Source organism: Dasypus novemcinctus, chromosome 13 (genome assembly GCF_030445035.2).
Source record: "Dasypus novemcinctus isolate mDasNov1 chromosome 13, mDasNov1.1.hap2, whole genome shotgun sequence".
Taxonomy (NCBI): domain Eukaryota; kingdom Metazoa; phylum Chordata; class Mammalia; order Cingulata; family Dasypodidae; genus Dasypus; species Dasypus novemcinctus.
The window spans coordinates 22,748,200-22,820,288 of record NC_080685.1 but is presented as its reverse complement, the minus strand read 5'-3'; the positions used below and the strand labels follow the sequence as shown (position 1 = coordinate 22,820,288).

At 43.5% G+C, this 72,089-nt stretch overlaps 1 long non-coding RNA gene, 5 other non-coding genes and 1 pseudogene across 6 annotated transcripts; 2 read left to right on the top strand and 5 right to left on the bottom strand.

Annotated features, from left to right (window-relative positions):
• Positions 1–22,919: 22,919 nt before the first annotated feature.
• On the bottom strand, positions 22,920–22,993 carry TRNAN-GUU (transfer RNA asparagine (anticodon GUU)). The gene has a single exon. It is a non-coding gene; the product is annotated as a tRNA-Asn (tRNA).
• A 5,951-nt stretch (positions 22,994–28,944) lies between these two features.
• TRNAG-CCC (transfer RNA glycine (anticodon CCC)) lies at positions 28,945–29,015 on the top strand. Its single transcript has one exon. It is a non-coding gene; the product is annotated as a tRNA-Gly (tRNA).
• Positions 29,016–31,384: 2,369 nt separating this feature from the next.
• LOC111765661 (U1 spliceosomal RNA) lies at positions 31,385–31,548 on the bottom strand. Its single transcript, XR_002797953.2, has one exon. It is a non-coding gene; the product is annotated as a U1 spliceosomal RNA (small nuclear RNA).
• A 1,128-nt stretch (positions 31,549–32,676) lies between these two features.
• TRNAE-UUC (transfer RNA glutamic acid (anticodon UUC)) lies at positions 32,677–32,748 on the bottom strand. The gene has a single exon. It is a non-coding gene; the product is annotated as a tRNA-Glu (tRNA).
• A 12,648-nt stretch (positions 32,749–45,396) lies between these two features.
• LOC111763094 (uncharacterized) lies at positions 45,397–57,110 on the bottom strand. Its single transcript, XR_002796035.1, has 2 exons — positions 57,040–57,110; positions 45,397–45,933 (listed from the first exon to the last, which is right to left on the bottom strand). It is a non-coding gene; the product is annotated as an uncharacterized lncRNA (long non-coding RNA).
• Positions 57,111–65,553: 8,443 nt separating this feature from the next.
• Positions 65,554–65,653, top strand: LOC111765137 (U6 spliceosomal RNA; annotated as a pseudogene).
• A 5,240-nt stretch (positions 65,654–70,893) lies between these two features.
• TRNAN-GUU (transfer RNA asparagine (anticodon GUU)) lies at positions 70,894–70,967 on the bottom strand. The gene has a single exon. It is a non-coding gene; the product is annotated as a tRNA-Asn (tRNA).
• Between the last annotated feature and the right edge of the window lie 1,122 nt (positions 70,968–72,089).

The following is a 72,089-nucleotide window of genomic DNA, read 5'->3' as shown; positions in this document are numbered from 1 at the left end:
AACTGGCCAATGGCAGGCCAGCACAGGGAGGGAGAGGTGACTTAATGAATCCCACACCATTTTCACTGATTCTATGGCTCTGTCACCCCTTGATGCTTCTTCATTCAGAATACAACTTAACAATATTGCTTTTGGAAATTAAAATGATAATAGCAAGAATATAAAAAACACTTTGCAAGATTTGCAATATAATATTAAGGACATCCTCTGGAAATCAGAACAAGAATTGTAAGGAAATAGAGGAGAAGAAAGATAAGAGCAGAGGGCCTGCCCACAGGTGCAGATATGTGTCTCAGGATTTCCAGTAGAAAAGAGCTGTTTGGATATTAGGGACTCACTCTCATCAGGGAGAAGGAGTTGAGAGCAACGTCCTATAGTTACATGGGAAGAGACAGGACAGAGGGGCCAGGGGCCTCCTAGAGAAGAGGCTGGACAGTGCCTTCCACTACCCAGAGAATAACCTTTCTACAGGATCCAGTAAAGCATTTTAGAACATCATACATTAAAGATAGGTGGGGAAAACCTACCAATCTATATTAAGTGTCTCCTAAAGAAATGTAGCCTTTCCTTGGATACTAGGTATATAAAAATTGTGTAAATTTGTTGCCAACAGAACTTCCTGATCCTTTAGATATTCTCAGATATCTAAAAGAATTCAGTGTTTAAGTTTGACCACCAGAAGATTGGAGAGCGCTTCAGCTTGATGGCAGAGAGATTATACATATGGTGCTCAGTGTGTGTCTCTGTCCAAGAAGTTGGTGGTTGGAGTCTATCTGGCAAACTAGGTTTTGCCTAATCCAGGCCCTTGAAAGCTGTGTTTGTGTTGCACTTTCTCATTTAACCAGCCTTTCAACATTATCCTCCACATCTCTACTTTAAATCATACTGGGAACACCCTGGCAGAACCCCGAAGGTTCACATTACTAAAATGGTTTAACAGAAAGCATTATTTCTCACAAATAATTTGAATCAGTAGGTGTGTAAAGATATAGCTCTGGCTTGCCAGATGCTAAAGCTTGTTTGCACATTGTTCTGGATTTGTGAGTGATGAGCTGACTCACAGGAGAGTCTTGAGATTGGTTTCATCTGACTTGCCTTGACTGTGATCCCAGGCTGCAGTGCATCGGTGACTCTCCCAGTCTGAGAAAAAGAACTCCTTGATGGGGATTGAGAACAATAAAAATTTTGAAAACAGAGATGATTTTTTTCTGTTTTTTTAATTTATTCCCCCCACCCCTTGAGGCTTGCTTGCTGTCTGCTCTCTGTGTCCATTTGCTGTGTGTTCTTCTGTTTTTGCTTGACTCTCTTTTTTGCATCATCTTGCTGTGTCAGCTCTCCATAGTGTGCAGGCTGTCAGCTCTCTGTGGTGCACAAGCCAGCTTGCCTCCACAAGGAGGCCCTGGGATGTGAACCCAGAGCTTCCAATATGGTAGATGGGAGCACAATCAATCGAGCCACAGGTGCTTCCTGAGATGATTTGTTTCTCATTTCTGTTCAGTTGGGACTTTAGATAATGGATCTTTCCTTTATTTGTAGTTATGAAAAGAGGGAAGATTGTAGATGTCAAAGTTGATCTGGAAGAAAATAATGGTCATTGTTTTATCACTCTTCTTGGATTTGTTTCATCGATACTGGTAAGTGATACTTAGTAAAAACCTCCAAATGTGAGCTCAGGTGAACAGAGGCTAATACCAACTTGCCATAGGAAATAAAGCTAGATCATGAACTCCCAGACACTGTTAAACTGACATTAAGTATTTTACCATCTTCATTATTTCAGAATTTTGGTTCAGTACATTAAGGAGACATTCCTCAAGTGAGTGAAATGTCCCTCAGAGTGTCCTTCCTTCAGGAAGTAAGGACTTTGTAAGAATTCCATGAAAGGGGGTGCAAGGTTTTCATCTGTGGTTCTCTGATTTCTTTTACTCCTGTTAGCTTTAGCAGACATTTATATGAAAATAAGAAATCAGAATAGCAGAGAGAGGCATCAGGGTATAGGTTTCTATTTTTGCAAAACAAATTACACAGAGCTATTGAATTAGTGGTTCAGAATAATGCACACTTAATAGTTCAGAGTTCACTTATACCAGCCAAAGCAATCTCTGTGCATTTAAGGAGTCATGTGATTAGTCAGGCCCACCCCTATAATCTTCTACTTGAAGTCAACTGTGCCACAGAAAATAACATAATCACAGAATTGATGTCTCATTATACACAAAGACTCTGGGGGTCTGAGTAGGACATATTCAGGGGGCCAATTTAGAAGTTCTGCCACCAACGTTGTCACCCTGGGCCTCAGAGTTTCACATTCCTCCCTCATTCAAAACATGTTCACGCCTTCCTAAGATTCCTTAGGTCTCATCCTGATGCAGCATCATTTCAAATTCAATAAAATCTAATATAAAACCATTGGGTTCAAAAATCCAAAATCTCTTCTCCATCATTTACAGGTGTCGATGAGGCTGCTGAGGCAATTCATTTAATAAAGATCCTGATTCCATTTCTTCTCCATGAGTGGTCCTGTGAAAATAAAGAAACAATTTATCTGCTCCCAACATATACTTGCAGGACAGGTATATGATAACGTTTATTGACATTCTAGTTCAAAATGGGGATATTAACAGCAAAAGATGAGGGTCCCAGCCAGAGAGGCAACCAGGCTGACTGAAAATCACAGTGACAGTAGCAATCAGTTTCTTTCACCCAGAGTGACCTGCAATTCTAGCCTAGGCTTCAGCCCCACCTCTGGCAGTGGGGAGGCTGGTGGACCCTGCACCAGTCTATCCGGGTAACTACAGGTAACTTTGGCTGGCACAGACAGAAAATCTGAAGTCTATCAGGGCAATTGTAGTCATTTTGGACCCACACCGCACAGATTGCTGACCACACCTGCAGCTCCATCCCTGCCCCAGGCACAGTAGAAAGGGGCATGAAGCTTCATCAGTCTCTCTGGGCAACTTCAATCTAGACCTACAAGACTTGGATTATTCCACACAGCTGTGTCTCTGTCCCTACCCCTGGCAAAGGAGAAAGTTGGGAGATGCTTCATTGGTCCCTGAGGTAATGAGGGCAGCTTGAGCCTCCACAGCTTTTAGTACCAACTACTACCTTGGCCCCTACTACACAACCTGCAAAGGCAGGGAGGGCAGGAAGCACTAAATTAAAGAGAAAAACACTGCACCCAGAATAAATACTCTACTAAGCCAGATGTCAAGACACCAACAAAAATTACAATCCACACCAAGAAACAGGAAGCTATGGCCCAGTTAAGGAATAAGATAAGCCTCCAGATGACATAAAGGAGTTCAAACAAATCTCCTTAGTAAATACAATGAAATGGCTAAAGAGATTAAGGATATTAAGGAGACACTGGATGAGCTCAAAGAAGAATTTGAAAGCATACAAAGAAAAATAGCAGATCTTATGTGAATGAAAGGTGCAGTAAAGGAACTTTAAAAACATTGGAACCATGGGGGAAGTGACTGTGGCTCAATCAGATGAACTCCCATCTACCATATGGAAGGCCCTGGGTTTGTGTCCTGGAGCCTCCTTATAAAGGCAGGCTCACCCATACACTGCAGAGGGCCACCTGGACCAAACTGCTGGGGAGCGATGCCCAGCCCACAGATGTGATGAAGCGCCACTTGGCCCACAAGCACTGTGGAGTGCCACCTGACTCACAATCACCATGGAGCACCAACTCAGCAAGATGACACAACAAAGAAGGAAGACGAGCAAGTACATAGAAGTGCACTCAGTGAATGGACACAGAGAGCAGACAGCAAGCAAGCCACAAGGGGTGAGTGGAAATTTAAAAAAACATTGGAATCATGTAATAGCAGAGTTGAGGAGGCAGAAGAAAGGACTGGTGTGCTTGAAGAAATGGGCTCTGAAAGTGAACATACAAAAGAAGAAATGAAGAAAAGAATGGAAAAAATTAAACAACTTCTCAGGGAACTAAATGACAGCAAACTGTGTGCAAACATACATGTCATGTGTGTCCCCAAAGAAGAAGAGAAGGGAAAAGGGTCAGAAAGAATATTTGAAGAAATAACAGTAGAAAATTTCCCAACCCTATTGAAGGAAATGGATATCCATGTCTAAGGAGCACAACATACTCCCAACTGAAAAAATCTAAATAGACCAACTCTGAGACACATACTCATCAGGATGTCAAATGCTAAAGACAAAGATAATTGTGTGAACAAGAGAAAAACAATGCATAACATATAAGGGATACCCAATAAGATTAAGTGCTGATTTCTCACCAGTACCATGGAGGCAATAAGACAGTGGTAGGATATATTTAAGATACTACAAGAGAAAAATTTCCAGCCACGAATCTTATATCCAGCAAGACTGTCTTTCAAAAGTGAGGGAAAGATTAGAATATTCACAGATAAACAGAAACTGAGAGAATTTCTAAGAATGAGACCAGATTTTCAGGAAATACTAAAGGGTGTGCTAGAGCCTGAAAAGAAAATCAGGAGAAAGGGGCCTGGAAGAGAGTCTAGAAATGAAGATTATATCAATAAAAGTAACTAGAGAGGCGGGCAAGATGGCATCTGAATGAGTGCACCACATATCTCCTGCAAAGCAACTGCTGAGGAGGGTTGGAGTCCTGCTGAATCAGGCTGTTTCAGGTGTTTACAGGACAGGGGGTGTCTGGACATCAATTTGGTGGGATGGTGACAGAGGAGATTCCTGCAAGATGTAGAATTTTGGGTCTCTTGCACGGAGGTTGGAGGTTGTGGGTGGGACCCTTCCCCCTGAGGCTGGTGGCCCAGGTGCAGTGATTCCTGAAGGCTTTGTTGTGCTGGGGTGTTCCCAAGACCTGAGCAGGCTGTTTCAGGGGCTTGCAGGGTGGGAGGTGTCTGGATGTTGTTCTGGTGAGACAGTGACAGAAGAGATTTTGTAGGAAGCGGACTTGGCCCAGTGGTTAGGGCGTCCATCTACCACATGGGAGGTCCACGGTTCAAACCCTGGGCCTCCATGACCCATGTGGAGCTGGCCCATGTGCAGCGCTAATGCACACAAGGGGGGCCGTGCCACGCAGGGGTGTCCCCCACGTAGGAGAGCCCCACACGCAAGGAGTGCACCCCGTAAGGAGAGCCGCCCAGTGCGAAAGAAAGTGCAGCCTGCCCAGGAATGGCACCGCCCACACTACCTGTGCTGCTGACAACAACAGAAGCGGACAAAGAAACAAGACCCAGCAAATAGACACAGAGAACAGACAACCGGGGGAGGGGGGGAATTAAATAAATAAATAAATCTTAAAAACACACACACACACACACAAGAGATTCTTGTGAGAGGTGGAATTCTGGGTTTCTGACACAGCATCAGAAGTTGTGGGTGGGACCCCCCCCCCTAGGGCTGGCAGCCTGGCTGAAGTGATCCCTGAAGGCTTGGTTGTGCTGCGGTGTTCCCAAACCGCGTGTTAACCGGATGCGTGGTTCCCATGTCTGTGTCCCCTAAATCCTGGTGGCCCACACTCCAGAGACTCACACACCTTGAGTCTGCAATATCACGGACTTCCTATCCCTGAATCCGCTGTGCCCTGAGGTCCATCTGAGGTCCTTGATTACCCTAGCCCTCTGTGTTTTGTCTTGTTGTTGTTTTTCTCTCTCTCTCCTTGAACAAGTTGACTTGGGGACAGTCTGGGAAGAAAGGAGAGGCGAATCTGTCAAGAAAGCCCAATTTACCTAAATGTCCTGGCATAGGAACCTTGGCCTGGGAGAAGGTGGAGTCAGAAAATCAATTAGACCTCCCCTAGCACACCTAAGGGGGAGAGACTGTAGGAGGTGCTACCCAAGCTTCCAATAGCATATTTGGGGGTGCTGGTGAGGTGTAGGTGCTCTCACGCTGGAAATAGTCATACTCTTCTGTGTTGAGTTGGTTCAACAAGGACCTACTTGAATCTCCTGTTGGACATCTCAGGCAGCTTTCCTGCTGTCCGGGGAGAGAGAGAAGTGAGGAAGAGAGAAAGGGGAAAGAAGAAATAACAAGGGAAATTAAGAAATAGGTTGCGGTAAAATGAAAATGAAAACACAACATACAAAAACTTATGGGATGCAACAAAGCCCAGGCTAAGAAAGAAATAGATACCTCTAAGTACTTACATGAAAAAAGAAAGATCTGAAATCAGATAACTAATCTTGTGAATGAAAGATGTAGAAAAAGAACAAACTAAAGCCAAGGTAAACAGAATGGAGGCAACAACAAATTTAGAGTGGAGATAAATGAAATAGAAAATTTACAATATAGAGAAAATTAATGGAAGAAAAGCCAGTTCTTTGAAAAGATCAATAAAATGGACAAATGTTTTGTCATTCTGACAAGGAAAAAGAGAAAGAAGACGTAGATGAACTAAAATTAGAAATGACAGGCAGGCATTACTATCAACCCTACAGAAATAGAGTATTTAAAAAAACAAAAGACAGATGTTGTATGACCTCACTGATAAGAAGTAATTAAAATAAGCAACATCTCTATTGTGAGAAAAAAGAATACAAGTGACCAGGGGCCAGGGCAAATGTAAGGAATGAGGAGGTAATGCTTAATTGGTATATAGCTTCTGTCTGGGGTCCTGGAAACTTCATAATGGATATTGGTGTTTGTAGCACAACATTACAAATGTTATTAATTTCACCGAATTATAGATTTTAATGTGGTTCAAAGAGGAAATTCTATGTTGTATATATATTACTAGAATAAAAAATTAATAAAAAATATAGGACTGCATTAGAAACATTCAACTCTAATGTATATTCTAATGTATATTATGGATTATAATTAATAGTACAATCATAATAATATTCTTCATTTGAATAAAGATACTATATTAGTACAAAGTGTTAATAATAGCAAAAACTGTGTATGTCAGCAAGGGTGTATATGGGAAAGTAGATGACTTGTTATGAAAGGACAGAAGGAGGGGAGAAGGAAGATTTGATGCTTGTGATATAGAGTGTTTACAAATTTTGGAATTCTTTTAAAAAATTAATAAAACAAAATAAAATTAAATTTAAAAATAATATTAAATTACATTAATGCAAGGGACTTATACACCTTGGAAAATGGATTTTCTTCCCAGATATAAAGAATATCACAGAGTTACTCAAATTTTCAATGGTGAAGTTCCTCCAAGGACTTAATGGTGCTTAATTATTTCCCTTTGTTTTCCTCTCTTCAAAGGATTGTTATTAGACACCATTGCTTCTGTTTCCATCTTAAATACGTTATGCAGCACAATTAGTTCATTGCAAATGTCTGGTAATTTGATGGTGTTTTTCTTTCTTATAAATGTGTGCATTTTCTCAGGAAACTGATTGATATACTTTGTCTTCCTTTATAAGAAATAATCAAAATAGGTCCCTGCACCAGTTTGATATGGTTATGAATTCCAAAAATAGATACTGGATTAAGTTTGTAATCTGAACTGTACCTGAGCATGATTGAGTTAGGATTAGGGCATTGAGTCCCCTTGGTGGGTGGGGACCCACAGATAAAAGGCATGGCAAAGAACAGAGTTGAGGGTTTCTGATGTTGGAGTCTTGATGTTGGAGTTTGATGCTGAAGACTTAAGCAGGAACCCCGGGAAGTAACCCCACAGAGGAGAGAGAAGCCAGCCCCATGAGGAAAGGAACCTTGAACCCAGAGAAAAGCAAACCCCGGGAACGTAGGAACCCAGGAAGACTGAACCCTTGCAGACCTCGGCAGCCATCTTGCTCTAACACGTGAAAATAGACTTTGGTGAGGGAAGTAACTTATGCTTATGGCCTGGTATGTGTAAGCTCCTACCCCAAATAGATACCCTTTATAAAAATCAACCAATTTCTGGCATTTTGCATAAGCAACCCTTTGGCTGACTAATATAGTCTCTAAAACTTTTTAAAAATTTAAGGAATTACTGCCCCAATTAGTTTATGATCAGCAATAATCATTTGTATTAATTTTAAATAAAACATTACAAATTCCTAGAGACATTTAGCTACTTATACTTTAAATACAATCTTTCTTTAAGGAAAATTTTTCTTGCTGAATCTGTAAGACAAAAAAGTAAAAGATTTAGTATAGTTTAAGTTAATGGTGTTGAAAACTATGCATAAGAAAAGGAAAATATCAAGTTGATAAAAGGGAGGGAACTTTAATACTTCTAAACAATTTAAAGAATTTAATATTTGATATATAACATCATAAAATGCTTATGTCATGTCATATTTCTTATTGGGATGACTTCTTGGACAAGTTAGACTAGTTTAATAATTTTGTACTGAAAGCAAGTATAGGTTTTCTGTAAGATTTTCTCATACTGTAGAAAATAATGATAGCATTATATTCTAGTTTATGCAAGTCTTGGGCTTATGTCTCTTGAAAATTCTTCTTAAATTTCATATACTGTTGGTTCTTTTTTTTTTTTAAGATTTTTTTTTTATTCATTTCCCTCCATCCCCGTTGTCTGTTCTCTTGTGTCCATTCTTCTGTGTTTGCTTGCATCTCATCAGGTGGCACAGGAATCTGTGTCTCTTTTTTGTTGTGTCATCTTGCTGCATCAACTATTTTCATGAGGGTGGCTCTCCTTGTGTATGGGTCACCCCTATGCAGGGGACACCCTTGCATGGCATTGCACTTCTTGTGCATGGCAGTACTGCACATGGGCCAGCTCACCACATGGGCCAGGAGGCCCTGGGTTTGAACCCTGGACCTCCTATGTGGTAGGTGGATGCTCTATCAAATGAGCCACACCCCCTTCCCTAAATTGATTGTTCTTCTCAAAGAATCTAACATTACTTTCAATAGATTTTTTCTTAGGTACCAGGGCAGGGGAGTTAACCCTGAACTCGTGTGGGAAGCTGATGCTCAACCACTGAGCTACATGAGCTCCCCTGAGTTGGTTTTTCATTTGTTTGCTTGTTTTGTTTGTAGGAGGCATCAGGGACTGAATGTGGGAACTCCCATGTAGGAAGCAGGCTTCCAACCACCTGAGCCACATCTGATCCCCCTAATAGATTTTAAATGTATAAAATTTTTAAATTATACATTTAAGTACATTAAACATGCTAAAAATATCTTTTGAATGGGATTAATTCTTATAATTCTAGATGCCATAAGACACAATTTTTATAATTTCTATGTAAATGGTTCAGGTATCAGCTACTATATGACTACTGCATTCTCTATGGCAGCTTCATTTGTGATTTCAAGATGTAGAGTCAACTTCACAACCTCCTACTAATATTAAATGAATTAGTGAATCATCTTTGAATTTTGTATTAGTTAGTGTTCTCTACGGAAACCAAACTGACAAGAGATAACTACAAATAGTGTGAGATTTTATAAAATTTTCTCACATGACCTTGAGCTTGCACAAGTCCAAATTCTGTGGGGCAGGCTGCCAGGTGGGGACTCTCATGGAAGTGCTCATTGCCCTCCCCAGGAGATGCCTCCTATCTGCAGTAGAGATGGGAGCTCTCTCCATGAATGTTGAAGTCACTTCTTTTTTTAAAGCCTTCAACTGCTTGGATGACACGTCACTCATTGCTGAAAGCCATCTCCTCAGTTGATTGTAGGTGCAAGCAGACATCTGTGCAGTCAAGAAATTACAGTCCATGAGGTGCCCTTGTATTAAAACTAGCCCAGTGCTTGCTTGACCAAACAACTGGGCACCATCACCTGGCCGAATTGACAAATTAGCCTAACCATCACCGCTCCCTTTTGATTGTTTTTATCTCCTAATAGATTGGCCTAGAACCGTAATACAAGTATGTCACTCTTCCTGGGGAAGGCTGATGTTTCCTGGCTCTCATCTAGTTCTACATTTTATGGGAGTGTGGCTAGTGCTGTGGCTATTATTCTCCTGATTCTTGGGAACTTGCTCCTCTCCCCTCTTCCTGTCTCCTGACAGCTGTTGACAAAGGCTGGCTTTGTTCCAGTACTTTTCCACTACTCCTTATTGACTCTGGGAGACAAGAACCTGCTGCAAGTGTCTGCAATTCATGATAGTCTAGTAAGTGAAGCAGACAGGACAAATGCCAGCACTTACAATATATTGGGCTCAGAGCACCCAAGAACCAAGGACATTTTCAAATAAATCCAAAAGTTAACTTTGAATTTTTAAATCCTCTCACGATTTCAAATACCTGCCACCTTATGACTATACTGCCTTGTTTTAAAATGCCAGCTTGCCAAACTCGGGATAAGTAGAATGATCGCACAACTGTTTTATCCCCACTTTTCCTCAAAAAGATGAAATAATTGTTACTACCACTGGTAGGTTTCTTTTGGTCTTTAGTAACTATAAATTGGTTAGATGGTGTGGTAAAGGGAAGTCTATGAGTCATTAAATGAAGAGTGCCTTCTTGGCGGTGGACTTGGCCCAGTGGTTAGGGCGTCCGTCTACCACATGGGAGGTCTGCCATTCAAACCCCAGGCCTCCTTGACCCGTGTGGAGCTGGCCCATGAGCAGTGCTGATGCACACAAGGAGTCCCCTGCCACACAGGGGAATCCTCCCATAGGGGAGCCCCACGCACAAGGAGTGCGCCCCGTAAGGAGAGCCACCAAGCATGAAAGAAAGTGCAGCCTGCTCAGGAATGTTGCTGCACACACGGAGAGCTGACACAACAAGATGACCAAACAAAAAGAAACACAGATTCCTGTGCTGCTGACAACAACAGAAGCGGACAAAGAAGAACATGCAGCAAATAGACACAGAGAACAAACAACCGGGGTGGGGGGTGGGGAAGGGAGAGAAATAAATAAATTAAAAAAAAAAAAAAGGGTGCCCTCTCTATATCGTGTTGATATAATTAAATAATACATTAATATATTTGTATATAAAACACTCAGATCAGACTGAAATCCTTTTGATCACCAATCTTCATTCCTCCTTTAATTTTTTTAAAGCATCCATTTCCCCAGGTGATTTAATATTCTTCACAAAATGAGAAACTCAGTTTGGCTCAAACCTACCTTTGAATCCCAGACCTGCCTTTACTACACGTGTGAACTCAACAAGTGGCCTGACTTCTCTTTGAGAAGTAAGGTGGGATTAACAACCTACTTCTTAGGGATGTTGAGGGGATTCAGTGAATTTATGTGATGTGCATAGAACAGTGTTTGGCATCTATATAAGGACCATTCCTAGATACGCTAATGCAGGATCTCCAGTTCCGTGTAAAATGTTCCCCAAATACTTCTGAGCATCCACAGGAATGTCTCACATAGTATCTGGCCATGAGCCTACAGAATAGATTCTGCACGAGTTCAGTGGGCACTTGAGACCAAAAACGAAAAGGCCGCTCCCTATAGCAAACTAGCAATCCGGGAAGCCATTCCTGCACAGCCGCAGGACATTCAGAGTAAAAGTCAGCGCTGCCCTGGAGCTTCAGTGGTTCTGTCAGTTATATCCAGTAAGAAGAAGGAAAGGGCAGAGCCTTGTCAGTATTTACAAAATGGTAACAATGTTTCTTTGAAGTTACTGTTAAGTGGAGGAGTAGTTTAGTACAGATAGCTATTGTACTTAGGAATATGCACCTGTACTTTAGGATGACTTTACAGGGAGGGGCTTTTTGCTTTATCTAGGAATTTACAGCTTCTCTGGTTTGTGGCCTCACCGGTAGGATCATAGATAAGGTCTGCCTAAGGCAACAGGGAATTAGTCCTGTTCCTCTTAAACAGTGGAATTCCCTACCTCTAAAACAAAACAAATAATCCACTGCATACCACAACAAACAAACAAAAAAACATATGCCTTAGTGTTTTTGTACTGCACAATTTCTCAGAGCTTCTCAGATTGCCACCTCATTTCTTGTTGCATATTGATTTCTTTACATGGTACTTGTTTATTATCATAGCATCCACCAAAATCCCAGCATTGCAAAGATATATCATTGAAAGGAATGTAATATATAGTGTTGAGGAATTTTGTTGTATGAAAATAATACCTCATTAAACCTGAACAAAAAGTAAAAATAGAAAAGAAACAATCTCAAATGCTGTCAGGATGGAGAACACTGGAAACACTCAATTATTTCTGGTTGGAGTTTGAAAAGGCTCAACAACTTTGGAATATTGGTCGATAGTGTCCACTAATAGTAATGCATCACATAAATAAATGCCGTGACCCAGCAAGCCTACCTTCAGCTCTCTCCTCTACAGCTGATAGCTGTGCTGCTCAGTACACTGCTCAGTATTAAACACGTGACATGCTGCTAGTGTCTCATGTTGGAATGACAGTATTTGACACGTAAGTTTCAATAATATACATTGTTAAAATTACTTTCCCACAAAGTGGATGTGGCTCATGCTGTTGGGCTCCCGTCCACCATATGGGGGGTGCTGGGCTTGAGGCCTGGGGCTCCTGGTGAAGGCAAGCTGGCCCGCACCACAGAGAGCCGACCACCAGCGCCTTGGAGAGCTGCACGGGAAGAGGACGCAGCAAAGGGAGACGCAGAGGAGGACAGCAGCCCAGGGAGTGAGGTGACTTACGCTATTGTGTGCCTCTCTCCCACACTGGCGGTGCCAGGCTCAGTTCTCAGTGTCTCCTAAAGATGAGAGGACAAGCAGACACAGAAGAACACACAGCGAATGACACCGAGAGCAGACAGCAAGCGCAGGTGGCAAGGGGGTGGGCGATAAATAAAAATAAAATAAATGTTAAAAAAAATTAGTTTCCAATCTTTCTCTTTACTTTTTAGAGTATCTGTACTAGAAAATTAAAAATTGCAGATGTAGTAAGGATTTTACTTCAACTGGAATGTACTGCCCTAGAGTTATGTGTGACTCTGTCCACTGAAAAGCGTAAGAATGCGTATATTTATTCAAAACAGCCCCAAACAGGAAAAACTCAAATATACGTGTAGAAGAAAGAAATATTTTGCAATAATTCTTTTAAAAATATACACATTGAGAGAAAGAACTGCACGATATATAGGTGAATCTCATTGACATAATGTTAAGAAAAAGAAGTCAGACCCATACTACTTGCCCCCCTGCAAATAGTACATACTTTGTGATTTATATATATGAAAATGGAGGGCAGGAAAAACTAACCTATGTTGATAGAAGTAGGGAAAAGGGATAGCTCTGTGGGGTCGCCATAGCCTGGGAAGAGGCATGACAAAGCTTCCTGGAGTCTGGAAATGTTTACACATTCATCTGAGTGGTGGTACTCAAGGGGGGTACATATCAGAAAAAAAAAATTTAACTGTGCGCTTTGAGTGCTTTATATTTGTTATACCTCATAAAAATTTAAAGCCGCTTGGTTCTTACTAGAGTGATGGTGATATCTATTCTCCTTGTAAGGCCTAGGCTAAGATACAAAAGATGTTCAAAATATTGTGCATTGCTGTGGTCTAGGGCTCCTGTGAAGAGAAGTTCAATGATTAGGGGGGAAAAAAAAAAGATAGGATGTAGAATTTTTCCAAGTCAACACGTATTCTTTATCTAACCTTTAAACCCATCGCTATATGCCATTTCCTAGTAAGGGACCCTGACATTATATTGGGCTTCAAATTTCAGGGAGTTCTGGATCACAGAGTGGTTCAACAATGGCAACGGAGGAATACTGGTATAGGATACCAATGACAGGTGATATATGGCTGACAGGGAGCTGTACAGAACATATGTCCAGGGTGCATGGTAATGTTTGGATATACTCATAGTGGCAACAATTAAAAACCACAGCAGGGGGGGTACTGGGTTCCTGGCCAGTGGTGCTCTGTCGTGGTCCCTAGGGGAGCAGCGACAGTCTCCCAGGTGCAGTGGCGGGGACCGGGAGGGAGTGAGGGTTCAACAGTGAGCTCCTGACGCTAATGACTATGCTTGTGAGCTGATAAGCCTAAAATAAGAACAAGGCCTAGAGCAGCATTGTGCCTGGGAATTTCCTCCTGTCAGCCTTCATGTTAATCAAATGTGGCCAGTCTCGAAGCCAAACTCAGCATGTAAATGCAATGCCTTCCCTCCAGTGTGGGACATGACACCCGGGGATGAGCCTCCCTGGCACCGAGGGACCACTATCAACTACCAACTGATGATGCAACTGGAAAATGACCTTATACGGAAGGTTCAATGCGGATCAGCAGAATATCCCTGTCTACATAAAATAACATGACTTTAAAATGCTGTTTGACCTAATGTAAGGGGGAAATGGAAAGGAGAAATGAGTTTATATGGCTACGAGTCTCTAAAAAAGAGTCTGGAGGCTGTCAGAAGGATTGCCCTTATGCACAACTGAGCAGAGTCAGAGAGACAGATAAAGCAGATACAACCCCCAGGTATTGGTTCCTTTGAGGGCTAAAGAGACCCATGGGAGTTATGGTCATGGCAGATGGGGTTAACTACCAGGTCAGATGGCCCCTCTTTGGAACTGGTGTTTATGTGTGATGAATCTGGACTCAGATGGGATCTCTCTTCATAAGACTTTCATGCTAATGTGCTGGAGTTGCAGTTAGTGTTGGGGTTTAAGATATATTTAGGGGATTTGAATCTCTGGACTGACAATGTGATAGCCAGGTCCTGAGCCTCAACAGACTCCAGCACCTACAATCTGATTTATTGGACTCACCACACTCAGCTAAGATGGAGTTGAAGAAGGACAACCACCACACCATGGAGCCTAGAGTGATTACAACTGAAAGTGGGAGGATTGCATCCAGCATCCATGTGGAATCTGAGCCTCCTCTTGACATAGAGGTGCAATGGACACAACCAATCCAATGTCCACATAGAAAAGGTGGCATTGGATTGGGAAAAGTGGACATGGTGGCTGATGGGTATGGGGAAAGGCAGGAAGAGATGAGAGGTGGAGGCATCTTTGGGCCATGGAGCTGCCCTGGATGGTGCTTCAGGGGCAATCACCGGATATTGTAAATCCTCACAGGGCCCACTGGATGGAATGGGGGAGAGTATGGGCCATGATGTGGACCATTGACCATGAGGTGCAGAGGTGCCCAAAGATGTACTTACCAAATGCAATGGATGTGTCATGATGATGGGAATGAGTGTTGCTGGGGGGGCAGAGGTGGGGTGGGTGTGGTGGGGTTGAATGGGACCTCATATATATATTTTTTAATGTAATATTATTACAAAGTCAATAAAAAAAAATATTGTGTGTGGGGGCAGGTGTAGCTCAATGGTTAAGCACCTGCTTTGCTTATACGAGGTCCCACGTTTTATATATAAGCATATTTAGGAGGTACTGGGGAACGAACCCAGAACCTCACACATGTGAAGAAGGCACTCAACCACTGAGCTACATCCACTTTGTGTGCTTTAAATTTGTTGTACCTCAATAAAAATATTAAAGTCACTTGGTTATTACTAGAGTGATGACGATATCTTTTCTCCTGGGTAGGCCTAGGCTAAGATAGAAATATCTTTTTTTAATTCTGAGGTACTGGTTTGGAGATTGAAGCCCGTACCTCATATGTGGGAAGCCAGAACTCGACCACGAAGGCGCATCGCCTCCCGACATCTTTTCTCAAGGAGGTACCAGGGAACGAAGTACATGGGGAGCAGGCACTCAACCGCGGAGCTCCACCCACTCCCTACACACATACCTGCATTTATGTGCCATTCTGCTGTCCTCATACTTTTGGCCTTCCTCTGCCAGCTGATGTCATGTTGCCTCTATGTTCCTCACAACCACTATCTCGAGATGACACCCAACTGTTAATGCTGAGTCCAGGAGACTGAAGTGCTCATGGTCAAATTTGTTGTTTTAAGAGTAATTCTGTTTTGTGTGATCTATTGTCTTTAAAAAAAACAACAATGACAATTAAAAAAAAAGAGCAATAATGATCCAAAAGTGGGGGTTAGAATTGAGAAATACTGATGAGGAAAATGGTGCACTCCTGGCTTAACTAACATAGAGGTGACAATGAAAGGACACATTAGATATTACACAAAAAAAGCCACCACAGCAAAACTTCCAAAAATCTCAAGGGAGCCGTAAACAGCCAAAGCTGTTTCCCTAATAAGTTAGCCCACTGCACCAGATTAAACTTCCAAACTAGCAGTTTGACAACTTTCAGCTCTTAAATTTTCCAAGAAAAGGAAAAAACAAAGCTCCCCATTTCCAGATGTGGGTTTTTTGTTCCTCTTTTCTGCCTTTTTATTTTTAAGAGGTTTTTAAAAAAAGATTTATTTGTTTGTATATTTATCCCCCCTCCCTCCATTGTCTGCTCTCTGTGCCCACTCACTCTACAAGCCTATGTGTCTATTTGTCTTCTCCTTAGGCAGATCCGGGAACTGATCCTGGGACCTTCCAGACTGGGAGAGGCAATCATTCTCTTGCACCACCTTGGCTCCCTGGTCTGCTCCCTCTCTTATTATTTCTCCTCTGTATCTCTTTTTGTTGCATCATCTTGCTGTGCCACCTCTCCATGCGGGCCAGCATTCCCAGATGGGGCAGCACAGGGCAGTACCCCATGCACGCCAGCTTGCCACATGGGCCAGCTTGCCTTCACCAGGAGGCCCTGGGTATTGAACCCTGGACCTCCAGTATGGTAGATGGGAGGCCAATTGCTTGAGTCACATCTATTTCCCTCTGCTTCTTTTAAAAATCCTATTTTTGTCTGTTTAATGACAAAATTCTAAGGAGTGTTTCCCTTTTTTTTGAGAGTAACCCTGTGAAATAACTCATTGATGTCTCTTATTTACTATTATTTAAACAAAATTTTCCTATTAACCTCTATATGCAAATCATAGAAAGCTTTAAAATATATTCTGGGGTGGAGACACTCCCTGCAAAATGTAACCCTGGAATCATTGGAAGACAAACCCATCTTCATCTTTTAATAAAACCTGTACCCAATCAGTGTATGGTCTACAAGCCCAATCTAGTACTTTCTGTGTCTAAATTCTTTGGTTCTGTATTTTGGCCCTTGGACTTTACCCCTGAGGGGCGTGGGGACCAGTTGTGTTCTGCTTGTACCAGGGTGCCCTTTCCCTGTCAGGAAGGGAAGTGGCACACATCGTTGAAGCCCCTGAGGCCCCAGAGATTCTCTGGGTGCTGCCATTTGGCTTCTGATGAAGTCCTCAAGGCCATTGTTTTTTCTGGCTTCCATTCTTATTCTGCAGTCTTGTCTATGCAACAGAGAAATCAACTTTGCACAACTCAGTAAACAGCACTTCTTGGCTTGGGGATCAAGCAAAAATTCTGACACAATTGTCTTAAACAAATTATCTAATTCACACAAATATTGTGTAGCCCATTGTGAGCTATACCATCACCAGAGCCTGGACTTCCACTCACTTATCCCAGGCGTCTTCAAAAACAGGGAAACTCCTGCAATGTACAGCACTTCCCATTTGGACAAGAAGAGCATTACAGTGAGATCAGTCAAACTTGGGAGGAAAAGAGAGAAGCCAGCACAGCTGAGGCTCCATCTAAGACAACATGACTGGTCAAGACCCCCAAGCCCTTGGTGAAGATGAGAAGATATGATGAGGAAGGAGAAACCGCAGGGGAGATGGCTACCTGGGGCGGAACTGGCATTCAGGTGGAGAAAGTCACTCAGAATTGTTATTAAATGTAGGATCTTATTCCATCTGTTTATTGCTATATGAAAATAAAGCAGACAAATTTTTGTATAATGGTTACTCTCTAATTGGTGTACTTCTATACTGTATCTTCAAACTACATTTGACTATTTAAATTAAAAACAATAAAACTTCAATGCATTTAAAAATTCATTTTTCCATCATATTAGTCACACTGCAAGTGCTCAATAGCCATATGTCTAGTGGTCACTGTGTTGGAAAATGCAGATCTAGCTCACTCATTAGTGCAGTCAGTGGCACATATTTTTTATTTCAAGGTTGCAAAGTCTTGCAAAGCATTAGACTCACCCACGATCATTTACTTCATCTCCAGTACTAGCAACCCCTAGGCCTGTACTGATGTTCTTGACCTGTGGCTGAGAGGAGGAACTAAATATTTTCTCTTGCCAATAAACTTCTATTTCCCTGGCGATTGTGGAGTAGTGGTAAACTGTGCATAACCATCGTTTCTTACATGGATCACTCCAGCCTCAGCATTGTCGCTGTAAAGGCTGGCACTGCACAGGCCTCGAGGAATGCTGAGGAAGCTCATGAGCTCTGTTATTGCTTCCCGCCTTTGTCTCCTGGCAAAGACCCTGTATTAGTCAGGGTTCTCTAGGGAAACAGAATCAGCAAGAGATATCTGTCAATAGTATGTGATTTTATAAGAAGAGTCTCTCACGTAACCTCCTGCGCAGCAGTCCGCTCTATGTCTTGACCACTAAAGGTCCTGCCGACCTTCCCTGTGAGCCCCTCTAGGGAGCTCCCTTGCTCAGACCAGTAAGAAGAATCAAGGTCCATAAACACTTCTCTTTCAGAGAAGTGAACCCTGGAGTGTGTCTGGGGAATACTGACTATTTGTTTCCTCCTTCCCCTCTTCTTTATTTCATTATTGCTTCTGAGCATTTGGTAGGCATTTTTTTAGATACAGGAGATTGAAACTGGGCTCTCATGTGTGGAAAGCTGATGTGGCTCAGTGGTTGAGTGCTGGCTCTGGCTTATTGTTTGTTTTCTCAGAGGCACTGGGAACCCAGCCCAGGACCTCCCATGTGGAGGAGGGCACTCAACCGCTTCAGCCAGATCCACTTTCCTACGGAAGATCTTATTTTTAATCTCCGTTTTCTCTTAGCAATCTCTGCAGTTAAACCAGAAGGAAGAGGGAGAATCTGTGTGGGCTCTTCTCAGTTACCCCTGAGCGTGATGGCTGAGGCAGGGGCTCAGGAGGAAAAGCGCCTGGGCCTGAGCCTGCTCTCACCATTGTAGAGGCGGGGCCTTTGGGAGGGTGAGCTCAGGCTGTCAGTCCTTCAGTGTTCTTACCTGCAGCAAGTGGTGTAATGAGCAACACTGACTGACAGGGCTGTTATGTGGACTGAGTGTGTTTTTACATGGTAAAGCAGCTAATAACTAGGCTGATCACAGAGTAATGCTCTGAGGAAGCTATCGATATTATTATCATTATAAATTGATTTGTTTCATTTTTTTCATGGCTTAAATAATCTTTTACTAAATTTATCCATTGCAAGAATTTGGGCATAATAAATAAACAATACCTATAAAACTATTTTGGAAAGCATGACCTATTTAATAAATTTTAAAATATTTGTGCTCTACAGCCCAGTAATTCTATGCTTATAAAATTTCTTATAGTGAAGGAAACATAAATAAGAATTTTCATATATTTGAAAGTGGCAAAAATGTGAACTCATATGTTGTATATATGTTATCACAATAAAAATTTTTTTTAAAATCTAATAGCAGCTTTGTTTAAACTACTCATTCACTGTAATGTCCAGCAGCGAGAGAGCAAATAAATAAATCATAAACTAAAATACCAAATAGCTAGAGAAATTAATGCACGAGAGTGCATACATCATAATATATATGCATATATGTTGGTCATCAAAGTTGAAAATAAAAAGCAAGCTTAAGACAAACACAATAGAATACCATTTACATAAAAATGTAAAACCTGCAATAGCAGGTTTAGCATAAAATAGCATAAAAATGTAAAACCTGCATATTGTTCGTGGAGAAAAACTTAAGCAAATGCATAGTAATGATATAAATTGATATTAGACAGTGGATACCTTGGCGGGAGGAGTGAAGAGAGGCAAATGTGGGAGCTTCGGCAGCACTGGTTAAGCACAGGCATTTTACCTTAGTATTCTTTGTCTTTTTTCTCTTTAGGCAACATGTATGTAACATAAAATTTGCCATTATAACCACTTTTAAGTGTACAAGTCAGTGGCTCCCTATGCCTTTTTGTATATCTTATATAGTTCATAATAAATTAGAAAACATTTTTCTGTCAGATGACAAGGTCTTGTTGATGCTGCCAGACTTGAAGGAGTCTTGATGATTTCTTGGGAGTCTGGTTGGATGACTTTAAGTGCTGGAACATCCATTAGTGTCATCTGACCTGCATATTCTCCCGGTGTAACCTCAAGAACATCAAATACCATAGCATCAAAGCTTTTCTTCAGTTCAGGACCTTTGTCTCTCTTTTTATTTATTTATTTATTTATTTTTTAAAATTACATTAAAAAAATATGAGGTCCCATTTAACCCCACCGCCCCCAACCCCCACTCCCCCCACAGCAACACTTGCTCCCATCCTCGTGACACATCCATTGCACCTGGTAAGAACATCTCTGAGCATCACTGCACCCCATAGTCAATGGTCCACATCATAGCCCACACTCTCCCACGTTCCATCCAGTGGGCCCTGGGGGGATCTACAGTGTCCCATAATTGTCCCTGAAGCACCACCCATAGGACCTTTGTCTCTTAATGATTCAGAGCTGCTACTTTTCTCTTCCATAGAAGACAAATAACCAGCAAACACATGAAAAGATGCTCAACAGTGAGAAACCATGTCACACCCACAAAGATGGCTATTACCAGAAAAACAGAAAGTAACACGTATTGGTGAGGACGGGAGACAACAGAAACTTCATGCATTGTTTGTGGAAATGTATGGTGCCACCGCTGTGGGAAACAGGTTTGTGGTTCCTGAAGAAATGAGTCATGGGATTATCATGTGACTCAACTATTCCACTCTGAGGTATACACCCAAAAGATCAGAAAGCAGAGACTCAGGAAGATATGCCAGTACTACTGCAGCATTATTCACAATTCAGGTGTCCATTAACAGATGATGGATAAAGAAAATGTGGAATAACATGCACTGGGGTTGTGTGGGATGTTTTTTACAAGGAGTAGGGGAGGAGATCAATTGCTACTTGCATTCTACTTAGCACTAAGAGCCAAACGTGATTTGACGACTCTGAGTCATATTGCATACCAGGCTGTACCTTATTGCCATAAGGCCAGATGAGTGGCAGATTAACACCCATTTTCTTCAGTCTGTAGAGAACCTTCAGGCAGAGCTTTGTTCAGATTCCCCTCAAAGCCCACTGGCCAGGTCAGCCCTGATATGCTATGGACAGGATTAGTTTGTTGTTCCCCCAGCACTGATTCCTGGCTGCTTGGTGGGCAGGCACGTACCTTGCCCACCTGAGCTGCAGAACTACCCACGCAGGGAGAGATTCTTCTGGGAAGTGCAGCTGCCCTCCCTGCTCCTGCCTGGCTCTGTTTGCCAAGTATCCTTACCCAAGAGGAAGTTAGTGAAACTCTCCTGTGGTGGGAGAACAAAGGACGCAGTTGGAAAATTGATCCAGGTGAGGGAAAATTCCCTAAGAGCTTTCTAGAATTCTCCAGATAGGTGCTGTCAGGTAGTGACCTCACTGTGACAATTGTCCTTAGGCTTGTATTGACCTGGCCTTGGTCCTGGCTCCAGGCTGTGTAAAAGCAGCCAGACATCCTGATGTGTGGTGCAGATGCAATTGTCGCAGAGGAATTGAGCATCTATTTTCAGGATTCCAGTGTAGTCCGAGGATACTATAGGTGTTTTCTTTTTTTTTTTTCCCTTCACATCCAGAGAAACCCTTCATAAAAGGGATTCATGAAGATTTTTCACACATGGGAACTGTTTCTGCCTCTTTTCTGTCTGGGAAACATTTCTGGTTAAAGAACCAACTGATTCTAAGGGAATAAAGTGGGTAATTAAGTTTAAGGATGCTTCTCTGTCTTCAATGCTTTCCTTAATTCTGGGTAAAATTCCTCTCTTGAAGCCTCTAGGTCAGCAAAACAGTAAAAGGCAAGGAAATACAATGGCAGGTATCTGAAAGGGAAGAAGCACAACTGTGGCTTGCAGAGGATATCATCCTCTCTATAGTAAAACAAATGATCATAAGACATACCAAAGAAAGGAGGAAAGGAAGGAAGAAGGAAGAGAAAAGAAAAGAAAAAGAAAAGGAAAACCTAGAGCACAACACGTGTGGCCTGGACATGGGTGCTGAACTAGGAGGTGATCCTGTGATGCAAGCACTTAGTATTTGGTCTCATGGCCTGGTCTTCTGTCCAATGCAAGCGTGTAACCGAGGACTGACTTGGGGTGAATGTTTACCATTTTAAAACAGCCAAACACCCGAGAACTTCAGCCTTGGCTATGGAATTGGTAGAAACATGAAGGCCTGATTCAAATATTAGACTTGAGATTTGCCCAAAGAGAACAAAGGAAAGTGGCAGGAGCCAGAGGCCAAACTGAAACACTAACAGATGTGTTTTAGTTCACCTTGAGCAGGCCCCTCGAGCAGCCCCTGAGCAAGACAAGCCCTAAACGGGAACCCAGAGCTGCCCCTATGCTCAGGGGTAAGCACCTGCCACTGGAAAGGAGTAGTGTTTTAAGGTTTTTGTAATTGGTAACAAATGTTCCACAACAATGCAAGGTGTTGCTGGAGGGGTGATGTAAGGAAATTCTGCATAACTGTTTCGTAAGCTCACAACTTCTCTAAAAAAAAAAAATAGGGAATGCATGTAGCTCAAGTGGTTGAGCGCCTGCTTCCCATGTATGAGGTCCTGGGAAAATTTTAAAAATATATATTTATATATTTAGTTCTCCCACTCTTAAGTGCATGTCTACTGTGAAGAAAACAAAAGGAAACATCTCCCAATTGAACCTAGAAGAAATGACTTCATACTTTCTGCTGAAAAAAAGAAAGAGGAAGAAAATAAGAGAATTAATAATGCAATCAGACTAGGGAAGTGGCGGTTCCTTTGTAAAACAAACAAAATAAACAAAAAACAACAGCAAAAAAACAATGCACAGTTAGTAAGAATGGAAGGTTCCCAAGAAGACAGCAAGTTTGTCGTCAATGGCTCCCGTGAGAGCAAGGGGAGATGCCTTGCTTACACAGCCTCCTGCTGAGGGTTAGACACAGAGGAGAGGGAATGGGCCTGTAGGTGTGGAGGGGATTATGCCATGGGGAATGGAGAGCAAGCACCTCACGTTTTAAAACAAGCTGGCGGCCGCCGTCCCTGGGTGGGCTCGAACCACCAACCTTTCGGTTAACAGCCGAACGCGCTAACCGATTGCGCCACAGAGACGTCTACACGCCGGCTTCCTCCTCGCAATGGCTCCCGAGCATTCACTAACCACCAGGCGGTGCCGCTTTTCTCCGCAGAACAAACGCACAGGCGCCAAGGCTTCGGGAATTGGACGGGTTGGGGCCACACGTGGGACACCCGGGCGCTGGGTGGCTCCGACGCTGCGACAGCCGCCGGCCCCTCCACTCCTCAGAAGCCAGAGCCCCCCGGGGGGGCCGGTGCCCGCGCCCCCCAGCCCCTCCCCGAGCCCGCGGGGGCGTAGGGAGCTGCGCGTCCCGAGGGCGCCTGCGCGGCGCTTCCCCGGCTTTGCTCTTCCAGCCAACCGCCTGCGCCGCTCGATCCCGCCAGCGGAGCCCGCAGGGGCGGTGGGCGGGGGCGGAGGAGGCGGCGGGGCCCCCACGGCCAAGGGCGAGCGAGTGGGGGAGCGAGGGGAGGCGAGGCCGGGCAGCAGCCCTGTCGGCAGGCTGTGCAGAGGCGAGGCCGCCTCCCGAGGAGGGGAGCAGTGGGGAGGGAGGGACAGAGAGGAGATGACAGAGAAGGATGGAGACCTGTAGCTGCCCAACAGCAAAGCAGCCGAATAGTTTCAATCTATTCACGACAAAAGTAGGGAAGCAAGAAGAGTCGTTGCCAGCAGCTTTGTGGCCCTATGATCCTATGGTGGTTAATATTCTACGTTGTGGCCGCAGGAACATCGGTCCTAGTCCACGTTGCGGAATTTTCCTCAATATTTTTAAATCAATGTAATGCAGACAAGTAGTTGCAAAATGGTATAGTACTAAATGGAAAACAGCAATCCCTCTCGCCAAATTCCACTCCCTGGATACAGCCACTTTCACTACGTTCTTTCCTCTGATATTCACTTCCATAATTCTAAGTAAAGTCCTTATGCTACTATTATTTCATTAAAGTTTTTGAAAAGTAATACATTCACATGGTTCTCAAGTAAAACATACAAAAAATATACAAGTAAGAGTTATTGCTCCAACTCCTGCTGCCCATCCAATTAGTTGCTACCCAACTCCACCTTTCTCGGGTAACCATTGTTATTAGTTTCCTGTGTGTACTTATATACAAGAAAATACAACTATGTATTTACTTTTTCCTACCTTTGTTAACGTGCAAAACGTGGTATAGCAGCCTCTACCCGTGATGATATCTCACAATAACAAACAATCAAAACAATTCAGTGGCTTGTTTCTACTGGCACTGCATGTCCATCCTGGGTTGGCCAGAGACTTTGTTTCACATCTTCCTCACCCAGGGTGCCAGGCAAACAGAGTCTCTATCATCTGGAGGGCCATGCTGGGAATGGCATGGGCAGGGTACATTTTAAATCACTCTCTGGTCCTTAGACGCTTCCTCCCAGATGTGACACAAATCACTTCTGCTCCCATTTCATTGACTAAATCATGTCACACAGACCTGACAGTTCAAAAGGAACAGAAAAGTACGAAATATCCTGGGCCCAGGAGATGGAGACCCAGACACGCTGGGAACAGCAAGGAAGGTCACCTCGTATACACATTGTTCTGCACTTGCTTTTGTCAGCAAAGAAAATGTTGAATTAAGCACGCCATCTTAGTGAACAGAGAGAAAATCCTTATTCTTGTCTTTAAGGCTGATGGACATTTGTATTATTTCCATTATTTTCTTTACAAAAATGCTACAGTTGGAATAATGAGGGTGCTCTGGGAATGACTGGGGTGATGAATGCACAAATATGGGAAAACACCAAATTCCTTTGTTGTACTCTTTGGATGAATTCATCCTTATTATTACATAACAATAAAATCGACTTGAAAAAAATTAATTCCATTCAAAATAACATCAAAGAATAAAATAACACTTGAGAGCAAATGCACTAAAAGGTTTAAGCTTGTACTCAGTTGGTACAGACTTTCCTTGAAGGTGAGGAAAAGTATTTACTAATGACTTGTGATTGTAGCAAAAAAAAAAAGTGAACATAATTAGTGCCCCTCAATTGGACACCTGATATTTATTAAAGTGGAAAGTCTGTGTTGCACTTATGTATATCTATGCAATTGTAGCCAAAAATATTGCAAATGTGATTAATACCCTGGATTATACATGTGAAATTAACATGAAATGACTGTTATATTAAGACATATATATGTGTGTATATTTGTATGTATACACACACACAAACACAATTAAAAGAGCCTCGAGACCTGAAGGCAAAATCAAAATTACCCACATTTATTTATTTTGATTTTAAGAAAGAGAGGAGAATGAGAATGAGTGCAGAAAAATATAGCTAATCACCGCAATTTGGTGGAAAAACTAGACATTTGCCACGCGTACCCTTTAGTTGCTGGGCAGAGCCTGGTGAAGAATGTTCGGGGAAGGAGAGGGTCCACGGCCAGGCCACCGCCCCACTACCCTCCACGCGGGGGGCCCTCGGGGGCCTCCCCCAGCGCACCCCCGTCTCACCTCGCAGGCTTCTCTTCAGAACGTGGAAGCAGCCGTTCCCCAGCCAGCGGGCTGAGCAGAGCACCCGTCTCCAGGGGACGCACGAGGACGCGGCCTGGCTGGTGGCTGCGTGGTCCTGCATTAAGGGCCGCATGCGTGTGTCTGCGGGACCCCGGCGAGGAGCGCAGGGCGCGGGCTGAGGCCGCCGCGGGCTGCGATGCCGCGCGGGGAACTTGGGGACACGCTGCGGCCCTCGACAGCCGCCCCTGCCGCGTGAGGAGGGAGCGCAGGCAGGACCCCGGCGCCCCTGACGAGCCCCGCCCGCCTCTCCCGGCCTCGGTGCCTCCCTCCTGCCTCCCCCGCACTCAGAGAGGAGTTTCCCCAGTTTCCCCTCCTGTCGGGACCGTCAGGACGAGGGGCAGTTCTTCCTCTCCACGAGCGGGAGGACGGCGGCGCCGCGGGGAGCAGCAGCTCGGAGCGGCCGTCCTTGCACTTCGGGTGCGAGGGAAGCGCGGCGACCAGGGCGCAAGGAAAGAAACTGTGGGAGGAAGAGGCACAGCCCTCCCCAAACGTGGCTTCCCTTCACCTCCACAGGAGATTCAAGGAGAGAAACACACTCAAGGCTTTCCGCCAACAGCAAACTCTCTCTTCCCTTTTGGTCTTTGCCTGTGTGGCCTTTCTAGAGACCTCCCCACACTGTAGGAAAACCGCCCTTACGTCCTTGTGCAAATTCCCACTCCATTTCCAGTGAAGCAGGATATTTTTAAAAAGGCAAATAAAAGAAGTTGCAGGAGATATAAAAGGTAAAGTAAAACTGCCCTCCAGTCTACTGGAGAGGCTGGGCTTGGATCTGATCCTGGTGTCCTGAGGTCCATCGTGGTGTGTGAAGCTGAGAGGGAAGGCACGGAGGCGCTGAGCCTTAGCGTTCTTAATTCAGAGGAGCCGGTAGTGCATGGACTTTTGCAGATCTTCACAGCTTTCTGCCGTGGCCTGATGGCAATGAATCTGGCTGCATAGAAGAAACCTGTGGCAGTGACCCTACTAAGAAACATCAGAGAAAACAGTATATGAAGGGCCTGGCATACGCAAACAACTGGGACAAGCTGTAAGGTCCTTGCTACTCTATCAAATTATTAAATGTTTTTTGGTTGGGTAAGACAAACCTATACCATCTACTGTATTTGATAAAGTACAATGTTTCCTCATGTTAATAGAACTTGTAATATTGTTGGAACACTAAAAAACTTGTATCTCAGTAAGATGTATTAATTTGGAAAGGTTCTTCATGGGAGCAGGAGGGCCTCCAGCAGGCTGCTTTTAAAAATAAAAAAAGAGGGGGAAGGTGGATATTAACTTAGCCTGTGAATTGGCTGTGCCCAGCACCAATACTGGCTTTGGGTGGGGTTTGTGGCAAAGGCAATATTCTAACTGAGTACCCCTTGGGTTTTAGTCGCAATTGTGGGAAGAGGCCAAAAGTACTATATAAAAAAGCAATTGTGTGCAGCATAGGAAGCCCTGCTGCAAGTGAAAGATCTAACCCGACAGTGTCTGGTCCCTCTGAAGACTGCAATCCCTATCCAGAGGTGGACTGCAGATACTAAAAACAGAACAGAAACAAGGGACTCTTGTGAATTACCCTCTATGGGGGAGAGATCTGTAGAAGAACATCTGGGACGCCTGCCAGCGGTGACAGGTAAATGTCAGTAATGTCCCTGCCCCCTGCTCTAACATCCCTCTCAGGACTGTTGAGGCACATGCCTCAGGAAGCTCCAGAGCCATACAAGTGACAGCTGAGAATGACGCAGAGTGGCTCCACCAGAAAAGTGAACATCGTGAATACCAGCCCTTGTGGTGCCAAGCACAGCAGTTCCTGCGGCTTGCTATTCACCAACAGCGTGTGGCCTTAATGCTCACTTCAATGACTGTGACATCAGCACCCTCCTGCTCTTGGAAGGGGCAAGATACGCTTTCACTACTACAGACACTGCAACAGGACTCCTATAACAGGTCAGCTATTGTTTTCTGCCTGGAAAAAGAGTCCTCACAATGATGGACTAAGTTTAAATTCAACACTGAGTTGTGGCCCCAGGTCCAGTGAAGATGCTAAGAGCAGGACCAAGGAAGGCACTGAAATTATGTGATAAACTTCCAGCGTGCCACAGCCCCAAATGGGGAAGTAACAATAAATCGTCATTGCCTATGCCTCAAACTACACAAACTGGGGGAAATGAGGACATTTTTGATTGAGTACTGGCCTATGTAGCCTTGCTGGTAGGAAATCTTAAGTCCATGAGAAATAAGTCATCACTAGTTGAAAGTCTGTATAATCGGCTGTAGTTATGGACTATGTATAAAATGCTGTTCTAAATTTGGAAGAAAAATTACAAAATGTAATGATGGCTGGAATTGCCAGTGGACTAGTCACTAAACCCTATGACTTGGGGAGAAAGTCGGGAAGGAGGTATTCTGGGAGAAATGTTGCTTGTTGGTCTTTGTTTCTTTTGAACTTCATCCTCAGAAGCACACAACAAGCCCCTGGGGGTATGAAGCACCAAGAAACCACGGAATCTGCCTTCGTTGCTTTACAAAAGCAAAAAGGGGGAAATGTGGGAAACTGTCTTACCTGTTCCCTGTTTGTTGCACTTATTCCCTGTTACTGTAAACATTGCCGTGCTATTGAGGAACAGCTGCTCTGGAGTTCCTAATAACTATGATGCAGAAACTAGGGTGGGGCTCTCAATTTCAGAAGCTGTGAGTCCCCTGGTCCCATCTTTACCTCCTCTCCTGTGTCTTTCTCTCTGTCCCTTTATTTTGTAAAGTTCTGCATTACCTTCCCTTCAAGGCAACCTACCATGCAGCTGATTGCAGCAACTGAGGGCAGGCTTCATCTTCGTGAATCTTTTTACACTAAGGATCTATTACACATCTGTCCAAGTGCTTTGAATGCCTGGCAAAGCATATGCATACTGCTGCCATCATGATGACAAGACCGAGTCATTCCTTTGGCACAAAAAACACCTCGAGAGATCTAACACCAATGACCAAATTTGTTTCTCCATTATGTCTCTTGTAATCCTGGCCTTTTTCTTGGCATTCTACTTCTGTTGCTTATTTCTTCCCCGAATGAGAATTGGATTTACCAAACCTAGCAAAGGAGGTCCCTTCTCAGAACCTCTGAGTAGCACCATGGGGTTGACAGTTGAAGGTTTGGGGTCATCAACCAGGGCCGGGATGAATTTCTCATGTTCTTGGACAGGAGTCTGTCATGCAGTTGGAAAGGGCCTTTTTCAGACTTGCACTGACAAAAGAGGTGTTCTGATAGTTTCATTTGCCCGTTGTCACTTTATCCTGTTGCCTGAGTCAAGTGTCCTTTGCAAGCTTTGGCTTTGGGTGTTGTCGCTCGGTCTTTTGACTCTGTCCTCTGAAAATAACACTGTCGAAAACTGCCTCAGAAAACTTGAGTGTCGTTAATAGCCATTCTTCTGAAGGCAGTTGCTGGGAGAGAGGCTCAGTACATGGTGGCACTGGTGGTTCAGTGGTAGAATTCTCGCCTCCCACGTGAGGGACCCAGGTTCAATTCCCGGCCAGTGCACATTGCCTTCTGAAAAAATGATTTTCAATTTCCTTTCTGGCCTCATACCTCCCTCACCCTCATTTTCAACCATTACCCAGTGCCTACCACATCTTTTCCGCTTCTCACTGCCAGCAGTGCGTGCCCACAAACCCACTCTTCTGCCAACACTCTTACAACTCAAAAGCACAAAAGGCACTACAAAACCAGTAATACTTGGCTCATGCTCTCGTCTCAGTTCATTTCTACCTTCCGAAATCCTGCATTTGTCTTCAATTACTGCTCCTACCTGCTTTTCTCCATCTCATTCCTTTTCTACCTTTGGATTGGGAGACTGAGCTCGTTCAGGAGTTCCCAGGATTCTCATTCAAAGGGGTTTACCACCCTCGAGGGACTCTTTTGACTGCACCGATATGCGCAGTGTTTTCATCTTGAATCGGCCCAGAATATATTCTAATTTCAATTACCTTTTTTACTTTGGTACAAGGATTCACGGAAAGGGTTCCAAAGACATGCGAGTTCCTTCTTATATTTTCAGAACCGAATTCTACATGTCGACTGAAGACGATTTTGTTTTCCTTTCTCCAGGCTGTTTTGGAATTTGCCTCTACTGTCCCTTGGCAGTCAGGACAGTCAGGAAACACCACACCAATCTCATGTCCTCACTGGAAGGGGAAAACCCATGAGAGCTCAAGCTTGTGGCCATGAATTCTTGTGACCTGTTTTTAAAAAAAAAAAATTCCTCTATCAGATTCAGTTTGTAAAGTCAAGGCGGCTCTTTACAAAGAAATCTGGAATTTGAAGGGATAGGAGTAGATCAGATCACACTTTCCCCGAGGGCACAGAATTTGCTGCAGCAACTTCTTGGGGCAAGGACCTCCTGAAGGACTTCTCAAAATCGCCTGGGAAAGAACTTGAACTAAGTCCTCTTTGTCCTCAAGCCCACTGAACAGAATTCCTCATAAACCATGTTAGCAATCAACCTCAGGGCATAGGCAGCTTTGGGGACTCCATTTTTACTTTGTGCCCTGGCACCTGCGAAGGTTCCTGGCAGGCTGGCCATGCACCTCCAGTCTAAATGTTTTCACGCTCTCTATCAAGTTTTAAAAGAGAGAAAACGTCTCCAAAAGACATTGTATTCTCTTACTTAGAAAACAATTACAGGATGACACCCCGGAGGTAAAGGATGGATTTAGAATCCCTGGACTAAGAACAGGCTGCATGAGGAAAAGGGAGAGTGGTCTGAACCTCCTGTACCACTTGCTAGAGTCCTGCTCCAACCAGCTGGTGCTCTGCACTGTCTGCACCTCCAGGTCCATCCACTGACTGTCTCTTCACAAGTCCGTCTGGCCACACCTCCCCACCCCAGCCCCAGTCCTAGGTGGGAGTACAGCCACGTTACCTTTGGCACCCACTTCAAATGCTCAGGTTGTGGAAATGGTATACGTGGGCTACAGGAAACTTGGGTAAGGCAATCTGGCATTCTGTGTAGCATGGGTGGGTCTTGGGAGAAGAGGGGCATGGATTCCGTGTGGGCATGTCCCTCCACATTATCCTCATCCAAGGGAGAGAGCTATAGCCAGAAGAAGGGCCAGGGCAGATTCTTTCTTCCCTGGCAAGAAGCACAATATCCTGTATACAAGCAAGCGTACCATGGGAGCACACACATTCCCCAAGCAACGGTGAGATCCTGATATTGTCATCACTAGCCACTTTAGCTTTGCTCATTGGGAGCACACAGAGAAAACAGGCAAGTGCAGGCAAAAGGAAGTGAGTTTCAATGAAGCCAGGATGTTGCGTCCACTGTCCAGGTTCCCTAACCTTGTGGGGAAGCAGCTGTGGAGATTTGCCCTCAAGGCTGCTTGTTGGCAGAATGTGTGAAAGTTAGGCATTGACTGGTTAGCGAAAGGATGGCTGAAAGAACACAAGTGCCAAGGATAGATGTCTGTGAATATTCGCTAGGCAATTTATCATTCACCAATAAAGTGGTGTTTGAACAGCTTCAATATATTCGGTCATGGAAAGGAATGCAATTGTGAAAAAAAGGAATTAGAAAATAATGACCCAGAGGCTAACACGGATAACCATGGTAAGACTAGATGACAATTCCTGGATATTAATGTCACTGTTGTACCTTGTTGTACCTTGGTTCTGTTATGTGTCAGGAGACCATAAAAAAAGGGTGATTCTGCGGTGGTGGGAGTGAGGTTTCTGGGGCAGAAAGAAGACCAGAACAGAAGAGGAAGCGGAGGAGGAGGAAGCCAAGTGAGGCACCAGGAGTCCACGGATAAGCCAGCCTGAAGGCGCGGTAGAGGTGGAAGCCAGAGGCTGCCAGCGTTATGACCGTGTCCTGGCTGTGCTTGCCAAGTCTGCCATGAAACACAAAACCCCGCGGGAGAGCGCGCTCGCAGCCCCCCACCACCCCAAACTGCACAGTTGAGTTTCCCCGATGCGGGGAAATCGCAGGGCTCAGCAGGTCCCCAGTGCACTGGACCAGCCTCGCCCTGGGAAAGCCACCGTCGTGACCGTGGTGTCCCCCCTGCCAGGTAAGCACGCAGGCAGCGGGCGCCCGCACGCCGCCACCGCATTCTTCCCGCCGGAGCCTCCCAAGCCGCTCTCCCCACGTCATTCCAGCCCCGGGCGCCAGCCGCAGCCCACGGCGTGGGAACTCCCCTGCCCGGAGCAGAGACCGTGGCCCGGCCGCCAGGACGTGGCTCCTCTGCATCCGGCACAGCTGCCTCTGGGGCCGCAGTCAGCCTCACCTCCCTGCGTCTCCGCGGGGCTCTCAAGGGACACTGCCTGGACTCCTGTCCATCCGCTGTCTCCAGCCCGCTGGGCGACACTGCGTGGCCACGAGAAACCTGCACAGCACCGAGGTGGGCGGGGGCGGCTGGGGCAGGGGCCGTTTACGGGATGAACCCACCCCCGCCGTCTGCTTGTAGGTGGGGCCGGGGCGCAGAGCGCCGTCTGCACGTCCTGGGGTTCATTTGTGCCCCTGCCTTCTGCTCCTGGCGCTGAAGGCGCTTTCCCATTTCCTCCAGGCTCCAAGCTGCGCGCGTGGGGCCCCGAACCTCCTCACTTACGGCGGGCGGCCCTCGGGGACCTCACCCACGCTCACCTCCCGCCCCCCTCAGCGGGGGTCGCGCCCCGTCACCTCCTTCACACGCCTAATAAACACTTGACCAGCAAATGGCACCGAGGAGCCCGAGCTGCACCCCACTGGCAGGCGAGGCGGGATCGCTGAGATTCGGTGCCCCGGGCCCTCCCCGGCCCCGCCCTCCCGGCCCCGCCCCGGCCCCGCCCCGGCCCCGCCCCGGCCCCGCCCCGGCCTCCGCCTGGGCGATTCCCAGCTCAAGCAGTCCCGCCCCTGGGGCAGGGGCGGCGGGGGCTGCAGAGGACGCCCGCTAGAGTCTAACGCCTTAGGGATTAGAATCCCTGCATGCGTGGCAGGGGAAAGAGGTTGAGTAACTCTGGATCAGCCGCTTCCTCCATGAGCGGTGTGGACTGAGGGGAAGACTCACAGGCCTGAGAAGCGGCCCACAAGCCCTTCTTGCGCGTCCCCCCAGTTTGGGAGTGGTTGCCGAGTCTCTTGGCATTCGGGCTTTGAGCACAGCTGGCAGGCTTGTGGGGATGCATCAAACCCCGATCACTGGTCCCGCAAAGCCACCCAAGTGCAAAAGCCTTCCCTGGCCGGGAATCGAACCCGGGCCGCGGCGGTGAAAGCGCCAAATCCTAACCACTAGACCACCAGGGAGGTGTGGGTTAGGTTCTTGCCGCGCTCCTCCCGCCTCCAAAATCCTGGACACCCAGGGCCGGAAAGGGGCCCCTCCCAGAAACCTTCCCAAACTCAGGGCCTCCCTGCTTTCTCCAAAAGGCACCCCGCACGCCACGCACTGAGCGCCCTGCCGGACCAGGGTGGTGCCGGCAAGACCCATGAGGACCACAAGTCAAGGAGCCGAGGGCCTCGTGCTGGGCTTGCCAGGAGCCAAAGGCGGACACACGGTGGCGGGAGCCAGGCCTGTGGACCAGGTGGAGGGGAGGCAGCGAGAAGGGGAGGGGCGCCAGGGAGCCCAGGAGGCTGAGCACCCACGGGCCTGCCTCTCCCGCCTCCTAAAGGACTCAGGCAGATGTCATGACGGAGACAGGCTGGATGGAAACCTCCTTCCAGGAGCAAGGCCTCCAGGTCAACTAAACTCCGGCTCCTCTGCCTACAACCTGCCGCACCTGCAGTTTTCCCAGCTTCGGTGGTGGACGCTCCATCATCGTCTCAGTCCCAGAAACGCAGGGCTGTCTTTGCCCCGGGGGTTTTCCTCAGACGCCACATCCAGCGAGTCAGCAGTTCGTGCTTCCTCGTGGGTCCGGCGTGGACTCTGACCTACACCGGGCTTGATCCTCCTGGGCACTATGGATATTTACCTTGGACAGTTCTTTGTGGAGGCTCTCCTGTGTCTCTGCCGACTCCATGGTGGTAGAACACCCGCCCACCACCACCCACACACAAAAAAACAAAAAACACAGAGGGCTAGGGTAATCAAGTACCTCAGACGGACCTCAGGGGTAGGTGGATTTGGGAATGGGAAGTCCGTGATATTGCAGACTCAAGGTTTGTGTGTCTCTGGAGCGTGGGCTACCAGGGTTTAGGGGATACAGACCTTGGAACCATGCATCCAGTAAACACAGGGTTTGGGAACACTGCAACACAGCAGTGTTTTCAGGGATCACCATGGCCAGGCCGCCAGCCCTAGGGGAGTGGTCCCACCCCCAACTTCTGACCTCCATGTCAGAAACCCAAAATTCTACCTCTTGCAAGAATCTCTTCTCTTACTGTCTCACCAAATCAACGTCCAGACACCTCCTGCCCTGCGAGTCCCCGAAACAGCCCGCTCCAGCAGGACTCCAACCCTACTCAGCTGCTTCTTTGCAGGAGAGATTATGAAGTGCACAGACTCAGATGCCATCTTGCCCCACCTCCCTCTTATGGACTCTTTATTTCATGCAGTAGTTGTGAAATACCCTTCCTCATTTTCCAGTCTGTGTATTTGCATCTTCTCTTTTCTTGGTTACTTTAGCTAAGGGGTTTTTCTATTTTGTTGATTTTCTCCAAGAACCAGCTTTTGCTTTCATTTGTTTTTTCTAGTGCTTTCTTATTTTCTATTTTATTTAGTTCTGCTCTAATCTTTGTTATTTCTTTCTTTCTACTGCCTTTAGAGTTAGTTTGTTGTATTTTTCTAATTCCTCAAGGTGTGCAGTTCATCTGATTTTTTTTTCTTTCTACTTTTTTTATATATGCATTTATGGCTATGAATTTTTACTGCTTTTTCTGCATCACATAGGTTTTGATATGATGTGTTGTCAATTTCATTTGTTTGAAGGTAGTTACTGATTTCTTTTGAAATTTCCTCTTTGACCCACTCTTTGTCTAAGAGTGTGTTGTTTAACTTCCATATCTTTGTGCCTACTATAGCTCTTTGGCCATTACTGGATTCCAGCTTCATCCCTTGTGGTCAGAGAAATTACTTTGTATGATTTTAATCTTTCTGAGTTCCCTGAGAATTCTTCTGTGACCTAGCATACGGTGTATCTTGGAGAAGATCCATGTGCACTTGAGAAGACTGTATATCCCACTGTATTTAGGTGTAGTGATCTGTGTATATCTATCAGGTTGAGGTCCTCAAATGTATTATCCAAAGTCTTTGTTTCTTTATTGATTCTCTGTCAAGATGTTCTGTCTAATGGTGATAATGGTGTATAAAGTCCCCCACTATAACTGTAGTGGCATCTATTTCTCCACTTAAGTTTTCCAGTGTTTGCCTTATGTATGTTGAGGTGCCATGGTTAGGTGCATAAATGATTATGATTGCTATTTTGTCTTGAAATATTACCCCTTTTACTAATATATAGTGTCTGTCTTTGTCTCTTACAATAGTTTTTCATTTAAAATCTATTTTGTCCAATATTAGTATAGCTACTTCCATCCTTTTTTGGTTATTATTTGCTGATAAGATGGTTTACCAGCCATTCACCTGCAGTTTCTTGAATCCCTGGGTGTAAGTTGGGTTTCTTGTAGACCGCATATAGATGGGTCACATTTCCTTATCCATTCTGCCAATCTGTGTCTCTTGACAGGTGAGTTTTATCCATTATCTTTCAGTCTTATTACTTGCAAGGAATTACTTATATTAGCCATATTTTCTATGGGTTTATGTATGTCATATGTTGCTTTTATTTCTCTTTTTGTCTTTTGAGTTTTTCTTACATTCTCCTACAGCTCTCTCTCCTGTTTTTTCCTTTCAACTTGCAGAACTCTCTCTAATATTTCTTGAAGAGCAGATTTCTTATTGGCATAATCTCTTCATTTCTGTTTATCTGTAAATATATTGAACTCTTCCTCTTTTCTGAATGCCAGCTTTGCTGGATACAGAATTCTTGGCCAGAAGTTTTTTTGTTTTGTTTTGTTTTGTTTTTAGCGTCTTAACTATGTCATACACTGCCTTCTTTCCTCCATGGTTTTAGATGAGAAATCAGCACCTCATCTTATTGAACTTCCCTTTTAGGTGATGGTTTTCTTTTCTCTTGCTGCCTTCAAGTACATGTGTTAGAGTAGGCCTGTTGGGATTTGTACTGTTTGGGGTGGTTGAGCTTCCTGGACATGTACATTCATCTCCCTCCATAGGACTGGGATGTTTTCATCCATTATTTCTTCCAAGACTCCTCTGTCCCCTTTCCCTACTCTTCTCCCTCCGGGATGCCTATATTGTGTATGTTTGTGCATTTTGTGTTGTAGTTCAAATCCTTAGGACCTTCCTGGATTTTTTCTCTTTTATGTATCTGCTCTACTATCAGTTTGATTTTGGATATACTCTCTTCCCCATGACTAATTCCTTCCTCTGCTGATTCAAATCTGCTGTTGTGTGCTTCCAGTGTATTTTTTATTTCTTTGTGCCTGTCTTCACCATTGTATTCATCATCTTTTTATCTATGCTTACAATTTCTTAAGTATATTATCCCAGTATCTTCTTAACATCCTTCATCTCTTCCTTCACTCATTAAGTTGGTCCATGATATTTGTTGGACAGCTTTGACTAGTTGTTTGATGTTCTGCATCTCTTCCCAGTTTGTAGTTTGTTCTTTGTACTGGGTGATGTCTTCCTCTTTCTTCATATGGCACACAATTTTTGTTGCTGTCTAGTCATCTTTTTATCTTGATGGGTTTATTCCATTGATTAGCTTATCTCTCTGCTCTAGGACCTTGTTTAGTTGCTGTTTTTTTGTATATGTCAATTTTTCTCATTGACACTTCTTCTTCTTCTATTTTCTTGCTGATTTCTATGTTCCCCTGAAATAGGGAGCTGAGATGGTGCAAGAGAATGATCACCTCTCTCCCACTCTGGAAGTCCCCAGGTTTGGTTCCCAGAGCCACTTAATGAGAATACAAGCAGACACAGAAGAACACATAGCACATGGACACAGAACAGATAATGGAGGGAGGGTGAGGAATAAATAAAAAAACTAATAAATTCTATGTTACCCTGAAAGAAAATGTTTAGGTGCAGAGAAAGTGAATGAGGTAAGAAAAGTAAAAGGATAATACTACTAATAATAGTAAGAGTTAGAAGAGGACCTGTATGAGACCTAGGAAAATTTAACTCAGTCAACAGTGTCATGTAATAGGAATAATAAAGTGGAGTACCGACAATGAAATGGGAAACCGAACAGTGAAATATATATGGAATGAATTAAAAGGCTAGAATGATAAGGAGAGAGGGAAAGAAAAATGAATGGACAAAGGAAAAAAGTTAATAAATGAAAACAGAATAGATGAGATGAAATAAAAACCAGAAAAATTGAGGACTAAACACAGGTGGAATGTAAAAACAATGACTGAAAGCAGGTGATAGAAAGATGAAGGAAGAAAAAAAGATAGCATTGGTAAGCAAAATTGGTATACACAGAAAAGGGGAACTCTAGGAAGAGGAAACACAACAAACAAGAAAGAACGCAGCTGCAATTAATTTACAAAAGGGGTATCAGGAAAGAGGAAAAAGAAACAAGAAAACAAAAACAAATTAACAAACACACAAGCAAGCAGTAAGCAAAAGCTAAGGAAGAACAACTTTCCCTCTTAGGTCCCTGTGGACCTTCGAAGGCTGAAGGTATTCATCAATGAAGTAACCTGCAGCCTTCCCTGTGCAGGTTTTTGGACTGTGTTTTAGAGAGTAAACTAAGTTAAATTGTTTTAAAAAGTAACCTTTTTTTTGGGGGGGGGGGATAAGAGACCCAAGAGCAGCTAGTACAAAACTAATAATTATGTGTTCCCTGTCCTGAAGGATCAGCTGGATGTTTGATATCCCAGTGGATCACTGCTCTAAGAGGAGCTGGGAATTGACCTAGGGATCTCATGCATTCAAGGCAGACACTCCTCCACTGAGCTAAATTTGCTCTTGGGCCAGTTAGTTCTTCAGAAAACTCTCTAGTCACTTTTCCTCTTGAGTAGGTTTGACTCTATACTTGTATGGATTCCTGCTGATTAGGAGTCTGTCCCTGCCCTGTTTCTATTCTTATTCCTCTCTCTCCCAGGGCAGCAGGATGCAATAACTTGTGTGAGGAAATCATCCCTCCCCTCTGTCAGGTTGAGTTCCCATTGGAAATACGAATGGGACCCTGGTGACTTAATTCACCACAGAAAAATGACTCTCATCAGTCTTCCAGACCACCACTCCTTCCAGGGGATCCTAAACAGGCTCTTGGAGGCTTATTAAGCCCTTCCTACTGCACACCTCCCTTAGGGGAGTTGAAATTTTCATAGTTTTCACCACAGACTAGACAATTGCCTTACTCTGCCTCTTCCTGGCCAAGTTCCTCAACCCAAGTTGGCTAGGGAATCCTGGTTAGCTCCAAGGGTGAAGCAGCCTGAGGAATGGGGAATAGGTTATTTCAACCCGAGAGACTGCAGGAGCCAGGTGGGAGGGGAGGAGTTGGGAAGACAGAGCATCTGGCTTTGACTCAAAATACTCAGGGTCTTGACTCAACGTCTCTGGCACCAAATGTGTGCTCAGCAGAGCACCGAAGCGGTGGGGGAAAGTTCTCAACCATGCCATGAATATTCAAGGTGTGTCTCTTCAGGCCATTGGCTTTGGCCTCAGCTATTAACTGACAGGTTGGTGGTTGAGCCACCCAGGGCACCAGGCATGTGAGCTCTTCATAATTTATCAAAGTCTTTCATCCCTACCTAATTTACAGATAATAAAACTCACCCATTTGAAATCTACAATTCAATGATTTCTAGTACATTTATACAATTGTACAGCCATAAACATAATCCAGTTCTAGAACATGTTCTTGGATCTTCCAAATTCCCTCTAGCCCCTTTGCAGTCAGTCTCTGCACTCTCTCTCAGCCCCAAGCAACCACTAATTTGCTTTCTGATCCTATAAATGGTCTTTTCTGGACAGTTAATGCAGATGGAATCAGACCATATGTGCTCTTTTTGAGTGGCTTCTTTCATCAGCATAACGCTTTTGATGTTTATCTATATTGTGGCATTTTCGGATTCCTTTGTGTTTTTTTGTATTGCTTAATAGAATTCCACCCTGATGATGCCCCACATTTTGTATATCCATTCCCCAGTTGATGGGAAACTGAATTGTTTCCATCTTTTGACTATTATAACTAACAAAGTCTTGAACATTCATGCACACATCTTTTTAGACATACTTTTACAATTCACTTGATCTCTAGAAGTGGACTCACTAGGTCCTGTAGAAAGGTTAAGTTTAACTTTCTCAGCAATGGTCACACTAATTGCCAATCTGGCTGCACCATTTTATATTCCCGCCAGCAGTACAGGAGGCTTCCAGTTTCTCCACATCTTCAGCAGCTCTCTGTATTTATCTTTTTGCACAGAGTCAAAGGAGTGGTGTGAAGTGGCATCTCACTGTGGATTTAATACGAAATTCCCTAATAACTAATGATACTGAGAACCTTTTCAAATGCTTAGGAATCATTTATATGTATTCTATGGTAAGTGTCTATTCAAGCCTATTTCTGGTTTTAAAGATTGGGGTTTTTCTTATTAAATTAAGAGTTCTTTTTATAGTGTGAATGCAAGTCCTTTATCAGAAACATGATTTGCAAATATTATCTTCTAATTTCTGACTTGTCTTTTCATTTTCATAATGGTGCCTTTTGAAACTCAAAAGGTTTAATTTTAATGAAGTACAATTTATTAGTTTTTTTATAGCTCATGCTTTGTGTGTGTTGTCTTAGAACTCTTGTCTAATCCAAAGTCACACAGATTGCTTCCTATCTCTGCTTCTTTAAGTTTAAAATGTTAACTCTTACATTTAGGTCTCAAGCCATTTTGAATTATTTGACAGGTAAGGTGTGGTATCAAGCAAAGTCCCTCAGGGGAGGTTCATCCTTCAGGAGAACATGGAGTGTGAGTTAAATCTAAGAGTCTTTCTGCTCCAGTCCAGGAAAAGGTGATTTCCTATGTTTGCCCCAGTTAGTGATTGTTGGGGAGTGGGGTAAATGGGGTTTGGGGGTCACACACTCCCAGGTTATTCTGGATGAGGTAGAGCAAAGTGGCTCCAGTACCCTAAAGGTAGAGTCCTCAGAAGCAAAACCCAAAGCAGGGGAAGATGCCCAGAGGGTGAAAGGGCTCCCTGTTGATCTGACTGAGCTGCTAGAGGGTCTTCTTCTGGGAGGATGGAAAGGAAGGCTTGCACACAGCCGGAACTAGGAAACCCAGGACTGGGCATAGGAGCAGAGTCAGGCGATTATGTAGGCTACTACTTATTTTTGCCAATGGAAAAATAGTGTTGTTTTGTGTTTTTCCTTTGGTTATCATAAACTGTCTGTATCAGTAATCTAGAGTTACAACTACAAAGGAAATAGGGATATTCGATTATCAAGGATCCTGCCAGATCATGAGCCAATCTGAGCTCTGAGAGGATTTCAATGATGGTTGAATGTTCCCAACCCAGAGACCCTATATTGTTAAGGTTGTTGGGCTTCCTGTGTGTGCTACAGATAGACATGCACACTAATGATGATACTTTTAGTACACAAATAGACAAGGAAACCAGCTATTACACAGACGTATCACATTACTTATCAGCCTCCTTGTGCAGCATCCAACAGGGCATGGGGAAAATGTGTAATTCTGGTTTATTAGTTTAAATTATTTTGCATCCTCAGATTGAATTGAAGGCAAGTAACATAGAGACTCTACTGGAATATTCTCTAGGTTTGGGAAGTGAAAAGGTGGGCAAAAAGGACAATTCAATTGTACAACCCAGTATAACAGATAATTTCTTAGCTTTCCCACTTCACAAAAGTTTTCTTTCATTTTTTCCAATCCCATGGTCCCTGACCCAGGGCTAAACATACTTATACCAAAGAATTGGACATAATAGAAAAGGCACGATATCTATATCTATATGTTTGGCAGTGCATATTCCTTCTAGGACTTTAGTGTGGGTTATGATGTCACACCACGTAGCTAAATTAAGGGTCACATTTGACCTACCTCATGCAGACTTCCTTAGGCTTATCCTTAACCTCCTCTCTAGGTAAAGGTACATCTGAGCTGGCTCAACTATTGGTGCATGATATGAGTCAATGGGGGAGATGACAGCAGACAGAAGGTGAGCTCCTTTAAAGTATACCATCCACGAGATCTGGCAGAAGCACAGTGAAAAGCAGAGAGTGGCTGTGTTTCCAGGCCCTCCAGCAAAGACTGCAAAGGCCTTGATGGGCCTGGATGGTGAGTAATTTTTTAAAAATTATCTCTTCTTCCTTTATGTTCTGAGGTGCCTGATTTGTTAAAAGTAGAGTTAGTAAAAGAGCACATTTTCTAAATAGCTTTTTGTTAAAATTCATATGAACTATTGTGGGGTTATTTGGAATGACTAAATCTCCTCTCTGGGTAGTACACGTTTTGTGCACTGGTTTGGAGAGGAGGGAGAAGGACCTGCCAAGGGCTCTATGCTAGTGTGATTATAAGAGACACGGTTAACCACTGTCCCTACATTCATGCATTTGGTGTTTCACTGTGCTGTGTATATAGTGCATATAATGGACAAACACAACCTAATTTACCATATCTAGTCCTCTAGATGTTAAAGAGGTGGCCAGTGTATGAAAAGTTGAGTTAGTAAAATTAGCATGTTTTATACACTTTGTGTTGAAATTCATTGCAAAGCTTTTCTTCTGGACATGACTTTTGGGTTTGACTTTGTTCACCCACCTCTAGTCATTACACTTGCCTGCACTTGTCCCCTGAATTGGTGGTGGAGAAAAGGGAGTGAGGAGGGGATGGTTTGAGGCCAAGATGGTAATGCTTAGACAGATTATAGATTCATAATCTATGGTAGACTGATGGTCAGAGTACAACCATTGTTATGTGTGTGCGGTTTTATTTAACAATACTATTTATGTAAAGGACAAGTAAGGTCTTTTTTGAAATAACTGGTCTTTAAATATTTTAGAAGTGTTTGATTTGCATGAAAATAGAGGTAGTAGAGCACTAAAGAGCCTTTGAAAGTAGGTCAGAAAGGGGTGTGGATGTGGCTCAAATGATTGGGCCCCATCTGTTATATGGGAAGTCCAGGGTTCAATTTGTGGGGCCTCCTGGTGAAGGCAAGCTGGCCTTCATGAAGAAGTGGCCCATACAGAGTGCTGACCTACATGGAATGCTGACCCGCACAGAAGTGGTGGCCAGTGTGGAGAATTGGAGCAGGAGGATGACACAACAAAAAGAGACAGAGGAAAAAATGGGAGACTTAGCAGACCAGAGAGCTGATGAGGCAAAAGAGATTGAGAGCCTCTCTCTCACTCCAGAAGGTTCTCAGTGCTGCCTAAGGAGAGGGCAGGTAGACATGGAAGAATGCGCAGCAGGTGGACACAGAGGGAAGACAGTGAGCACATAAACAAAGGGGGGGGGGAGAAGTAAATAAACCCTTAAAAAATTGGTGGGAAATATTGTTTTTAGAATTGGAACTGTACTCTTGTTTATTGGTCTGAGGAAGTTGTAGGGAAGAAGGTACAAAAGTTATTTACTAGTGTGTACTAGAGTACATCTGATCATCCATTGGTTGATGGATGATCCATTGATCATCCATTGCCCTGGTGTTACGTGCATTCAATTAGACTTTGCTGTGCTGCACATATTGTGTATATACTGGGCAAATTTGTCCCAATTTTATAACATCTAGTGTCTAGATATTAGAAGTTTGCCAATGTATGGGAAAAAGTAGGGTTATTAAACTAAGACATTTTGTACTCTTTGTGTTAAAATTCATAGAAAGGCTGTCTTCTGAAAATGGTTTTCATAAATGAGATTGTAAACCCATTTCTAGTGGCACATGTGCCTGTCACTCGTCCACTGGGTTTGTGGTGGAGAGAAGGGACTGGGAGAAATGAACAACTCTAGACCAGATATTTTCTATTTAGAAGCCACTTTTAAATGTAACCATTGTTACAAATGTATAGTTTATCAATACTGCTGTGTATACAGTGGGCAAATTTAAGTCCTTATTTCAAACGTATACTATTTCTAGATATTTCAAAGGGCACAAAGTATTTTAAAAGTATAGGGAGTGGGGAAGCAGATGTGCCTCAAGTGATGGGGCCTCCACCTACCATATAGGAGAACCTGGGTTTGTTCCCTGGGGCCTCCTGGTGAAGAGGAGGAAGAGAGGGACATTTGGGAGCTTCTAACAGATACATTGTAGGTGTTGATCTAGGAGGGGTTACATGTTCATTTGAAACTCTTCATATAAGCTCTACATTTGTATGCCCTTTCTACATGTTTTATTATATAGCTAAGACAAAATATCATGTCTTAAGGACCCATCTTCTAAGATCTGATATTAACTGAGTTTTCTTCATCTGCAAATTGCTTTAAATGTGTAGCTGATTAATCCCAACCTGCACATTTTCTGAGGTGTGGGTCCTACTGTGTCCACAGTGAAACACTGGAAAAGGAGAGGAGGTGGCCCCTGGCCCACCCTGTCAATTGGTGGTGCCAGGTTGGGCATGAGTCTTGGGTGACAGAGGCAGAACTGACAGCCACAGACCCGAGTGAATGTCCCTACCAACAGCAGGGTCTGTGAGGGTCCTGGAACCTAGTGTTTGGTGGAAGACTTGGCCTGAGGAGTCAAGCATTGTCGGGGAGAGAGAATTATCCTAACTTGTGGGGCTTGCATGGTAAGAAATGTAGTAGCCATGGCAGAGAATAGACTTCCCAGTACCTTGAGGTGTATTTTACTCATAGCAGAAGTCATCTGGCATTAGAGCAGCAGATGCTTAAACAGCAGCCTCTGCAGGTGGCTCACCCACATACTATGTCCCCTTTTGTGATCTCACTTGACTTGACTTTCCCTCCAACACATGCTCCACCTCTTCCCTGATCCTTTCTCCTCTCACTCTGCCAACTGGCCAATGGCAAGCCAGCACAGGGAGGGAGAGGTGACTTAATGAATCCCACACCATTTTCACTGATTCTATGGCTTTGTCACCCCTTGATGCTTCTTCATTCAGAATACAACTTAACAATATTGCTTTTGGAAATTAAAATGATAATAGCAAGAATATAAAAAACACTTTGCAAGATTTTCAATATAATATTAAGGATGTCCTCTGGAAATCAGAACAAGAATTGTAAGGAAATAGAGGAGAAGAAAGATAAGAGCAGAGGGTCTGCCCACAAGTGCAGATACGTGTCTCAGGATTTCCAGTAGAAAAGAGCTGTTTGGATATTAGGGACTCACTCTCAACAGGGGGAAGGAGTTGAGAGCAACATCCTGTAGTTACATGGGAAGAGACAGGACAGAGGGGCCAGGGGCCTCCTAGAGAAGAGGCTGGACAGCGCCTTCCACTACCCAGAGAATAACCTTTCTACAGGATCCAGTAAAGCATTTTAGAACATCATACATTAAAGATAGGTGGGGGAAACCTACCAATCTATATTAAATGTCTCCTAAAGAAATGTAGCCTTTCCTTGGATACTAGGTATATAGAAATTGTGTAAATTTATTGCCAACAGAACTTCCTGATCCTTTAGATACTGCTTGAATATCTAAAGGAACTCAGTGTTTAAGTTGGACCACCAGAAGATTGGAGAGCACTTCAGCTTGATGGCAGAGAGAGTACACATATGGTGCTCAGTGTGTGTCTCTGTCCAAGAAGTTGGTGGTTGGAGTCCATCTAGGCAAACTAGGTTTTGCCTAATCCAGGCCCTTGAAAGCTGTGTTTGTGTTGCACTTTCTCATTTAAGCAGCCTTTCAACATTATCCTCCATCTCTCTACTTTAAATCATACTGGGAACACCCTGGCAGAACCCCGAAGGTTCACATTACTAAAATGGTTTAGCAGAAAGAATTATTTCTCAAAATAATTTGAATCAGTAGGTGTGTAAAGATATAGCTCTGGCTTGCCAGATGCTAAAGCTTGTTTGCACATTGTTCTGGATTTGTGAGTGATGAGCTGATTCACAGGAGAGTCTTGAGATTGGCTGCATTTGACTTGCCTTGACTGTGATCCCAGGCTGCAGTGCATTGGTGACTCTCCCAGTCTGAGAAAAAGAACAACTTGATGGAGATTGAGAAAAATAAAAATTTTCAAAAGAGAGATGATTTTTTTCTTTGTTTTTTTAATTTATTCCCCCCACCCCTTGAGGCTTGCTTGCTGTCTGCTCTCTGTGTCCATTTGCTGCGTGTTCTTCTGTTTCTGCTTGACTCTCTTTTTTGCATCATCTTGCTGTGTCAGCTCTCCATAGTGTGCAGGCTGTCAGCTCTCTGTGGCGCACAAGCCAGCTTGCCTCCACAAGGAGGCCCTGGGATGTGAACCCACAGCTTCCAATATGGTAGACAGGAGCCCAATCAATTGAGCCACAGGTGCTTCCCAAGATTGTTTCTCATTTCCATTCAATTGGAATAAGAGGGAAGAGTTATAAAAAGAGGAAGACTGCAGATGTCAAAGTTGAGCTGGAAGAAAATAATGGTCATTGTTTTATCACTCTTCTTGGATTTGTTTCATCTATGCTGGTAAGTGATACTTAGTAAAAACCTCCAAATGTGAGCTCAGGTAAACAGAGGCTAATACCAACTTGCCATAGGAAATAAAACTAGATCATGAACTCCCAGATACTGTTAAACTGACATCAAGTATTTTACCTTCTTCATTATTTCAGAATTTTGGTTCAGAACATTAAGGAGACATTCCTCAAGTGAGTGCAATGTCCCTTAGAGTGTCCTTCCTTCAGGAAGTAAGGACTTTGTAAGAGTTCCATGAAAGGGAGTGCAAGGTTTTCATCTGTGGTTCTCTGATTTCTTTTACTCATGTTAGTTTTAGCAGACATTTATATGAAAATAAGAAATCAGAATAGCAGAGAGAGGCATCAGGGTATAGGTTTCTATTTTTGCAAAACAAATTACACAGAGCTATTGAATAAGTGTGTGTTCAGAATAACACACACTTAATAGTTCACAGTTCACCTCATACCAGCCAGACCAATCTCTGTGCATTTAAGGAGTCATGTGATTAGTCAGGCCCACCCCTATAATCTTCTACTTGAAGTCAACTATGCCATAGAAAATAACATAATCACAGAATTGATGTCTCATTATACACAAAGATTCTGGGGGTCTGAGTAAGACATAGTCAGGGGGCCAATTTAGAAGTTCTGCCACCAACGTTGGCACCCTGGGCCTCAGAGTTTCACATTCCTCCCTCATGCAAAACATTTTCACGCCTTCCTAAGATTCCTTAGGTCTCATCCTGATGCAGCATCATTTCAAATTCAATAAAATCTAATATAAAACCATTGGGTTCAAAAATCCAAAATCTCTTCCCCATCATTTACAGGTGTCGATGAGGCTTCTGAGGCAATCCATTTAATAAACATCCTGATTCCATTTCTTCTCCATGAGTGGTCCTGTGAAAATGAAGAAACAATTTATCTGCTCCCAACATATACTTGCAGGACAGGTATATGATAACATTTATTGACATTCTAGTTCAAAATGGGGATATTAACAGCAAAAGATGAGGGTCCCAGCCAGAGAGGCAACCGGGCTGACTGAAAATCACAGTGACAGTAGCAATCAGTTTCTTTCACCCAGAGTGACCTGCAATTCTAGCCTAGGCTTCAGCCCCACCTCTGGCAGTGGGGAGGCTGGTGAACCCTGCACCAGTCTATCTGGGTAACTACAGGTACCTTTGGCTGGCACGGACAGAAAATCTGAAGTCTATCAGGGCAATTGCAGTCATTTTGGACCCACACTGCACAGATTGCTGCCCATACCTGCAGCTCCATCCCTGCCCCAGGCATGGTAGAAAGGGGCATGAATCTTCATCAGTCTCTCTGGGCAACTGCAATCTAGACCTGCATTACTTGGATTATTCCACACAGCTGTGTCTCTGTCCCTACCCCTGGCAAAGGAGAAAGTTGGGAGATGCTTCACTGGTCCCTGAGATAATGAGGGCAGTTTGAGTCTCCACAGCTTATAGTATCAACTACAACCTTGGCCCCTACCACACAACCTGCAAAGGCAGGGAGGGCAGGAAGCACTAAATTAAAGAGAAAAATACTGCACCCTGAATAAATACTCTACAAAGACAGATGTCAAGACACCAACAAAAAATTACAATCCACACCAAGAAACAGGAAGCTATGGCCCAGTTAAGGAATAAGATAAGCCTCCAGATGACATAAAGGAGTTCAAACAAATCTCCTTAATAAATACAATGAAATGGCTAAAGAGATTAAGGATATTAAGGAGACACTGGAAAAGCACAAAGAAGAATTTGAAAGCATACATAGAAAAATAGCAGAACTTATGTGAATGAAAGGTACAGTAAAGGAAATTTTAAAACATTGGAACCATGGGGGATGTGGCTGTGGCTCAATCAGATGAACTCCCATCTACCATATGGAAGGCCCTGGGTTTGTGTCCTGGAGCCTGCTTATAAAGGCAGGCTCACCCACACACTGCAGAGGGCCACCTGGACCACAACTGCTGGGGAGTGATGCCCAGTCCACAGATGTGATGAAGCACCACTTGGCCCACAAGCACTGTGGAGTGCCACCTGACTCACAATCACCATGGAGCACCAACTCAGCAAGATGACACAACAAAGAAGGAAGACGAGCAAGTACATAGAAGTGCACTCAGTGAATGGACACAGAGAGCAGACAGCAAGCAAGCCACAAGGGGTGAGTGGAAATTAAAAAAAAAAAACATTGGAATCATGTAATAGCAGAGTTGAGGACGCAGAGGAAAGGACTAGTGAGCTTGAAGAAATGGGTTCCGAAAGTGAACATACAAAAGAAGAGATGAAGAAAAGAATGGAAAAAATTGAACAACTTCTCAGGGAACTAAATGACAGCAAACTGTGTGCAAACATACATGTCATGTGTGTCCCAGAAGAAGAAGAGAAGGGAAAAGGGTCAGAAGGAATATTTGAAGAAATAATGGTAGAAAATTCCCCAACCCTATTGAAGGAAATGGATATTCATGTCCAAGGAGCACAACATACTCCCAACTGAAACAATCTGAATAGACCAACTCCAAGACACATACTCATCAGGATGTCAAATGCTAAAGACAAAGATAATTGTGAGAACAGCAAGAGAAAAACAATGCATAACATATAAAGGATACCCAATAAGATTAAGTGCTGATTTCTCACCAATACCATGGAGGCAATAAGACAGTGGTAGGATATATTTAAGATACTACAAAAGAAAAATTTCCAGCCAAGAATCTTATATCCATCAAGACTGTCTTTCAAAAATGAGGGCAAGATTAGAATATTCACAGATAAACAGAAACTGAGAGAATTTCTAAGAATGAGACCAGATTTTCAGGAAATACTAAAGGGTGTGTTAGAGTCTGAAAAGAAAATCAGGAGAAAGGGGCCTGGAAGAGAGTCTAGAAATGAAGATTATATCAATAAAAGTAACTAGAGAGGTGGGGCAAGATGGTGTCTGAGTGAGTGTACCTCATAATCTCTCCTGCAAAGCAACAGCTGAGGAGGGTTGGAGTCCTGCTGGATCAGGCTGTTTTGGGTGTTTGCAGGACAAGAGGTGTCTAGACATCAATTTGGTGGGACATTGACAGAGGAGATTCCTGCAAGAGGTAGAATTTTGGGTCTCTTGCATGGAGGTTGGAGGTTATGGGTGGGACCCTTCCCCCTGGGGCTGGTGGCCCAGGTGCAGTGATTCCTGAAGGCTTTGTTGTGCTGGGGTGTTCCCAAGACCTGAGTGGGCTGTTTCAGGGACTTGCAGGGTGGGAGGTGTCTGGATGTTGATTTGGTGAGACAGTGACGGAGGAGATTCTTGCAAGAGGTGGAATTTTGGGTTTCTGACATGGAGGTCAGAAGTTGTAGGCAGAACCCTCCCCCTAGGGCTGGCGGCCCAGCCACGGTGATCCCTGAAATCTTTGTTATGCTGCGGTGCTCCCAAACCCTGAGCAGGCTGTTTTGGGGGATTGCAGGGCAGGGGGTGTCTGGATGTTGATTGGGTGAGACAGTGAAAGAAGAGATTCTTGTGAGAGGTGGAATTCTGGGTTTCTGACATGGTGTAAGAAGTTGTGGGTGGGACCTGGCAGCCTGGCTGAAGTGATCCCTGAAGGCTTGGTTGTGCTGCGGTGTTCCCAAACTGCGTGTTAACCGGATGCGTGGTTCCCATGTCTGTGTCCCCTAAATCCTGGTGGCCCACACTCCAGAGACTCACACACCTTGAGTCTGCAATATCACGGACTTCCCATCCCTGAATCCACTGTGCCCTGAGGTCCATCTGAGGTCCTTGATTACTCTAAACCCTCCATGTTTTGTCTTTTTGTTGTTTTTCTCTCTCTCTCCTTGAACAGGTTGACTTGGGGACAGTCTGGGAAGAAAGGAGAGGTGAATCTGTCAAGAAAGCCCAATTTACCTAAATGTCCTGGCATAGGAAACTTGGCCTGGGAGAAGGTGGAGTCAGAAAATCAATTAGACCTCCCCTAGCACACCTAAGGGGGAGAGACTGTAGGAGATGCTACCCAAGCTACCAATAGCATATTTGGGGGTGCTGGTGAGGTGTAGGTGCTCTCATGCTGGAAATAAAGAGTCATACTCTTCTGCATTGAGTTGGTTCAACAAGGACCTACTTGAATCTCCTACCGGACATCTCAGGCAGCTTTCCTGCTGCCCGGGGAGAGAGAGAAGTGAGGAAGGGAGAAAGGGGGGAAAAGAAATAACAAGGGGAATTAAGAAATAGGTTGATCCTGTCAGCCTTCATGTTACTCAAATGTGGCCAGTCTCGAAGCCAAACTCAGCATGTAAATGCAATGCCTTCCCCCCAGCGTGGGACATGACACCCGGGGATGAGCCTCCCTGGCAAGGAGGGACCACTATCAACTACCAACTGATGATGCAACTGGAAAATGACCTTATATGGAAGGTTCAATGCGGATCAGCAGAATATCCATGTCTACATAAAATACCATGACTTTAAAATGCTGTTTGACCTAAAGTAAGGGGGAAATGGAAAGGAGAAATGAGTTTATATGGCTACTAGTTTCTAAAAAAGAGTCTGGAGGCTGGCAGAAGGATTGCCCTCATGCACAACTGAGCAGAGTCAGAGAGACAGATAAAGCAGATACAACCCCCAGATATTGGTTCCTTTGAGGGCTAAAGAGACCCATGGGAGTTATGGTCATGGCCGATGGGGTTAACTACCAGGGCAGATGGCCCCTCTTTGGAAATGGTGTTTATGTGTGATGAATCTGGACTCAGATGGGATCTCCCTTCATAAGACTTTCATGCTAATGTGCTGGAGGTGCAGTTAATGTTGGGGTTTAAGATATATTTAGGGGATTTGAATCTCTGGACTGACAATGTGATAGCCAGGTCCTGAGCCTCAACAGACTCCAGCACCTACAATCTGATCTATTGGACTTACCACACTCAGCTAAGATGGAGTTGAAGAAGGACAACCACCACACCATGGAGCCTAGAGTGATTACAACTGAAAATGGGAGGATTGCATCCAGCATCCATGTGGAATCTGAGCCTCCTCTTGACATAGAGGTGCAATGGACACAACCAATCCAATGTCCACATAGAAGAGGTGGCATTGGATTGGGAAAAGTGGACATGGTGGACGATGGGTATGGGGAAAGGCAGGAAGAGATGAGAGGTGGAGGCGTCTTTGGGACATGGAGCTGCCCTGGATGGTGCTTCAGAGGTAATCACCGGACATTGTAAATCCTCACAGGGCCCACTGGATGGAATGGAGGAGAGTATGGGCCATGATGTGAACCATTGTCTATGAGGTGCAGAGGTGCCCAAAGATGTACTTACCAAATCCAATGGATGTGTCATGATGATGGGAACGAGTGTTGTTGGGGGGGGGGAGAGGGGGGGTGGGGGGGTGGGGTTGAATGGGACCTCACATATATGTTTTTAATGTAATATTATTACAAAGTCAATAAAAAAATAAATAAAAAAATAAAAAATAAATGAAAAAAAAACTGAAAAAAAAAAAAAAAAGAAATAGGTTGAGGTAAATGAAAATGAAAACACAACATACCAAAACTTATGGGATGCAACAAAGCCCAGGTTGAGAAAGAAATAGATTAACTACTTACATGAAAAAAGAAAGATCTCAAATCAGATAAGAAATCTTGTGAATGAAAGATGTAGAAAAAGAACAAACTAAAGCCAAGATAAACAGAATGGAGGCAACAAGAAATTTAGAGTGGAGATAAATGAAATAGAAAATTTACAATATAGAGAAAATTAATGGAACAAAAGTCAGTTCTTTGAAAAGATCAATAAAATGGACAAATGTTTTGTCATTCAGACAAGGAAAAAGAGAAAGAAGATGCAGATGAGCTAAAATTAGAAATGGCAGGCAGGCATTACTATCGACCCACAGAAATAGAGTATTTAAAAAAATACAGATACTGTATGACCTCACTGATATGAAATAATTAAAATAAGCAACATCTCTATTGTGAGAAAAAAGAATACAAGTGACCAGGGGCCAGGGCAAATGTAAGGAATGAGGAGGTAATGCTTAATTGGTATATAGCTTCTGTCTGGGGTCCTGGAAACTTCATAATGGATATTGGTGTTTGTAGCACAACATTACAAATGTTATTAATTTCACCGAATTATAGATTTTAATGTGGTTCAAAAAGGAAATTCTATGTTGTATATATATTACTAGAATAAAAAATTAATAAAAAATATAGGACTGCATTAGAAACATTCAACTCTAATGTATATTCTAATGTATACTACGGAGTATAATTAATAGTACAATCATAATAATATTCTTTATTTGAATAAAGATACCATATTAGTACAAAGTGTTAATAATAGCAAAAACTGCAGGGAAACGGACTTTGGCCCAGTGGTTAGGGCGTCCGTCTACCATATGGGAGGTCCGCGGTTCAAACCCCGGGCCTCCTTGACCCGTGTGGAGCTGGCCATGCGCAGTGCTGATGCGCGCAAGGAGTGCTGTGCCACGCAGGGTGTCCCCCGCGTGGGGGAGCCCCACGCGCAAGGAGTGCGCCCGTGAGGAGAGCCGTCCAGCGTGAAAAGAAAGAGCAGCCTGCCCAGGAATGGCGCCGCCCACACTTCCCGTGCCGCTGACGACAACAGAAGCGGACAAAGAAACAAGACGCAGCAAATAGACACCAAGAACAGACAACCAGGGGCGGGGGGGAATTAAATAAATAAATAAAATCTTTAAAAAAAAAAAAAAAAAAAAAAAAAAAAAACTGTGTATGTCAGCAAGGGTGTATATGGGAAAGTAGATGACTTGTTATGAAAGGACAGAAGGAGGGGAGAAGGAAGATTTGATGCTTGTGATATAGAGTGTTTACAAATTTTGGCATTTAAAAAAAACTAATGAAACAAAATAAAATTAAATAAAAAGCAATAATATTAAATTACATTAAGGGAAAGGACTTATACACTCTGGAAAAGGGATTGTCTTCCCAGATATAAAGAATATCACAGAGTTACTCAAATTTTCAACAGTGAAGTTCCTCCAAGGACTTAATGGTGCTTAATTATTTCCCTTTGTTTTCCTTTCTTCAAAGGATTGTTTTAGACACAATTGCTTCTGTTTCCATCTTAAGTACATTACGTAGCACAATTAGTTCATTGTGAATGTCAGGTAATTTAATGGTGTTTTTCTGTCTTATAAACATGTGCATTTTCTCAGGAAACCGATTGATATACTTTGTCTTCCTTTATAAGAAATAATAAAAATAGGTCCCTGCACCAGTTTGATATCGTTATGAATTCCAAAAATAGATATTGGATTATGTTTGTAATCTGAACTGTACCTGAGCATGATTCAGTTATGATTAGGGCATTGAGTCCCCACCCACCAAGGTGTGGGGACTCACAGATAAAAGGCATGGCAAAGAACAGAGTTGAGGGTTTCTAATGTTGGAGTTTTGATGTTGGAGTTTAATGCTGAAGACTTAAGCAGGAGCCCCGGGAAGTAACCCCACAGAGGAGAGAGAAGCCAGCCCCATGAGGAAAGGAACCTTGAACCCAGAGAAAAGCAAACCCCAGGAACGTAGGAACCCAGGAAGCCTGAACCCTTGCAGACCTCGGCAGCCATCTTGCTCCAACACGTGAAAATAGACTTTGGTGAGGGAAGTAACTTATGCTTATGGCCTGGTATCTGTAAGCTCCTACCCCAAATAGATACCCTTTATAAAAACCAACCAATTTCTGGCATTTTGCATGAGCATCCCTTTGGCTGACTAATATAGTCTCTAAAACTTTTTTAAAATTTAAGGAATTACTGCCCCAATTAGTTTATGATCAGTAATAATCATTTTATTAATTTTAAATAAAACATTACAAATTCCTAGAGACAGTTAGCTACTTATGCTTTAAATACAATGTTTCTTTAAGGAAAATTTTTCTTGCTGAATCTGTAAGACAGAAAAGTAAAAAATTTAGCTATAGTTTAAGTTAATGGTGTTGAAAACTATGCATAAGAAAAGGAAAATATCAAGTTGATAAAAGGGAGGGAACTTTAATACTTCTAAACAATTTAAAGAATTTAATATTTGATATATACTGTCATAAAATGCATATGTTATGTCATATTTCTTATTGGGATGACTTCTTGGACAGGTTAGACTAGTTCAATAATTTTATTCTAAAAGCAAGTATAGGTTTTCTGTAAGATTTTCTCATACTGTAAAAAATAATGATAGCATTATATTCTACTTTATGCAAGTCTTGGGCTTATGTCTCTTGAAAATCCTTCTTAAATTTCCTATACTGTTTGGTGTTGTTTTTTTTTTAATTTTCTTTTTATTCATTTCCGTTCACCCTCGTTGTCTGTTCTCTTGTGTCCATTCTTCTGTGTTCGCTTGCATTCTCATCAGGTGGCACAGGAATCTGTGTCTCTTTTTTGTTGTGTCATCTTGCTGCATCAACTCTTTTCAGGAGGGTGACTCTCCTTGTGTATGGGTCACCCCTATGCAGGGGACACCCTTGCATGACATTGCACTTCTTGTGCATGGCAGTACTGCACATGGGCCAGCTCACCACATGGGCCAGGAGGCCCTGGGTTTGAACCCTGGACCTCCTATGCGGTAGGTGGATGCTCTATCAATTGAGCCACACTCCCCTTCCCTAAATTGATTGTTCTTCTCAAAGAATCTAACATTACTTTCAATAGATTTTTTCTTAGGTACTAGGGCAGGGGAGTGAACCCTGAACTCATGTGGGAAGCTGATGCTCAACCACTGAGCCACATCAGCTCCCCTGAGTTGGCTTTTCATTTGTTTGCTTATTTTGTTTGTAGGAGGCATCAGGGACTGAACATGGGAACTCCCATGTGGGAAGCAGGCTTCCAACCACCTGAGCCACATCTGATCCCCCTAATAGATTTTTAAATGTATAAAATTTTAAAATTATACATTCAAGTACATTAAACATGCTAAAAATATCTTTTGAATGGGATTAATTCTTATAATTCTAGATGCCATAAGACACAATTGTTATCATTTCTATGTAAATGTTTCAGGTATCAGCTACTATATGACTACTGCATTCTCCATGGCAGCTTCATTTGTGATTTCAAGATGTAGAGTAAACTTTAAAACCTCCTACTAATATTAAATGAATTAGTGAATCATCTTTGAATTTTGTATTAGTTAGTGTTCTCTACGGAAACCAAACTGACAAGAGATACCTATAAATAGTGTGAGATTTTATAAAATTTTCTCACATGACCTTGAGCTTGCACAAGTCCAAATTCTGTGGGGCAGGCTGCCAGGTGGGGACCCTCATGGAGGTGCTCATTGCCCTCCCCAGGAGATGCCTCCTATCTGCAGTAGAGATGGGAGCTCTCTCCCTGAATGTTGATGTCACTTCTCTTTTTAAAGCCTTCAGCTGCTTGGATGACACGTCACTCATTGCTGAAAGCCATCTCCTCAGTTGATTGTAGGTGCAAGCAGACGTCTGTGCAGTCAAGAAATTACAGTCCATGAAGTGCCCTTGTATTTAAACTAGCCCAGTGCTTGCTTGACCAAACAACTGGGCACCATCACCTGGCCGAATTGACAAATTAGCCTAACCATCACAATTTCCTAGAACCCGCTCCCCTTCTGGTCGCTTTTATCTCCTAATAGATTGGCCTACAACAGTAATATAAGTATGTCACTCTTCCTGGGGAAGGCTGAAGTTTCCTGGCTCTCATCTAGTTCTACATTTTATGGGAGTGTGGTAGTGCTGTGGCTATTCCTCTCCTGATTCTTGGGAACTTGCTCCTCTCCCCTCTTCCTGTCTCCTGACAGCTGTTGACAAGGTTGGCTTTGCTCCAGTGCTTTTCCACTACTCCTTATTGACTCTGGGAGACAAGAACCTGCCGCAAGTGTCTGCAATTCATGATAGTCTAGTAAGCGAATCAGACAGGACAAATGCCAGCACTTACAATATATTGGGCTCACAGCACCCAAAAACCAAGGACATTTTCAAATAAATCCAAAAGTTAACTTTAAATTTTTAAATCTTCTCATGATTTCAAATACCTGCTACCTTATGACTATGCTGCCTTGTTTTAAAATGCCAGCTTGCCAAACTCAGGATAAGTAGAATGATTTCCCCATTTCCTTTTCCTCAAAAAGCTGAAATGATTGTTACTACCACTGGTAGGCTTCTTTTGGTTGTTAGTAATTATAAATTGGTTAGATGGTGTGGTAAAGGGAAGTCTATGAGTCATTAAATGAAGAGTGCCTTCTTGGCGGTGGACTTGGCCCAGAGGTTAGGGCATCCGTCTACCACATGGGAGGTCTGCCATTCAAACCTTGGTCCTCCTTGACCCGTGTGGAGCTGGCCCATGCGCAGTGCTGATGCGCCCAAGGAGTGCCCTGCCATGCAGGGGTGTCCTCGCATAGGGGAGTCCCACACACAAGGAGTGCGCCCCATAAGGAGAGCTGCCCAGCGCAAAAGAAAGTGCAGCCTGCCCAGGAATGGTGCCGCACACATGGAGAGATGACACAACAAAAAGAAACACAGATTCCTGTGCTGCTGACAACAACAGAAGCGGACAAAGAAGAACATGCAGCAAATAGACACAGAGAACAGAGAACCAGGGTGGAGGGGGGGAAGAGGAGAGAAATAAGTAAATAAATCTTTAAAAAAAAAAAAAGAGTGCCCTCTCTATATCGTGTTGATATAATTAAATAATACATTAATATATTTGTATATAAAACACTCAGATCAGGCTGAAATCCTTTTGATCACCAATCTTCATTCGTCCTTTAATTTTTTTAAAGCATCCATTTCCCCAGGTGGTTTAATTAATATTCTTCACAGAAAGAAACTCAGTTTGGTTCAAACCTACCTTTGAATCCCAGACCTGCCTTTACTACACGTGTGAACTCAACAAGTGGCCTGACTTCTCTTTGGGAAGTAAGGTGGATTAACAACCTACTTCTTAGGGATATTGAGGGAATTCAGTGAATTAATGTGATGTGCATAGAACAGTGTCTGGCATCTATATAAGGACCATTCCTAGATATGCTAATGCAGGATCTCCAGTTCTGTGTAAAATGTTCCCCAAATACTTCTGAGCATCCCCTGAATGTCTCACATAGTATCTGGCCATGAGCCTACAGAACAGATTCTGCACGAGTTCAGTGGGCACTTGAGACCAAAAATGAAAAGGCCGCTCCCTATAGCAAACTAGCAATCCGGGAAGCCATTCCTGCACAGCCGCAGGATGTTCAGAGTAAAGGTCTGCGCTGCCCTGGAGCTTCAGTGGTTATGTCAGTTATATCCGGTAAGAAGAAGGAAAGCGCAGAGCCATGTCAGTATTTATATGATGGTAACAATGTTTCTTTGAAGTTACTGTTAAGTGGAGGAGAAGTTTAGTACAGACAGGTATTGTACTTAGAATATGCACCTGCACTTTAGGATGACTCTACAGGGAGGGGTTTTTTTTTTTTGCTTTATCTAGGAATTTACAGCTTCTCTGTTTGTGGCCTCTCGGGTAGGATCATAGATAAGGTCTGCCTAAGGCAACAGGGAATTAGTCCTGTTCCTCTTAAACAGTGGAATTCCCTACCTCTAAAACAAAACAAGCAATTCACTGCATACCACAACAAACAAACAAAAAACCTTATGCCTTGGTGTTTTGTACTACACAATTTCTCACAGCTTCTCAGATTGCCACCTCATTTCTTGTTACATGTTGATTTCTTTTCATGGTACTTGGTTATTATCATAGCAACCACCAAAATCCCAGCATTGCAAAGATATATCATTGAAAGGAATGTAATATATAGTGTTGAGGAATTTTGCTGTATGAAAATTATACCTCATTAAACCTGAACAAAAAATAAAAATAAAAAAGAAACAATCTCAAATGCTGTCAGGATGGAGAACACTGGAAACACTCAGTTATTGCTGGTTGGAGTTTGAAAAGGCTCAACAACTTTGGAATATTGGTCGATAGTGTCCACTAATAGTAATGCATCACATAAATAAATGCTGTGACCAGCAAGTCTACCTTCAGCTCTCTCCTCTACAGCTGATAGCTGTGCTGCTCAGTACACTGCTCAGTATTAAACACGTGACATGTTGCTAGTGTCTCATGTTGGAATGACAATATTTTGACACATAAGTTTCAATAATATACATTGTTAAAATTACTTTCCCACAAAGCGGATGTGGCTCATGCTGTTGGGCTCCCGTCCACCATATGGGGGGTGCTGGGCTTGAGGCCTGGGGCTCCTGGTGAAGGCAAGCTGGCCCGCACCACAGAGAGCCGACCACAGTGCCTTGGAGAGCTGCACGGGAAGAGGACGCAGCAAAGGGAGACGCAGAGGAGGACAGCAGCCCAGGGAGCGAGGCGACTTACGCTATTGTGTGCCTCTCTCCCACACTGGCGGTGCCAGGCTCAGTTCTCAGTGTCTCCTAAAGATGAGAGGACAAGCAGACACAGAAGAACACACAGCGAATGACACCGAGAGCAGACAGCAAGTGCAGGTGGCAAGGGGGTGGGCGATAAATAAAAATAAAATAAATGTTAAAAAAATTAGTTTCCCATCTTTCTCTTTACTTTTTAGAATATCTGTACTAGAAAACTAAAAATTGCAGATGTAGCAAGGATTTTACTTCAACTGGAATGTACTGCCCTAGAGATATGTGTGACTCTGTCCACTGAAATGCGTAAGAATGCGTGTATTTATTCAAAACAGCCCCAAACAGGAAACAACTCAAATATACATGTAGGAGAAAGAAATATTTGGCAATAATTCTTTAAAAAATATACACATTGAAAGAAAGAACTATACGATATATGGTTGAATCTCATTGACATAATGTTAAGAAAAAGAAGTCAGACCCATGCCACTTGCCCCCCTGCAAATAACATACTTTGTGATTTATATATATGAAAACTGAGGGCAGGAAAAACTAACCTATGTTGATAGAAGTAGGGAAAAGGGATAGCTCTGCGGGGTCACCATAGCCTAGGAAGAGGCATGACAAAGCTTCCTGGAGTCTGGAAATGTTTACACATTCATCTGAGTGGTGGTTACTCAAGGGGGGGACATATCAGAAAAAAAAAATTTTAATTGTGCACTCTGAGTGCTTTATATTTGTTATACCTCATAAAAATTTAAAGCCGCTTGGTTCTTACTAGAGTGGTGTTGATATCTATTCTCCTTGTAAGGCCTAGGCTAAGATACAAAAGATGTTCAAAATATTAATTGTGTGTGGGGGCAGGTGTAGCTCAATGGTTAAGCACCTGCTTTGCTTATACGAGGTCCCACGTTTTATATATGAGCATATTTAGGAGGTACTGGGGAATGAACCCAGAACCTCACACATGTGAAGAAGGCACTCAACCACTGAGCTACATCCACTCTGTGTACTTTAAATTTGTTGTACCTCATTAAAAATATTAAAACCACTTGGTTATTACTAGAGTGATGACGATGAAGTGAGGAACTTGTACGTGGGAAGCAGGCACTCAACCGCGGAGCTCCACCCACTCCCTACACACATACCTGCGTTTATGTGCCATTCTGCTGTCCTCATACTTTTGGCCTTCCTCTGCCAGCTGATGTCATGTTACCCCTATGTTCCTCACAACCACTATCTCAAGATGACACCCAACTGTTAATGCTGAGTCCAGGAGACTGAGGTGCTCATGGTCAAATTTGTTGTTTTAAGAGTAATTTTGTTTTGTCTTTAAAAAAAACAACAGTGACAATTAGAAAGAAGAGCAATAATGATCCAAAAGTGGGGGTTAGAATTGAGAAATACTGATGAGGAAAATGGTGCACTCCTGGCTTAACTAACATAGAGGTGACAATGAAAGGACACATTAGATATTACACAAAAAAAGCCACCACAGCAAAACTTCCAAAAACCTCTTGAGGGAGCCATAAACAGCCAAAGCTGTTTTCCTAATATGTTAGCCCACTGCACCAGATTAAACTTCCAAACTAGTTGTTTGACAACTTTCAGCTCTTAAATTTTCCAAGAAAAGGAAAAAACAAAGCTCTCCATTTCCAGACGTGGGTTTTTTTTCCTTTTTTCTGCCTTTTTATTTTTAAAAGGTTTTTAAAAAAGATTTATTTGTTTGTATATTTATCCCCCCTCCCTCCATTGTCTGCTCTCTGTGCCCACTCGCTCTACGAGCCTATGTGTCTATTTGTCTTCTCCTTAGGCAGATCCGGGAACTGATCCTGGGACCTTCCAGACTGGGAGAGGCAATCATTCTCTTGCACCACCTTGGCTCCCTGGTCTGCTCCCTCTCTTATTATCTCTCCTCTGTATCTCTTTTTGTTGCATCATCTTGCTGTGCCAGCTCTCTATGCGGGCCAGCATTCCCAGATGGGGCAGTACCCCATGCACGCCAGCTTGCCACATGGGCCAGCTTGCCTTCACCAGGAGGCCCTGGGTATTGAACCCTGGACCTCCAATATGGTAGATGGGAGTCCAATTGCTTGAGTCACATCCATTTCCCTCTGCTTCTTTTTTTTTTTTTCATTTTTTAAAAAAATATTACATTCAAAAAATATGAGGTCCCCATTCACCCCCACCGCCCCCACCCCACCACTCCCCTCACAGTAACACTCTCCCCCATCATCATGACACATCCATTGCATTTGGTGAGTACATCTCTGAGCATCACTGTACCCATGGCCAATGGTCCACACCATAGCCCACACTCTCCCATGTTCCATCCAGTGGGCCGTGGGAGGACATACAACTTCCGGTAATTGTCCCTTCTTCTTATTAAAATCCTATTTTTGTCTTTGTTTAATGACAAAATTCTAAGGAGTGTTTCCCTTTTTTTTTTGAGCGTAACCTTGTGAAATAACTCATTGATGTCTCTTATTTATTATTATTTAAACAAAATTTTCCTATTAACCTCTATATGCAAATCATAGAAAGCTTTAAAATATATTCTGGGGTGGAGACACTCCCTGCAAAATGTAACCCTGGAATCACTGGAAGACAAACCCATCTTCATCTTTTAATAAAACCTGCACCCAATCAGTGTATGGTCTACAAGCCCAATCTAGTACTTTCTGTGTCTAAATTCTTTGGTTCTGTATTTTGGCCCCTGGACTTTACCCCTGAGGGGCGTGGGGACCAGTTGTGTTCTGCTTGTACCAGGGTGCCCTTTCCCTTTCAGGAAGGGAAGTGGCACACATCGTTGAAGCCCCTGAGGCCCCAGAGAGTCTCTGGGTGCTGCCATTTGGCTCCTGATGAAGGACGAGAGCCCTCCACCACCGTTCAAAATCTACTTCAAAATTGTTCCTCCCCAGTCCTCAAGGCCATTGTTTTTTCTGGCTTCCATTCTTATTCTGCAGTCTTGCCTATGCAACAGAGAAATCAACTTTGCACAACTCAGTAAACAGCACTTCTTGGCTTGGGGATCAAGCAAAAATTCTGACACAATTGTCTTAAACATATTATCTAATTCACACAAATATTGTCTAGCCCATTGTGAGCTATACCATCACCAGAGCCTGGACTTCCACTCACTTACCCCAGGTGCCTTCAAAAACAGGGAAATTCCTGCAATGTACAGCACTTCACATTTGGACAAGAAAAGCATTACAGTGAGATCAGTCAAACTTGGGAGGAAAAGAGAGAAGCCAGCACAGCTGAGGCTGCAACTAAGACAACATGACTGGTTGAGACCCCCAAGCCCTTGGTGAAGATGAGAAGATATGATGAGGAAGGAGAAACAGCAGGGGAGATGGCTACCTTGGGGCGGAACTGGCATTCAGGTGGAGAAAGTCACTCAGAATTGTTATTAAATGTGGGATCTTATTCAATCTGTTTATTGCTATATGAAAATAAAGCAGACAAATTTTTGTATAAGGGTTATTCTCTAATTGGTGTTTTTCTGTACTGCATCTTCAAACTATATGTGACTTTAAATTAAAATCCATTAAAATTCAATGAATTTAAAAATTAATTTCTTCATCATATTAGTCACATTTCAAGTGCTCAATAACCACATGTCTAGTGGCCACTGTGTTGGAAAATGCAGGTCTAGCTCACTCATTAGTGCAGTCAGTGGCACATAATATTTTTTATTTGAAGGTCCCAAAGTCTTGCAAAGCATTAGACTCGCTCTGGAGCATTTAGTTCATCCCTAGTACCAGCAGCTCCTAGGCCTGTACTGATGTCCAGGGGGTTCTTGACCTGTGGCTGAGAGGAGGAACTAAGTATTTTCTCTTGCCAATAAATTTCTATTTCCCTGGCAATTGTGGGGTAGTGGTGAACTGTGCAGAACCATAGCTTCTTATATGGATTATTCCAGCCTCAGCATTGTCACTGTGAAGGCTGGCACTGCACAGGCCTCGAGGAAAGCTGTGGAAGCTCATGGGCTCTGTTAGTGCTTCTCTTCTCTGTCTCCCCAGCAAAGACCCTCTATTAGTCACAGTTCTCTAGGGAAACAGAATCAACATGAGATCTGTCAATAGTATGTGATTTTGTAAGAGTCTCTCACGTGACCGTGGGAATACACAAGTCCAGGTTCCGCAGGCAGGTTGCAACCAGGAGATCTGATGAAACCCCAGTGAAGATTCTTGATGAGTTTTGGGAGACGTTGGCTTTCCAAAGATGAGCTGGGAAATTGTCACTCAATGCTGGAATCACTCCCCCTTTTAAGGCATTCAACTGACTGGATAAAGCATCACTCATTGCTGGTGGCAATCTCCCTGATTGATGTAATTGTAACCAGCTATCTGTGATTTACCACTGCAGTAAAGTCAATGGTGACTAAAGTCCAAAAATGCCCTTGTATTACAGTTAGCCCAGTGCTTGTTTGACCAAACTGGGCACCATTCCGTGGCTGAGTTGAGACAGTACATAACCATCACAGACCCCAACTTGCTCTAACCAGAGACTTGAGGAAATGTTCTCTCATCTCCCTCTCCAAGTATATAAGTCCATTACATTATTCTCATTCACTCCTCCTAAACATCTATTTTAAATTTTAAAACAAAACATTAATTTTGGGGGTTTGTCACCCAATAGACCTGGGCTTGACCTTGGCTGTTTCACATACTAGCTCTGTAACGTAAGTCCAAATTTGCATTTTAATGCTCCTCAGAGCACTAAATTGCCTAGTGCACTTTGTGCCAGTTCGTAAGATGATCATTTTGTTTGAAAGACTTTAAAGTGTTATGCTATAATAATACTGACTTGTTTCCTTTGTCTTTATTTTTACAATTACATCATCCTTGTTACAAAAATTCAAATGGGCATTTCACTTGCACTGATACAAAATTAATTTTGAAGTAAATTTTCTCTATAATCAATGTAAAGAAAATATTAGCCATTTGTGGTCATCTTTACCATGAAGATGGTCAAATACAAAAGTGCTATGATAATTCATGAACTTGAAAAACATGACAGTGTTCTTTCTACAAGCTACCCTCCTCTCATTACTCCAGGAGAACTCCCTCCTGCACAGCAGTCCCCTCCATGCCTTGACCACTAAAGGTCCTGCCGACCTTCCCTGTGAGCCCCTCTAGGGAGCTCCCTTGTCCAGTCCAGTAAGAAGAATCAAGGTCCACAAACACTTCTCCTTGGGAGTTGTGATTGCATCGTCCCTGGAGCCCTGGAGTATGTCTGGGGAAGCCTAAATAGTTTTGTTTCCTCTTTCCCCTCTCCTGCTTTATTTCATTATTACTTCTGAACATTTGGTAGGGTGTTGTTTTTTTTTTTTTTTTTTTAGATTCATGAGATTGAAACTGGGATCTCATATGTGGAAAGCCGATGTGGCTCAGTGGTTGAGTGCTGGCTCTTGCTTATTGCTTGCTTTTTCAGGAGACACTGGGAACCCAACCCGGGACTTCCCGTGTGGGAGGAGGGCACTCAACTGCTTGAGCTACATCGCTCCCCTACAGCAGGTCTTATTTTTAATCTCTGTATTCTCTTAGAAACCTTTGAGGTAAAACCAGAAGGAAGAATGAGAATCTGTGTGGGTTCTTCTCAGTTACCCCTGAGCGTGATGGCTGAGGCAGGGGCTCAGGAGGAAAAGCGCCTGGGCCTGAGCCTGCTCTCACCATTGTAGAGGCGGGGCCTTTGGGAGGCTGAGCTCAGGCTGTCAGTCCTTCAGTGTTCTTACCTGCAGCAAGTGGTGTAATGAGCAACACTGACTGACAGGGCTGTTATGTGGACTGAGTGTGTTTTTACATGGTAAAGCAGCTAATAACTAGGCTGATCACAGAGTAATGCTCTGAGGAAACTATCAATATCATTATTATAAAGTGATTTGTTTCTTTTTTATGGCTTAAATAATCTTTTATTAAATTTATCAATTGAAAGATTTGAGCACAATAAATAAAGATATCTATAAAACTATTTTGGAAAATAAGACATATTTAATAAATTTTAAAATGTTTGTGCTCTACAGCCCTGTAATTCTATGCTTTGAACTGAAGAAAACATAAATAAGAATTTTCAAATACTGGAAAGTGACAAAAATGGGAAATTTTCTGTGGTATATATGTTATCACAATAAAAATTTTTTAAAAATTTAAATACAGCTTTGATTAAACTATTCATTCACTGTAATGTCTGGCAGCAGGAGAGCAAGAAAATAAATCATAAACTAAAATACCAAATAGCTACAGAAATTAATGCACAAGAGTGCATTCATCATAATATATACGCATACATGTTAGTCATCAAGGTCGAACATAAAAAACAAGCTTAAGACAAAAACAATAGAATACCATTTATGTAAAAATGTAAAACCTGCAATAGCACATCATGTTTATGGATTCATATACTTATAGAAAAACTTAAGCAAATACACAGTAATGATATAAATTGATATTAGGCAGTGGATACCTTGGCGGGAGGAGTGAAGAGAGGCAAATGTGGGAGCTTCGACAGCACTGGTTAAGTACAGGCATTTTACCTTAGTATTCTTCATCTTTTTTCTTTTTTAGGTAAAATGCATGTAACATGAAATTTGCCATTATAACCACTTTTAAGTATACAAGTCAGTGGTTCCCTATGCCTTTTTGTATATCTTATATAGTTCATAATAAATTAGAAAACATTTTTCTGTCAGATGACAAGGTCTTGTTGATGCTGCCAGGTTTAAAGGAGTCTTGATGATTTCTTGGGAATCTGGTTGGATGACTTTAAGTGTTGGAACATCCATTAGTGTCATCTGACCCGCATATTCTCTGGTGTAACCTCAAGAACATCAAATACCACACCATCAAAGCTTTTCTTCAGTTCAGGACCTTCGTCCTTAATGATTCAGAGCTGCTACTTTTCTCAGAAGCAGTGGCTGCACTGTTAATGTCGCTTGCCTGCCGGTTCATTAGGTCCATCCTTCCACAACGTCAGTCCCTGACCCCAAGTTCACAGCAACAGGGGACTAATTACTTCACGTCCAAGACCACAGACACATTATTCCTGTCCAGCCGCGGCCGCCGCCTGGGAGGGTGAAGGAGGACGCCTGCCCCAGCTCGGCCGCCTCCTACGGTGCCGCCTAGGGACGTGCTCACCCCAGAGCAGGCGGTGTCCCTCCTTCAGCGCCTACCGCCGCCAACGAAGTGATTTGTTTCTGCTTGTGATTACAGCAACAAGGATCCTCAGTATTCCTTAGAACAAATTAGGAGTGTTATCGGTATTTTATTTTGCTAAAGGCTGCCAATGCAATATACCAGAAATGACTTGGCTTTAAAATGAGAATTTATTAGTGTAAAAGCTTGCAGTTCTGAATCTGTGTAAACATCCGGATCATGGCTTGGGGGACGCTCCCTGAAGGCCAGCTGCTGACAATCCTGGGCTCCTGCCCCATGGGAAGGTGCAGTGGCAGCTCTGCGACCTGCGGCTTCCCCACAGGCTCACTTCTCCCTGAGCTCAGCTGGGGCGATCAGGACACAGCAGGGCGTCAGGAGCTGTGGGCTCCTCCCTCCCCTCTCCTCTGGGCCTTGCTGCTGGTTCTGCCTTCCGCTGCTGTCAGTGCCTTTTCTCTGTTCTTTCATGTCAACTTCTGGAGGCTTCACTCTGTCAGTTTGACTCTTTATGCCACTGTTTCTAAAGGATTCCAGTCAGAGAATTAAGACCCACCCTGGGTCAGGCCCTACTGAAGTGATCTAATCAAAAGGAAGATCCCATGATGAACGTACAACTCTGTGATTATACCAAAAGCCATTGGTTACACATGTGGATACAATAGCCAGAGACAGCAGCTATGTACAGTGGGGGAGGCATAGAGAGAATGAGAGGGGAGGGATTTTCTCGTTATTTGTCTTTTTTTTATTTTATCATCATTATTATTATTGAAATTATCAAAATGCTCTAAAAATGATTGAAGTGATGAACACACAACTATGTGATTATACCAAATACCATTGATTGTGCACTTGGGATGAATTGCATGCTTTATTAATATGTATCAATAATATTGATTTGTTAAAAAAAAGGAAGATGCCTAACTGCATCTACTCAGGAAGCCCCATCTGCACACGGTTTCACACACACAGGAATGCACTGGCTTTAAGACCATGCGCTCTGCTTGCTTTGGCAGCACATGTGCTGGAATTGGAGCGATACAGAGATTAGCGTAGCCCCTGTGCAAGGATGACACGTGAGTTTGTGTAGTGTTCCAAATTAAAAGAAAGAAAGTAAAAAGAAAAAAAGACCATGATCTTCTGGGACCCACCCAGCTTCAAACTGTCACACATGATTTTATTGATTCTTCTCCCCATATTAGCAGTCAGGCATCTGGAAAACTGGTTCCTTGGACCATCCTGCAACGTGGATGAACCCTGATCCTCCATTACAGAGTCAGTAGACTGGAGGATTGTGGGAAGGTGGCAGAGCAGGAACCTCCATAAACATTGCTGAAAGGAGTTAAAGAAAATCTAAGCAAATGGCAAGACAACCTCTGTTCATGGTTTGGAAGCGTTAATATCATTAAAGATGTTCATACAACCCAAAGCGATCTATACATTCAATGCAATCCCTATCAAAATTCCAGCAGCCTTTTTGGCAGAAATGGAAAAGTCAGTCTTCAAATTCATATGGAATCATAACAGCCTCCAAATAGACAAAACAATCTCGAAAGAGAAGAATAAAGCTGGAGGACTCACACTTCCTGATTTCAAATTTTACCACAGACAGCAATTAAAACAGTGTGGCACTGGCATAAGATACTGGAATAGAATTGAGAGTCCAGAAATAAACCCAACCAGATATGGCAGTTGACTTTTTACCAGGGTCCCAGTGCAATCTCTGAGGAAAAGAACAGTCTCTCGGCAGATGGTGCTGAAAAGTGGAAATCCACACGCAGAAGAATGAATTTTGACCCTGACCTCTCACCATATACACAAAGTAACTCAAAATGGATAAATGACATGCCTATATATAAGAGTGAAAATCATAAAGCTTGTAGAAGAACACATAAAGAAAAATATGTAGTACTTATCTTTGGCAATGGATTCTTAGATATGGCATGAAAAGCATGATCCACAAAATAGATAAACTGGATTTCATGAAAACGGACAACTTTTGTGCATCAAAGGACATTATCAAGGAAGTGAATAGACAACTTCTAGAATGGAAGAAAATATTTGCAAACCATATAACCGATAGGGGGGCTTAATGGCCAGATTATATAAAGAACTCCTGCAACTCAACAAGAAGGCAACTCAATTAAAACACGGGCAGGGAAGGGGATGTGGCTCAAGTAATTGAGCTCCCACCTACCACATGGGAGGTACGTGATCCAATTCCCAGTGCCTCCTAAAGAAAGAAAGAAGAATAACAGACACGGCAACTGCAAACAACGAGGGAGTGAGGAGAAATAAATAAATAACATAAATCTTTAAAAACAAACAAACAAACATGGGCAAAGAACTTGAATAGACATTTTTCCATAGAAGATATACAAATAGCCAGCAAGCACATGAAAAGATGCTCGACAGTGAGAAACCATGTCACACCCACAAAGATGGCTATTACCAGAAAAACAGGAAATAACAAGTTTTGGTGAGGGATGGGATATTTTGGAAAATTCATGCATCATTTGTGGACATGGAACAGGGTGCCACCGCTGGGAGGAACAGGTTTGTGGTTCCTGAAGAAATGAGTCATAGAATTATCATGTGTCTCAACTATTCCACTCTTAGGTATACACCCAAAAGAACAGAAAGCAGAGATTCAGGAAGATATGCCAATACTACTGCAGCATTATACACAATTCAGTTGTCCATTAACAGAAGATAGATAAAGAAATTGTGGTATAACTCACAAGGGGGTTGTGTGGGATGCTTTTTACAAGGAGTAGGGGAGGAGATCAATTACTACTTGGACTCTACTAAGTACTAAGTGCCAAACATGATTCGATTACTCTGAGTCATAGTGGATACCAGGCTATACCTTATTGCCGTATTGCCAAATGGATGGCAGACTAACACCCATTCTGTTCAGTCTGTAGAGAACTTTCAGGCAGAGCTTTATTCAGATTTCCCTCAAAGCCCACTGGCCAGGTCAGCCATGATATGCTATGGACAGGATTAGTTTGTTGTTCCCCCAGCACTGATCCTGGCTGCTTGGTGGGCAGGCACGTACCTTGCTTGCCTGAGCCGCAGAGCTACCCATGCAGGGAGAGATTCTTCCGGGAAGTGCAGCTGCCCTCCCTGCTCCTGCCTGGCTCTGTGTGCCAAGTATCCTTACCCAAAAGAAAGTTAGTGAAGCTCTCCTGTGGTAGGAGAGCAAAGGAAGCACTTGGAAAACTGATCCAAGGTGAGGGAAAATTCCCTAGGAGCTTTCTAGAATTCTCTGGATAGGTGCTGTCAGGTAGTGACTGCACTGTGATAATTGTGCTAGGTCTGTCTTCACCTGGCCTTGGTCCAGGCTCCAGGCTGTGAAAAAGCAGTCAGACTTCCTGACGTGATACAATTGTCGGAGAGGAACTGAGGATCTATTTTCATGATTTCAGTGTAGTCCAAGGATACTATTGGTGTTTCATTTGTTTTTTTCTTTCACTTCCAGAGAAACCCTTCAGAAAAGGGATACATGAAGATCTTTCACACATGGGGACTGTTTCTGCCTGAATTCTGTCTGGGAAACGTTTCTGTGTAAAGAACCAACTGATTCTAAGGAAATAAAGTGGTTACTTAAATTTAAGGATGCTTCTCTGTTTTTAACACTTTCCTTAATTCTAGGTAAAATTTCTCTCCTGATAACCTCTAGGTCAGCTAAAAGTAAAAGGCAAGGAAATACAAGGACAGGTATGTGAAAGGGAAGAAGCACAACTGTGGCTTGCAGAGGATATCATCATCTCTATAGTAAAAGAAATGATCGTAAGACATACCAAAGAAAGAAGGAAAGGAAGGAGGAAGGAAGGAAGGAAGGAGATAAGAAAAAGAAAAGGAAAACCTAGAGCACAACACGTGTGGCCTGGACATGGGTGCTGAACTAGGAGGTGATCCCGTGATGCAAGCAGTTAGTATTTGGTCTCATGGCCTGGTCTTCTGTCCAATGCAAGCGTGTAATCGAGGACTGACTTGGGGTGAATGTTCACCATTTTAAAACAGCCCAACGCCATGAGAACTTGAGCCTTGGCTATGGAACCGGTAGAAACATGAGGGCCTGACTCAAATACTAGACTTAAGATTTGCCCAAAGAGAACAAAAGAAAGTGGCAGGAGCCAGAGGCCTATTTCTGGGGGCAAGGTAGCAAAGAGACCTGGAAACTAAGTGGCTTGAGAGGAATTACCTGTCAAGGCGAATGCAATGAAAGAGAAGGATAGTGGGGCTGGGGGCTCTCCAGGGCTCCTGACTTGCAGGGAGCACTCTCTCATGCCGCAGACCTATGTAGGAGCTCCAGTGTCCAAGGGATGAAACTTTCATCAAGTGCTTTGTTTTGGAATTGGGAATCCTGACTGAGATGCGAGATTTTGAATCCAGGATGGGAAAATCCTGGTCCTGACTTCCAGGAGAAGACAATGGCCTTTAAGCATGGGCCTATGGGCTGCCGAGGTCTCATGGGGATAAAGCACGCTCCTTGTTCTTTTGTAGGATTGTTTCTGGTATGTAATGCGATGAATTTTGTTTGTACAAGTCCTAAATTTCGACACAGCTGATAGCACTCTATTCAGAAAAGGGTAGTGACAACTGTCCAGATATTGGATAAAATCATCTTTTTTGCTGAAAGACTTTAATAAACTCTTCTCTGATGGGTCTTGTGAGAAAATGTAAGAAATATAAGACATCTGCTGTATTGTTGAACTCCAAAGTTCACTGAGATAAGCAAGCGTTGCAGCCAGGTTTTGAGCATAGAATGTCTGCTTTCCAAGAAGACCTGGTTACACAGAGACAAATCTGGCAATACAAGAAATTTATTTGAGGACAAAGTTCACCTCTAATTTTCAAATCTCCAGGGGAGAACCTTCATGTCATGTCAACTGAGATTTTGCTCAGTAGGGCTTATTTCATCTGATTTAAGTGATAAGGACAAAAAGGATGAGTACATTGCTCAATGACAACAAGAAAGAAATCCAACAGTATAGAGAATCTACCTGAAAAGACTCAAAAGGAAGCTGGTCATTCTAGGGGGGTTACACCACCAAATATTTAGTTAACAGCCCAATAGCCCACAGTTAATAGCCCAAGGACTTCCATAGGAGCCCCTGGTTTGCCGCCTGCCTGGAGAACCTGGACTCGTGCATCCCCACCGTCCCTGTGAGAGACTCTTATAAAATCTCACACTATTTACAGATATCTCCTGTTGATTCTGTTTCTCTAGAGAACCCCGACTAATACACTCATGCCCCGAGCTTGTCTCCTGTTTGAATAGATTTCTGAGGTGCTGTGCATCAAAGGCCTCAAGAGCCTAGTCTGGAACTGATCGGTGGCCCTTAGGGGAAGCTCATCTCCAGGAGGCAGCGCTCTGGAGATGCTGCGGAATCACTTCTTATCCCTTCGTGAAGGGTGGAGGGACACGTTATTATAGATAGACCTCAACAGCTTTCCTTTGATTGGTTTGGTAACTGAAAAATTAACAGATGTGCCTTGAGCACACACTCTGAGCAGGCCCGTGAGTAAGACAGTCCCTAAAGGAGAACACGGAGCTGCCCTTGTGCTCGGGACTAAGAAGCTGCCACTGGAAAGGAGTAGTAATGTTTTGATGAAGGTTTTTCGTAATTGATAACAAATGTTCCACAACAATGAAGGTGTTGATGGAGGGGTAATGTAAGGAAATTCTGCATGACTGTTTGGTAAGCTCACAACTTCTCTAATTAAAAAAAAAAAATAGGGGAATTCATGTAACTGGAGTGGTTGAGCGACTGCTTCCCATGTACAAGGTCCTGGGAAAATTTAAAAAAAAATATATATATATATATATATATATACACACACACACACACACATATATACTTAGTTGCCCCACTCTTAAGTGCATGTCTGCTGTGAAGAAAACAAAAGGAAACATCCCCAATTCAACCTATAAGAAATGACTTGATAATTTTTGCTGAAAAAAGAAAGGAGAAAAACACAAAGGAATTAATAATACAATCAGATTAGAGAAGCATTGCCTTGGTAAAACAAACAAAATAAACAAACAAAAAACAACAACAAAGAAGCATTGCCTTGGTAAAACAAACAAAATAAACAAACAAAAAACAACAACAAAAAACAACGCACAGTCAGTAAGAATAAAAGGTTCCTAAGAAGACACCAAGTTTGTCGTCAATGGCTCCCGTGAGAGCAAGGGGAGATGCCTTGCTTACACGCCCTCCCGCTGAGGGTTAGACACAGAGGAGAGGGAACGGGCCTGTAGGCGTGTAGGGGATTATGCCATGGGGAATGGAGAGCAAACGCCTCACATTTTAAAACAAGCTGGCAGCCGCCGTCCCTGGGTGGGCTTGAACCACCAACCTTTCGGTTAACAGCCGAACGCGCTCACCGATTGCGCCACAGAGACGCCTACACGCCGGCTTCCTCCTCGCAATGGCTCCCGAGCATTCACTAACCACCAGGCGGTGCCGCTTGTCTCCGCAGAACAAACGCGCAGGCGCCAAGGCTTCGGGAATTGGACGGGTTGGGGCCACACGTGGGACACCCGGGCCCTGGGTGGCTCCGACGCTGCGACGGCCGCCGGCCCCTCCACTCCTCAGAAGCCAGAGCCCCCCAGCCCCTCCCCGAGCCCGCGGGGGCCGTAGGGAGCTGCGCGTCCCGTGGGCGCCTGCGCGGCGCTTCCCGGGCTTTGCTCTTCCAGCCAACCGCCTGCGCCGCTCGATCCCGCCAGCGGAGCCCGCAGGGGCGGTGGGCGGGGGCGGAGGAGGCGGCGGGGCCCCCATGGCCAAGGGCGAGCAAGTGGGGGAGCGAGGGGAGGCGAGGCCGGGCAGCAGCCCTGTCGGCAGGCTGTGCAGAGGCGAGGCCGGCTCCCGAGGAGGGGAGCAGTGGGGAGGGAGGGACAGAGAGGAGATGACAGAGAAGGATGGAGACCTGTAGCTGCCCAACAGCAAAGCAGCCGAATAGTTTCAATCTATTCACGACAAAAGTAGGGAAGCAAGAAGAGTCGTTGTCACGAACTTTGTGGCCCTATGATCCTATGGTGGTTAATATTCTACGTTGTGGCCGCAGGAACATCGGTCCTAGTCCACGTTGCGGAATTTTCCTCAATATTTTTAAATCAATGTAATGCAGACAAGTAGTTGCAAAATGGTATAGTACTAAATGGAAAACAGCAATCCCTCTCGCCAAATTCCACTCCCTGGATACAGCCACTTTCACTACGTTCTTTCCTCTGATATTCACTTCCATAATTCTAAGTAAAGTCCTTATGCTACTATTATTTCATTAAAGTTTTTGAAAAGTAATACATTCACATGGTTCTCAAGTAAAACATACAAAAAATATACAAGTAAGAGAGTTATTGCTCCAACTCCTGCTGCCCATCCAATTAGTTGCTACCCAACTCCACCTTTCTCGGGTAACCATTGTTATTAGTTTCCTGTGTGTACTTATATACAAGAAAATACAACTATGTATTTACTTTTTCCTACCTTTGTTAACGTGCAAAACGTGGTATAGTAGCCTCTAC